The 68,091-nt window shown below is 44.0% G+C and overlaps 3 protein-coding genes across 5 annotated transcripts; 1 reads left to right on the top strand and 2 right to left on the bottom strand.

Annotated features, from left to right (window-relative positions):
- Window positions 1–15,016: 15,016 nt before the first annotated feature.
- On the bottom strand, window positions 15,017–44,465 carry NISCH (nischarin). 3 transcript variants are annotated; one of them, XM_066557891.1, is made up of 21 exons: window positions 44,316–44,452; window positions 38,758–38,841; window positions 37,863–38,045; window positions 34,527–34,575; window positions 32,750–32,913; window positions 31,302–31,397; window positions 29,627–29,722; window positions 29,158–29,313; window positions 27,845–27,913; window positions 27,213–27,398; window positions 26,882–27,010; window positions 26,344–26,457; window positions 25,399–25,507; window positions 22,718–22,839; window positions 21,810–21,865; window positions 20,021–21,328; window positions 19,430–19,604; window positions 18,094–18,247; window positions 17,419–17,547; window positions 16,895–17,056; window positions 15,017–16,412 (listed from the first exon to the last, which is right to left on the bottom strand). In XM_066557891.1, exons 1-21 carry the CDS (start codon window positions 44,400–44,402, stop codon window positions 15,784–15,786), a joined length of 4,257 nt encoding a protein of 1,418 aa, XP_066413988.1. In that variant the 5' UTR covers window positions 44,403–44,452; the 3' UTR covers window positions 15,017–15,783. The 3 variants fall into 3 exon arrangements, with proteins under 3 accessions (XP_066413988.1, XP_066413989.1, XP_066413991.1); XM_066557892.1 differs by lacking the exons at window positions 15,017–16,412; window positions 16,895–17,056; window positions 17,419–17,547; ... (2 more) ...; window positions 20,021–21,328; window positions 21,810–21,865 and having other exon boundaries at window positions 22,724–22,839; window positions 25,391–25,507; window positions 44,316–44,465; XM_066557894.1 differs by lacking the exons at window positions 15,017–16,412; window positions 16,895–17,056; window positions 17,419–17,547; ... (3 more) ...; window positions 21,810–21,865; window positions 25,399–25,507 and having other exon boundaries at window positions 22,728–22,839; window positions 44,316–44,465.
- A 4,777-nt stretch (window positions 44,466–49,242) lies between these two features.
- On the top strand, window positions 49,243–55,422 carry TNNC1 (troponin C1, slow skeletal and cardiac type). Its single transcript, XM_066558195.1, has 6 exons — window positions 49,243–49,344; window positions 52,772–52,802; window positions 53,097–53,243; window positions 54,424–54,538; window positions 54,644–54,780; window positions 55,341–55,422. Exons 1-6 carry the CDS (start codon window positions 49,321–49,323, stop codon window positions 55,370–55,372), a joined length of 486 nt encoding a protein of 161 aa, XP_066414292.1. The 5' UTR covers window positions 49,243–49,320; the 3' UTR covers window positions 55,373–55,422.
- A 5,712-nt stretch (window positions 55,423–61,134) lies between these two features.
- RPL29 (ribosomal protein L29) lies at window positions 61,135–63,894 on the bottom strand. Its single transcript, XM_066558105.1, has 4 exons — window positions 63,808–63,894; window positions 63,536–63,580; window positions 62,276–62,340; window positions 61,135–61,356 (listed from the first exon to the last, which is right to left on the bottom strand). Exons 2-4 carry the CDS (start codon window positions 63,570–63,572, stop codon window positions 61,231–61,233), a joined length of 228 nt encoding a protein of 75 aa, XP_066414202.1. The 5' UTR covers window positions 63,573–63,580; window positions 63,808–63,894; the 3' UTR covers window positions 61,135–61,230.
- Between the last annotated feature and the right edge of the window lie 4,197 nt (window positions 63,895–68,091).

Below are 68,091 nucleotides of genomic sequence, written 5' to 3'. Positions count from 1 at the left end.
ATTCAAGCCTCAGAGTTTGGTCAGAAGAAACCTGTCAGGGACTGGGCACGAGACAGGATCTTGCATCAGGATGGAATCCTTGGGTGCTGAAGGGTTAAACAGCACAGAAACAAAGGTAGGGTGACTCAGCATTCAACTTCACATCTAAAATAAGTTTGAAAGAACAAAATCTCCTTTCGGGACTCATCCTTTTGTGTCTTTTACTGAAGATTCCAGATCAAAATGCAGTACATTTGGATTTAATAGCCATATTATTCACAGATTCTCTATTAAATCTTGGACAAATGCCTTAAATCCCTCAAGGAAGCATCTTCTTTTCAACCCATCATCCCTCCCCTCCACACACAGGGTGAGTCCTTGGTGGCAGTGCCTCTCGTTCTGCACGTACACAGTACAAAACTATTCTTGGGTCTGTCCAACAACCACCACAAGAGTAGATAACACTCAGAAAAGCTGCATAGACTCACATTATTCTTACACTTCATTTTATTTTTGGCACCACATCCCTCCCAAAAGGAACTTGGAAATTATCTCAATAGCATTGCTGCTTTGGCTTCCATCTGACTCCTGTGTGTGTGCAAAAGCTGCTATAAGCTGCAAAACTGCCACCACTATTTTTAAAGTATTTTGAGGGAATCAGAGAAAGAGCAGACAATGGGTCTATATATTAACAGTTAACATTCACCACTGAATACATACACAAACAATAATCTATAGTGTTTCATTTTACAAAAGCCTCCTAGTAAATTCAGTTTTCCTTCATCCTTTTCCTCCCTGCCAAACTCAACAGAGTATGAGCAAGGAACACATGAACAAGCAATTGTCATAAAGTGAACTAGGAAGGTTAAAAGTTCAGAGGATTATTGCTGGAAGCTGGGAGGATATACAAGGGGAACTATCATTAATTTTTTTTCTTAATAAGCCACTAAGGAATTCTGGGTCTGAAACAGGTTTTTATGCTAGACAGACCTCTGTTAAATTGCTATACAGCAGGATTAACAAACCCGGGTTATTTGGGGCAAGTTAAAAGGTTATTGTCATTTAATTTGTTCTGTGTATATAGAACCTGCCCAGCCAAAAGTCTGTGGGATTTGCAGAGAGACAAAAGCAACAATAATAGGGGCCATAAACCCATCTGAAACAGAACTCCATGGACCTTTACAGCTCAAAACCACGTGTGTGTTCTCCTGAAGAGCACACTGCTCCCTGCATAGAAGGGCTGCACCAAAAGCATTACACAGTTAGGAATCAGGCCTTACCTGCAGTCCTTGACCCCTGGTCTTTGGGTGGTCCTTGACCAGCCTCTTGGACAGAACATTTTAGACACTGCAGCACAAGAAGTACACGCTGTATTCAAGGTGAACATCGTCTTGACATTGCATCGCATGGATTTTAACTTAAAAAGGAAAAACAGCACGGAAATAGCCCCAGATTAAATTGTTATCCCAGGCACTTATCTTGCCAATCTTGTAATATCTTTATCAAGTTGCACCATGAGTTAGATATCACTGGGGAGGGCAGTGGCCAGTGCAGCACACTCTCCCATGGACTAAACCCTCCTGCCAAGGTGCTGCATGCTTGGATCTACTGGATCTCAGCTAGAGCAACAGGGCAGATCACAGCTATCTTATCCTTCCCCTATGACCCACAGCAAAATTTCTAACCATTCTTAAAATAACCACAACTCTGCACTGCTTATTTCAGCTGATCTTTTACAAACTTGTGACAGTGGTGTGTGAGGACAAGCCCTAAATTAATAACCCTTGCCAGAAGACACTGAATTAAAAGGCCACAAAACATTTATCTTTTCTATGCCACTGATAAATCCAGCTCATTGCTATTCCATGGATCTGCAGAGCTGACTGTGTTAGTTCAGTCTATTTCCCAGAGCTAGAAGCTGCTCACAGAAATATTTCTCATGGCAACTGTCTGTGAGGAGGCACAGGGAGATGGATGAAAAGGAAAAGTGCTCTGCATCTCTCTGAACACCTCAATGCTTTGACCCCAGGTGAGAAGGACTCCATTAACACTGGCAATAAGATCAGGTAGGACACTTGGATACATCACATGGCTGGTGAATAAATCAGTAAGCCCTTCCACCCAGCCAGAATGACTGTAGGGATTTGGTTTTCCTCCTTTCCTGCACCCCTGCACAGCTTTGCTTTTCCAAGAGAAACACAGATGACAAAGTACAGCCTCAAGAGGGAATGATCATCATCGCATGCCAACCTGTCATTAAAACGTGTGATTTTGCTCCAAAAGCATTTCCTTGAATTTCTAGACTTCTGGAAACAAGCAACTGCATGGAAACCTCATTGGTAATTTTGAAAAAGACAGTATTTGCCACTGCTGATGACAGAGAAAAGCTGGGAGGCATGAGCTGTGTATGCTCCAGAAGGTCATTGACTGGAAAAAACCCAGAGCTCATCTCAACTGTGCCTCTACAGGCATTGTATTTTCTAAAAATAAAAACATTATATCAAATTTTGGGAGAGGCCTTGATCTGGAATTTTAAAGCCAATCCTGAACAATCCTGCTAATGCAGCAGCCCTCCTGTCCCCAGAACTCCTTGTTTTGGATTCCCATCAGCAATCTCAGTTTTGTTTCCTCTGAACTTAAGCCCAAATACATACATTTGCCTCAAGGCAAGGGAGGAAGCCCATGGCTTCCCATCAGCTATCAAGAGCTCAGGAAGGCCCTCCCAGATGATAGGCAGAAGACCCTGTCAGGAAAACCTCCCGAGAGATAACCCTCAAGTCTCAAGTCCACAGGGACCTGTCCCTGGAATATTTCCTGACTCCTTCCCCCTGACTGGAGCTGTTGAGCTTTTGCTCATGTTTATGGATCCACCTTCTGCAGCCATACAAGCAAGAATGCTGCCCAGTGAAGGAAATTATTTCTGTGGCTATGGTTGCCCTTCCCATGGATATTAACTTCTGGTTCTGCTTCTGAGGTTTTCCTACCATACAGCAACCTCCAGTTCCCCTGGCAGCAGAATCCCTAGGAATCTCTTATGTCGAGGACTCCCTTCCAGTATAAAGAGCTCAAAACCAATTTGAGATCCACCAACTCCATCTCTCCTGTGAGCACCAGCTTTACTGATATTATCCAGCAGAACAGAGATCAGCTTTGCTGTTCCTTATGCACAGAGCAGGCAGAGGAGATTTCCAGTTTTTCATGGAGAAAAGCAGAGAAAAAGAACAAACAATATGGATGAACAAAGGAGGTGCTATCTCCAGAGTACTCTGTCTCTAAAGACCAGCAGGGCCATTGATGGGGTCAGCCATCTGATTGGATCTTAAATGAGGGCTCCAGATTAAAGCTGGGCTTTTGAAAGGAGCCAGTTGAAGCCAGGCACATGGGTCTCACAGAACAGACAGCTCCTGCTTTTTTGGTTCCACCAAATCCCAGCGTTAGCCTTTCCTGAGACAATGCCTCAGAAAAAGGAATGGGAAGATGCCTGAGCAAGAAATACAAATGTGGACTCCTTCCTGTGAGTTAGAATTATGCCACAAACCTCTACCAGGCATCTGAGCCACCCTATCTGTATCAAAAAGACCAATAAACAGAGCACAAAACACTAAATTAAATTTCTCCAACCTTCAATTTCATCTGTACTTTCAGGCATTAGACACAGTTGGGCCATTAAATGAGTTCTCTATCACGATGGTGCAGGAAGACACCATTATTCACACGTTATTCTATTTCCCTTCTCTTTCCTTCATCGATGTGGTTCCATTTCTCAATGGAAATGAAGAGTGGGAGAGGTGGATGTCTGCCATTCCTCCCTGTTGGCATGTTTAATTACTTGCAGACCTCTAAGACAAGACAGTTATTGTGGAATCCCCTCTACCCTACTGGGACACTAGATAAGCTTAGGCAGCTTTCCAGTAAGACCTTCCCCTTTTTATAAGGAAATATGCTTGTGTCAGCAGCAACAGGCAGGAGGAAAGAGGAAGAAAACAGCTGAGTGGAAAAGTATTGAAAAAATATTTCCCTTTAATTTGAGTGACAGAACTGATGAAGCAGTCATTTTCTGGAGAGTTTTTCTTCTTAGGAAAGCAGAAGAGGGAATCAAGGGACATAAATGCAACAGTCTGGATACTCAAATTCTGGAAAGGATGAAAGACAGACAGAAGTTTGAGTCAGAAGTGGCTCCTGGGGCACAGCCTCATGGAAAACAATGATGCACTGCTCCCTTGGGCTCATCTTTGACTGCTGTTCCTAAGTGCAAAGCCACTGGAAAGGAAGTGCCAAGAGGGAATATCTGTCCCTGTGATGCAGCAGTGCTGCCTGGTGACAGTCACTGTTCTGATCAGGTGATGTTGTGAGCCTGGACTGGGTCACAGTTTGTGTACAAAGGAACAGGAAAGGAGGACTGATGCTCTCAAATATCTCCAAAATGAAATTTTTAAAGCAGAAGACATCCAGCTGTAGCCAAAAGAAGTTAAGAGCCAGGGTGCCTCTGTCTTCCAGGCTGTGCAATGCTCTCTCCCTGCACTCAAATGCTTGTGCAAGAGCAGCCACTGTTCTCTGCACTCAGCTGAGACACACAGAAGCTTCTGGATGCTGCAGTGTTTCCTTCCCTCCTCTCTGAACAGATGTCCCTCACTTCTCAAGTGCTCATTTCTCGTACTCCACCTCAGGAGAATAAGCTGGGAAGTATTTCGTAAGGGCTAGTTTCATTCCCCTCATTTTCACTCTTTATCTTTTCCTCCCAAACCACAACACAAATCCTTCTGCATGGTAAAAATCTCAGGGAAGAAAGAAAAACATATTTGGACGTCAGTGCTCGGCTCCAACAATCCTGGGAGCCAGTTCTGGAAATAGCCATTATCTAATGAATCACCAAGTTTCCAGGGCATTTGTCCTTTACAAAACAGAGCTGTAGACACATGCTCGAGTCATTATAGTCATGAACCTCCCCAAGAAGTTCTCAATAACATTTGAGCTGAACAGAGCAGCAGCTCCTGGACACACAAACTCTTCACACTTGTTCAAGGAAGACACTTTGTAGTGTGAAGATGAACAATGAAGCTCAGAGATCACAAAACATGAGATTTACTGTTGCCCTGGGCTTCCCAGCATCTCAGCTGCGGAGCACTGGACACATGGGGATGCTCAGACCACTCTCCTCATTTCCCACCTGCCTCCATTCCTCCTCCAGCACAGCCTGGGATTGGCCTCCTCCCAGCAGAAAAACTTCCATGGTTCTCACATCTGCTGCATCTTCCCCAGCCCATAGCAAGAGGTATGAAAAACCAAATCAGACTAACAGTCACTGTCATGTTTGAGCCATTAAAGCTGAGCCCTGGGGTAACATCACTGAAAAACAGGCAGCACAAAATCTCTCTTCTCTCTCAATGGTCCCTGTGAGCCAAGAAAAGCCTCCTGTGGAATTACAGCACTTTTATTCCAATCAGATCCAATGGGTTTTCTAAACTGCCAGAGAAAGCTTCATTAGATCCTTATTTTTCCTTATCTCCCATTATAACCTCACAAATGTTTCTTCTCTTTCTCCATAAAGAGGGAATTTTTGAGGAAAAGACTCCAAAAGGGAGTTATTCCTGGATTAAGTAAGCTGCTCCAGAGGTGATTCAAAACATTTAACTTCTCTGTAAGTGGGTACTCACTACCTAATAATGTAACTGCTTCATGCTAAGCCAGACTCCTCAGTGATTACAGAGATCAACAGAGTGTCTCCATGCAGAGAGACTTACATTTCACCTTAGAGCAGCTGAAGACACAAGCCCATGCCTCTGAACACAATCTGAAACCTATCTGCCTGGAACCCACGTCTCCAGACAGATCAAATCCTCCCCTAGAAACACTTCATGTTTGTATTCAAGTCACCATAATGATCCTACAAGCCTTCCCAGTATTCATTTATGGCCCTTTCATGAGACAGTCCATACAGAAGCTTCCACACAAAGGTCTGACACTGAAGCATCTTTCCAGTCCTCTGGCTTTTTCTAAATCAAGTCCTAAAGACTCACAGGTCTGTCCACTCCCCACAAGGCCCTGCTGTGTCATTCAAGACAAGACAACCCTACACAGGGTGTTTCCTACCCCCAGGGAATTTCCAAATGCTCCCCACAACTCCAGGCTTAGCAGGCCAGTTCACTCCTCCAACAGGACACAAGGAAGGGGACGGCAGGAGACAATATAAAATGAATTAGTGTGAATTCCAGCCCACAGGAACTGGGCTGCCTCACCACAGAGTCTAGAGAACAGATCTACAAAGGTATCACACATTCTCCTAGGTGCTGCTGCTAAACACAAGAACAGAGGGGAAGGAATCAGAAGAAAATCAACAAAATTGAAATAAAATGGAAAGTATTCAATAATCCTTGCTGAGGAGCTTTTGGGAAATGTACTTGAAACAAACTGTTGCAAAGGGACAAATTGATGAGACTTTAAAAATTATTTTAAAGTAAAATTCTCCTGGGAAACGTATGGATCTGTCCTGATGGATACAAAGTTCCTCTCCCACATACTGAAACTAGCAGAAGACAAAGATGCTGAGCATTTCCCTCTGATGCTGCTTCTTTCAAGTTCAATGCCTAACATAGACATAAATTTAATCTGATTTAAAACTCAAGCAGCTCCCTTCAACCTTATATTTAGTTCCTGAGTTTGGACTACAGAGAAGATACCTTACAGCCCTACAGTTTTTACTGATTTTATTCTGCACCGAACTAAATGTAAATAAAAAAAACGAGTTGTGGAGAGGACTATTTCCTAACATGCTACCATCCAAATGTGAAGAACTTTTCAATGAACATTTAAACAAAGATCCGCAGACTTACCTTCTGACTCTGGCAGTCAGCTGTGGGAGTGAAGCATGCTGCTAAGAAGAAAAACAGCAATCCAGGAGGATGCATTTTCATGCTTTTACAGGCAGGACCCTTTACACAAAAGGGGTGGCGAGAGAGGCTGCAATTTCTGTAAGATAACACCGCCTACTAAGAATCAGATCCAAGACAAACCAGAGGTTAAAAGTAAACAGGGAGAGAGCATTTTTGCACTGTGCTTTTTGGCTGCAAAGCCTTCAGAAATGGATCTGCTACTTCTAGTGTGATTTCTGAATCAACACAAGCTTTTTCTTTCCCTTCTTTTTTTAAATGCACAAGCAGAACTCCTTAGTAAAAGGTTTACTGAAAACAGGAACATCTACGGATTTCCTCTTACATATCAGTTCAAAACAGAAGGAAGGAAATCCTTAGTTTTCAACTAATTGGAATGAAAAGAGGTTAACTGTATGCTTAACAGAAGGCAAATGCAACGGGCAAACTTAAATACCATAAATTCATGAAGGGTAAGTTAATTTCCTTTTGCCACTGATGTGAATATGTCCATAAAACCTCCAAGTGAAGGTAGAGCTGAGCACTGCCTATGCCAAAGTATTGCAAGAACAAAGCAATGGAGTGACAGAACAGGAGTGGAGCATGTTGCATCAACCAATCAATCAAGCACTTTGGGCAGGCTTTGATATTTTTATTTTAAACAGTTGACTTTCTAAGCAAGAAAAGCTGATGCTATGGCAGCAATGGCAAAATTTATAATTTCCAAACACTCTGCTGACAGCTTGATGAATCCAAGGAGCATTTCCATAGCACTCAGAACAGAAAAGTCCCAAAACAGGGTTTAAAAAAATACACACTAACCTGAAGTACAGTCTGAAATTTATAGTCTCCTTTTGAATTTTACAAATAATTGATTATTGACAGATTTTCCATGTTCTTTGTCTCCCTACTCTGCTAAGAGAACCCACTATCCTGAGCAGTCTAAGGACTGCTTCTGTTAGCAGCAAATCTCACTAAGTGATGAGGCACCTTCATATTTTCAGGCCATTAATAGCACATGAAGGTGCCGAAATGAGACCAGGACATGGAACCATTCTTGTGTTTACATAAATAATGAGAGCTTTACCACCTTTTTGCCCCTGCATCCCCACAAAGACACACATGCTGTAACACACGAGGCGCATAGGAAGCGCTGTACTTACTGCTGCCGTTAGCTGTGCTTTACTTCTGCCTTCATCCTACAGGGAAAGGCAGAATGATGAACAGCCAGCCCTGCTATATATCCTGCACTAACAGGAAGCAGATAAGGCACACAACCATCCACTGCAACCCATGTGAGCAGCACCAGCCCACAGCTCAACCCAACAGCTCAGCCCACTTGTCCTGCCGCAGGACAACGGCAGCCCTGGGACTGTCGCTGCCCAACTGGTGCCACCCTGTCAAGGTCAGAGGGCTCACACTGCTCTGGAAACCATTTGGTACCCTGAAGGTCTTCAAAATGAGGCAGAGACACCATGGCTCAGCCAGCTTGGGTGGGATGGGAAAGTCACAAATGGGCAGTGGGGACACTCTTGTAGAGAATGGAAGCTGTACAGTGTTTTCTTGGCTGCAGTCACGGCCCTGAGCTGGCCATGGAAACACAAGAATGAGGCTGCTCCTCTGCTCCATGCTGCCCGAGGAGGATTGTGAAGATTGTTGGGTTTTCCAAGAGCTGGCTGGATGACACAGGGATTAAGTTGCCAGCATCCATGCATAGCTGATAAGTTTTTAAAGTGAAAATAGCTCACCCTGGGGCACTGGAAGGTGCATTGGATTCTTTAATGGCTCAGCACAGAAAATGGTACAGGGCAAGAAAAGACACACCGAGACTGATTCCAGGGCTTTCCACTGCTGCTTATCATCACTGTATCTGACCTACTGCAGGGAAACCAGGAAGGGAGAGAAATGCTTGGTGAAATTCCTCTCTGAATTAAATAAATCAGATTCACAGCAACATCAAAAGGTTCACAGCCAGCTTCCTTATCTGACCTCACCTCAATTAAAGACTAGCAATACAAAAGCAATATACAGGCTAAAAATGCAAACAGTGAGTAGTGCCATTGTACAAGAGCAGAGCATAAACTGAAAAATCAAAAGGTCATCTGTCATTAGACCCTGCTTTCCTGACCAAGCAGCACTAGCAGTGTGTGTTTCAGTCACTGCCTATGAGCTGCTCTGAGAGAATGGAAACTTTGCTGACACCACTGCTGGAGCTGGAACACCAAAATCTGCAACACTTTTGGATCTTCATGATTCTAGAAATTAGTAAGAAGGTGAATCACTGACCACCTCTAAATTAATAGATGGCCAAGAGCCATTAGTAATGTTCAGTGCACAGAAGCCAAGGTGCTCTCAGCAGCAGTTCCAGCTGGCAGTGCCATCAAAGATGGCAACACCAGCAGAGAACAGCACAGGAAGGAAAAATGAGCCAAATAAACTGAAATTACTGCTCCACTCACAGTTTCTGTCCTCTTCTCATAGATGGATTCCTCCTAGGCAGATAAATGTATTTTCTCATGGATGACATCTATAAAAACTTTATGCCTTAGAGGCAAAATGCATTGGATCAATTTTTTTATTCCACTGTTTAGTCCAATACTCTTCAAAACTGCCAACAAACAGAAACCCCAGTTCCCTCACTCATTTTGATATTAGACCCACTCATGCACAGAGGCATCTCTACAAAGTATTTCAAACCCCAGAATCTCATAAAGCAAGATCCTGAGATCTGCCAGAGATCTCATCAAAAGAGAATATTTAGGCAAGGCTTGTAAAGATCTGATGACAGAATACACAAACAGTCCTGTGCAGGCAGGGTAGGAGGCTTTGCAGCTGATCCTAGTCAATGTTTGATTGAAATAGGATTGTGCAAATCCACTTTTAAAGCATACAGTAGGAGTTGTCAACTGTCTGCCAGTGTGTTTATCTGTGAGGTTTCACACATGGATCTTATTTGTTTTGGAAAGCATGGAGATTGACTTATCTGTCAAGTGTCTCTTGCCCACATAACAGAAGGTGGCTGGTTTAACAGAAGTCACAGACGTGGGTCTCAGAAACATCTTCAAATTCTGGCCCTGACTTCTTCAAGATGACTGCTACAAAACACTTAAAATTTACCTTGTGGGCTCAGTCTCCCCCATCATCAGCAGATTGTTGGCAACAAGGAAAGCTCAGGATTTTTCTCTCTCAGGGAAAAATTCCCTCTCTTTTTATTCATGCATCAATGACAAGCTGAGTCCTCTAAAGCGACTTTTGTAAGACCTGGAATTTTTATTGTGTACACATTAACATTTAAAGTTGAGAATCTGCTGGTAAAAATTACTCAACCTGTTTCACAGAATAAGAAACCAAAGCCCCACCTGGATACAGGCAAAGGATAAGGCTACAAACCCTCCCAGACTCCCTGCCTGTCTGTGCCATATACTGTGTTTTAAAATGCTGGGTCACCAGCTCTGCTCTGTGAAGTGTGTGCAGCTCTGACCAGATTGGGCAATTTCCTGCTATTGAAATCTTTTGTTTAGAAACCACAGAGCCAAGGCAAGTGATTTGCCATCCAGTCCACCTTGCCACACAGCTTCTCTGGGAACTGACCATTTGGTTACATCCACAGAGAGAAAAGGACTCTTGTTCTGCACTTCTGGCAAAGCTGGGAAAGGACATTAAGTCCCTTTGCTCTGAATTGTAAGGCTGTGAGTCTGAAAAGGATTAAACAGGCCAAGCCAATAGTGCTTGTGTGTAGGAATGGGGCCAGCTGAACCATACTTTACCCAACATACCCTCAGGGTCCTGGTGAAGATGCAATGACACAACCCTAATTTTCCTTTCCTCTTGGCAAGTTGGAAGGAACTAGAATTTTAAGGTTTGCTCATAAAAGCAAAAATCCTGCAAGGACTGCACAGAGAGTAGGAGTGTGTTTATCCTTCTCTTTATCACACAGACACAGTAGTCCACTTCCAAGCAGACAGGTAGGGCTGCCTGAGCACAATGCTGTGGCACAATTTCGGAAGAAATTGTCATGGTTGCTCACATCCTGTTACTCCAAAACCTCTATGGGCAGCAGTCCCAACATCAGTAATAAGTGCTTTAAGTCTGGCCTATCACTTTCTCTTGACTCTGAGTTCCTTTACGTGTTCTGCTGTAGTGAAAAAGAGCAACATTTTCCTGTCTCTTGGTTTTAGTTTTGTACTTTTCCCATTTATTAATCTGGGATTGTACTGGAAAGTCAGACTCTAAATTCCCCACAAGTACCCAATATTAATTAGAATTCTGGGTAAACTGTTCCAATAGCTGAGCTATTGGAACTCAGTACCTGCTGACAGGAGCACAATGGCAGAGGCAGTGAGCTCTCCCATGAAGTGCTGCTGATTCTTCAGGCCCTGTCGTCTGTAAGGGGTACCAAGGGCTTACAATGTGCTTGACTCAAGCTGCACCCAACAGTTTGCCAAGGACAGCCTGAATGTCTGCCTGAGAACAGATGGAGATGGGAGTCAGAATCCTGCTAGCTCTGCATTTTCAGCAACTTCAGAGATGCCAGGGGTTCTTGTTATTCCCTCTCAGAGACCCTGAAGACTGAAGCACAAGGGCTTGGTGTCCACCTCATCTACTCTGGCTACTGCTCTTCATGCACCTATTCAGGCAGATTTTTCCAGTGCTGGCCAGTCTTTCTGGATCTAATGAATTTGCCATCCTCCCTTTTGCACATCAAATTTTAGCTTTCCAAGTTACTAAATGCCCTTAATTATCAGGTGGACACCCAGCTACAGAAGCTTGTTGTCTGCTCTGAGCTACAGCTTCCCTGTTTTTCCACATGTGGCTGCTTTCTGCCTAAGATTTGGTATGTTTGAAGATTACTACTGCAGAAGTAAACTTCCTGATCAGAATGCAATTAAGATGCAGCAGCACTTTGTGTTACACCATTTAAAAAAACCCAGCTCATTATCAGGGCTGATAAGAACAAGAAGCTGAAGGGCTGATGAAAATAAATACATGACTGTGCAGTACATCCACAGCCAGGCAGAGCAGAGCTCTGTAAAGCAGCACAGGAATGGACACAGGACACACAGGATGCAGGTCACACTGTCATTTCTTCTTGCAGAGAAAACAGTGTAGCCCAGGTCAGCACCTCATTTACTTTCCTTCCTAATGAGGTTCACTTACAATTTTTTATTTGTAATACAAGGGAAGTTTTAAAACCTTTGGGCAGATCCTTGGCAGATGACACTGAACAAAAATAATTGTCTGGGTCTTCCTAGGGTGGCAAAATTCTGTATCAGCTGCAAAGCCAGAACACAGAAGTTTGAGAGTTCAGGATACTTTCCTGACAAAGGTCCCCCCACCTGCCTCTGTGTGTTTCTGGCCATAACTTCAGCTACTCAGATATTGTCTTAATGTTGAACAAGGGTTGGAAGCTGGAAAGAATTTGAGGACAAAGGGTTACTAAAGAGGAATATGCCTGCAGGGCTTTGTAGTGCTCTTGCAGAAAGAGAAGCAGAAATCAAGACTATTCTATGTAACCACAGCTGTTGACAGTGACTTCATTCTGCAGAGCTTTCTGTAGAAACTGAATGTGTAAAGTCCTGGGAAATCTTTATGAACTGAAGCAATCAGTTTAGTTGCAAGATAAGTGATTGTACATTTTGAAGAAAACCTCACTTAAGTTCCTGTATTTAAGAACAAAAGACTACATTAAAATCAGACAATAAAGACAACAGGCTGGCACTGAAGAATGACAGTTTATGAAAATTTTCAGTTTAATATTGCACTTAAATGAACAGAAATACACACCCAAAAAGCACTGACTCCAGCAGGCTCTAACACAGAGCATCTCTCCTCCTTTGGAGATTGGCTGGGAGAGTTTGAGCTGTTCAGGCTGGAAAAAAAGCAGGTCTAGGGAGACCTGACTGCAGCCATATCAGTATTTAAAGTTGTTTTTTTAATGAGGGACTTTTTACCACGGCAGACAGTGATACAATCACGGGGAATGTTTTTTAACTGAAGAGATTTAGATTAGATGTAAGGAAGACATCCTTTACTCAGAGGCCCTGGCACAGGTGGCCCAGAGATGCTGTGGGTTCCCCATCAGTGGAGTGTCCAAGGCCAGGCTGGATGGGACCCTTGGAAAATCAATCACATGGGTGGCATCCCTGCCCATGGCAGGGGAGCTGGAATGAGGTGATCTTGAAAATCCATTGCAACAGAAACCACTCTGTGGTTCTATGAAAGCAGCAAGGGATCAGATATCTGGTAGCAGGAAAAAGGGGGGATTTCTTCTTTGGGGTTTGGTTGGGCTGTTGTTTCTAATTCTTTTTTCCGGGTGAAAATGGAAAAAGAGGTGAAGTATCAAGGAAAAAGCTTTATATAGCCCATGCTCTACTTAGCAGAGAATAAATGATGATTTATTGAAAAAAAATGCCCTGAAAAGAAACAATTCTGATAGCATCACAGGTAAGATAGTTAATGGAAGAATCAAAACATATTGCAGTATGTACTGAACATTTCATTAATCTTGAAATGTGATCAATGCTTACCAAGATATAAAGGAGGAATTGCAGCTATTTCCTGGATTAATAATGTGTTCCAAAGACACAGATGCTATGTTTTAAACAGCTGTGGACTCAAAAAGAATTTAAAGTTTAACCAGAGATGTGTTTTTTCTACAATAAAGTATGAAAAAGAGGCCTTACCTGCTCTAAGAATGTGACAAGCAGGGGATTATCCCTGCTTACTCTAATATAAGATTCTCTGATACCCACTACTGCATTAAAATACTTTAAACAGTTGGGTTTTACAGAAGATGCTTAGAACAGAACTCACGTCTCTCTCAAGCACAGGGCACTCCCCAGAACAGCCCTTATTTATAAGATGGAAGCAGGGCTGACTTATATGACAAGTATAATCCTCATATGAGAGACAGATCTGTCCGTGTTGGCTCAAATCCAGGCAGTTCCAGAGGAATCCTCACAGACTCCCTTCATATTCACTTATAAATTAATTTGTAAATTATCTGTTCACCTGGTAAGTCCTCAAACGCTTTTGAAAACCAGACTGTTTAAGTTGCCACAGGCTCCTCAAGTGTTACCTTGGACAATTATTAGTAAGTGATTAACAGAGCTACTTCAGAAAGAACCAGTGAAGACCTAAGATTTCTTTAAATTACTTTATTCCTAGGATGTTTAACTTAGAAATTAGCTTTTTCTACCCAATGATAATTGAACTTAAATGAACATAAGCAACCTTGAGATTTCAGAGAATAGAAGAGCTCTAAAGTACAGGAAAATTTAGTTTTCTAGTACCAGGAGCCTGCAGTACCTACCTTAACTGTTCAGTTCAGTCTAAACTTAAGGAGTTAGGCTTCCTCTGTCTGTGCAGAGCTGCACTCCAGTTATGCTCCTCATCTCTGCTTGGTTTGGGAACTCCACTGCATCCTGCAATACAGTTTGACTTTTGGCTGCCTCTTTGTCATCCTTGCACTGACTGCAACATTCCTGGCTTCTGAAATCCAAAAAGCACAGCCAAGCTCTGCAACAGCATGGAAAAATACTCTGTGAAACCACCAAATTCCTAACACCACTATGGACTTGCCATTATTTGAGAAAACTATTAGTTTGTTTGGACCAGGCTCTGAGCAAACTGTTTGAAAGACTGCCCTGTTTGAAGTTGGATGTCCTGAGGTCTCTTCCAACCCAGATTTCTCTATGTGTTTAAGGGGCACCAGTGTTAAGCAGCATCAGCTGCCATATAAGTATGAAAACTGTTCTTCCCTTCTTAATTCCACTGGATATAGAACATTCTTTTTCAGGGTCAATATCTGTCTTTATAATAGTGAGTAGGGATTTTACTGTCATGGGGGATGCTAAAACTTGTTGGCATAGTAACTGTCAAGTTAAACATGACAGCTTAGAAAGAAAATCCCTAATATCTAACAGATAAGCAAAAGTGCTTGAAATAAATCCTCAAATTGTGTTTAGAGGCTGCAGATCCTCAGTTTCCATGACTCAGCTGTACTTCTGGACTAACAGTCTTGTAGGAGAATGAACTATTTTCTTCTTTCATCTTGCTGCACATTTCATACTTTACAATGCACTCTAGGAACAGAATGTGTGCTGCTGAACTGCCATATGGTATCCTGGAAGCACAAGATATAAAGTTGAATAAAGACCAGGCCAAAAGAAAACTGTCAAATTACACTTTATTTGTATTGACAAGATAGGCAAAAGAAAGACTTTGTGTTCAGAGATACAAATCCATTATTTGCTGACAAAATGCCAATATACCCACATTGGGTATTTCCACTTCCAAGACAATACTGAGAGGATCTTTACCAAGCAACTCTTTTATCCTTGGAAAAGGAAAATGAATGCCTGTGAAAATAGTTTCATATGAAAATTTGTTACCTGCTTGTGGCTCAAACTTTACTGTTAAGTTAATGATTGGCAGCAAATAATTACACTTGGCCTCAAAGAAAAACATATGTAAAACTGTAAGATCATTAAATAATAAGCATTAGCAGCATACCCAAAATACTTCTTGTACAAAGAACATTGCACTTGAGCATACACAAGCATTTACCCTTATTTACACATTAGAATTTGTATAGAACAGCAAGACTGATATATACAGAAAAATAGTGGAAACCTTAACAGCCCCAGACGACAGAATATCTAGTGTTGACTCCTTAAATTTTCCATACAGTTTCCCAGGATGTCTCATGTGGTTTTTTCACTATATACTATTGCATAAAAATAGACTGTACAAGAAGGTCAGTCCCCAGTTAACACTTCAGAATATTTCTATGTACTATTACATGTTCACTGCACCAGGGAGCAAAGGAGTTCAGGTCAGCTTCTCATGAAAACAAAGAGAACTTGACAGGTGCTATCTACTTACTCAGTGTGCTTTACCTTGTAATACATACTGAAATCACTTGGCTGTGCAGTAACTACCCAGTGAGCTCCAAAGGCAATTCCCTACCACACAGGATCTCCCACTGTCTTGCAAGCAATGAAATTAATTTCTCCCTGCTTTCTGCACTTGGGATAAAAATGTACCACTGGATCTCTCTGTTCCTGCTGCCTTCTTGTTTGGAATTTCCTTTTGGGATACTATCAGTTTCTCCAAAGTGATCCAGTGTTAAATTCTGCATCAGGTCCTGATTCTGAACATCATCAAACACAAATGTAAGGGCCTGTGGATATGTCTGATACCCCATGAGCACTCTGTCTAAATCCCGGATTCGTCTTCCATCTGCAAGCTGGTACTTGTCTCTCTTTGGTGGCTCCTTAGCAAATTCAGGTAGTGGGTAACTGATATAATCTTCATCAAAGAGGAACAAATCAGAGCTGGTCAATATCAGTGTTTTAGGTTGAAGTGAACTAGTGTTCTGAGCAGATCCTTCAAAGTGATTTACTTGAAATGCCAACACATACAGAAGGATGTTGAGGGATGGAAGATTGGTCAAACCATCCATCTTCTCTGCCACTAGAAAAGCAAGGTCCCCAATTTCCTCTTCATTTGGATAAATAAATTTTACTCTGCTAGAGTGAATCAGTTCATAATTCTCCATTTTTCCTGCAAGAAACACACATGATTATATCTCTATTTAGTGCTATACAATAATTTCTTAATGTACTAGGATAAACAACCACCAGCTTGATAGCTGGCTGTAGCTGGAAGAATTTAAGTTTTGTATCTATTGATACATGGCTTTTGCTTAAAAACAACACTGGAATAATTGTATTTGGATTGCAAGTCTCTGCCAGAGCCTTTCTTGCATTATCAACAGACTTTTCTGCAAATTTCTAACCACGTATGTCCAGGGTGAATGCAAGAAGCCATCAGTAACCACACTTGTGCAAGACTCTTACATACTTTTAACAATCCTGCTCACATAAGGCACATCTAAGATAATTAAATCAGGGAGTTTAGTTGAAGTATCAAATAGGAAATGACTGATGCATAAATGTCCCTCAAAAGAGTTTTTAATCAGTACAGTTTAGGTGAAGCCTTAAGTATGATGCCTAAATAAGTCATGCCATGTAGAAAAGACTCACCTGTGTTTTTACTCCCAAATTCAGAGTAGAAGTCCTTATCTACTGGTTCAGGTGAAGGAGTGCGTGCAAGCAGTGACAGGACTGCCATAAGCTGCTGTATGAAGGTGTGAGTGTTGTAACTGTCTCTTGTCAGGCAGGTGACAATGTGATCTGCAGAATGCCCTGAGGAGAGCACAGAACATAATTCACTCACTGTGGTACTACCACTTCTTCAACCAACATGCAACTGTCATCAGAGAAGATTTTTTAAGGATTATTTCTCCTGAAAACATGCATTACTATTCAGAAATCTTTCAAATTCTTGTACACAACAACAGAATCCTTACAAATCCCTCAAAAAAATACATAATTTCTCTTCATTTAAAATACAACGTATACTTATGATTCAAATCTTGCTCTAGGTATCCAAGAAAAAGGAGAAACAGAAAATCTCTCTTCCATCTCACTAATAAAGACATGGATCCATCTAAAAAAGACTAGAACAAAATAGAACTGGAAAAGCTTAAAGCACAAGAGGTACTCACCAGTAATTCGGAAGTATTGGTCAAACAGGCCAACATTTACTGACTGCACGTCATTAAGTTTTAGCACAAAGCAGCAAGAGAGATGGAAAGAACTGTTTTCACAGTCTGAGTTTTCTTTGTTCCAAAAATCTGTTAAAGAAGTATACATGAATAAAAGGTCAAAACAAAAAGATTGTTCTGTCCATAAGCATAATTTTTATACTACAATCTAATACTTATCTCACACTTGAAGAACGAAATTAAGAAAAAACTGGGTACAGTGGCTAAAAATATCTCAAGCAAAATACAAGCAATTTTTATTAGGAGCATTTTAAAAAAGTATTTGTCCTGTGCCTGATTTAAATTAGCACATGCACTAACTAATAACACACTTTAACTGAATGATCACCATGAGGTTCATTACCCTTCACTTTCCATTTTCATTATGAGAGGGACCATGAAATAACATCAGAGAACAGCATGGATCCCATGGCAGCTAAAAGGGTCTGTCTGAGAAGCAGACATGACTCAAGACTCTGGTTTTTTTGAACATAAAAGCCTTATGCAAATATTGGTCCCTTCAACTAGGAGGTCTAATTAAGAATATTGACCAAAATTGGTTTTTAGACTGAGGACAAACACAGAGAGAGGGATTACATTGGTAACATGATTAAAGGATCAAAGTAACTATTTTACCTGACTGGTGCTCATCTGCATGAATGAAAGAATCATCCAACAGAAAGTAAATAGCTTTTGTTGAGAGAAGCACACAAGCCATCACTTCCACACTGGGAGTCTTGTAAAACAGAACTGAAGACCACATGAGGTGTCTCAACTCTTCATTTTCCACCTAAGAAGTAAATTTTATTTCATAAACACATGAACTTTGATATTTCAGACAGTTTCATCACCTTAGAGGCAACTTTAGACCCCCAGAGAAACAACTTCAAAATCTTAAGCATCTGAACATGCTCTGGTTAAAGAGAGGTAGTGGTAAATGATGCCACAATGGTAGCCACTGAAAATATCTTGTGTTTATATAAGAAAATTATTTTTCTGTTATAAGCAAACTATTCCTTGCTTTCTAACCAAAATTAGAAAAAATACAGAAAAACATCTCATTTGTAAGAAAGATTTTTTAGGGCAAACACTGTAGACAAAACTTTAATCACCAGCTGAGCAGTGGCCTCCCAAACCTCAAGTCTGCTGAGCCTTTAGGTGTTTCTGAGGGTTGGATTCAAAGACCCTGGAGAGAGGACAGGAGCACAGCTTGCCACTGCAGCTGCTGCTCCAACTCAGCATCTTCCCAGCTTCTAACTTGATGGGCTTACTGTGAACCCTTAAATGAGTCACCTGCTTTTTTTATCAGCTTCTGATATAAAAAGAGAAGTACAGCTTGTAACTGTGCTTACTTAGAACATTTGGAAGAGAACTAAGGGAATAAGAAAAATGTATCTATTTCTCAAGCTTTTCAATTTGTACTCAGATTTATCACTCAAAAAGCCACATCATTAATTTTGGGTAATGTTTTTACTTTTCAATCTGATGTTCCCTAGATACACTTAAATGTTTTTCAGGAATCAGGTTTATCTGTTCATGTTTCTGGAGTACCTGCAGCCATGCACATCTGCTGCAGTCATGCACAGTACTACAAAAACATGTCAGAACATTTATTTATTGATTTAGCTAAGAACCATCCCAAAATAATTTCATTCCTGTTATTTTCTTTCTTTTTCCCACTTTAAAGAAAATAGAGGAACATTCTTGGAGCAATCACATCTTCACAACATAATCAGTGTACTCTCCTGTTCAGCACCACAGATCCTGAAGGCAAAATATGCTTTGCAGGATCCCAATTGCTGTAGCAGGGAACCCAAAATGGAATAAAACACAGATTCTTGATCAAAATGCTTTCAGGTTTCTCAGAGCCTAATTCTTGTGGCTAAATTTGATCAGGAAAGTTTTTATAGATACTGTGTAGTACAGAAAGGTCACAATGCATGTTTTTGTACATTTGATATAGACATGATACCTCTGCAATGTTGCTATGGAAAAATTCAACCAGGGCTCTTCCCTTCAGCCCAGCCACATACTGCAGAGACACAGAAACATGAATGTGAACAGGAATCTGGTTGTCTTCTGTTATCTTCTGCATAAGAAGCTCAGATGGGTATAAGGATGACAATGTCAGATGAGGCTTGCAGAAACTAGAAAAGATCCAGAACACAAATGATCAAAATGTAAAGATCTACAGAGCTTTTTCCCTTCAAAAATATTTGTATTTCGTTCAAAAATTAAAACCAGGTAAGTTCAATTTTTAATAGTTTAAATTATCTATAACTTGACCATAGATGTCAACCTGCTATGACCTCAGCCTGCAGACACATGAAATAGGAAGTTTCCTTCCATCAGAAATTACATTTTATGTTGCAGCGACAAAACAGGAAAATAAAAGGTAGACTGCCAGAGTCCAGGATAAACCATTCACACTTACACCAGACTAGCACAATGCAGAAGTATTTCATCAATACTACAGTCCAAACCCAACCACAATGACAGCAGCCAACACAGGGGTCAGGCCACATCAAGCACTGTGCCAGAGACCTTTCACAGGAACCATTACCTGGCTGCCTGACTGTGTCTGTTTGCCTCCACAGCATGATTTCTTACGGCATCCGATTTGCTTGAAGCTTTGAAAATAATAATAGTCTTAACATCCTGGAGCAGTGTCCTTAGAAGGCTGTAGATTCTTAGAAAGTGGAATTTCTCATGAGGTAGAACAAACACTGCTGTAACAAATCTGTATCCAACAAGCAACTCCAGCACGTGTCCATCCAAAAATGAACCCTTCTGCTGCGTGGCACCATGAGTTGGATGCAGCACAAGTGATGCCAATGGAATTCTATTCAGCTTAAATACACTTCCCAACTCCTCTGTGCCTGCCCATTTACCTGGCAGTAAGCTGAAATCCACCTTTACAATGTACAAATGCTGGGGTGTTAGAAATATCCAACAGGGATGGACCACACAGGGACTCTGGTCAGAAGATTTATAGACTGAAGAATAAAGTGCAGAACACAAAGCATTCTTTGAGCATTCCTTGTTATTGCAAGCTGACTCTGGTTGATGCAAGACTTTCTGAACATTGGTTTTATTCCCATAAACAAGATATGTTGGGAAACAACCTTTTATTTCAACATCTTCAGCTGAAATGCAATTCAATTCCATGAGCTGACAGAGAAATTCTTGGAGATTTGCTTTTCTACAGTACCATGTGGAGCTTGGTAACACTGATGTGTAGTGTTGAGAGCAACATGTTTGTAAACAGGAATAAAAGTCTTGAAGATTCTGGGAGTCTGAAACAATAAACAAGCAGTGGTCACTGTTTTTCAGCTTCAGAGTTAAACAGATCTCTGGCAGGAGAAAGCCAAATTCTATTAGATCAGCGTAGGGAAAACACAGTGTTAATTTCAAGGCAGAAGGGATGTGCTGGCAATTTCCTCTCAGTTCCTGATGAGGAATCTCAAACACAGCTAGCATCTCATCGGTCAAAACCAAGCAGGAAGCAAACTGTCTGAGTCCTTTATGAATGTGAATTGAAAAGCTCCAGAGAATTTTGACTATGTCAACACTCTCCACTGCTATGTTGTCAGATGACTGAGTATCCAAAGTAGTGCTGAACTCAAAAGTCTGATCTCCTTCATGAAGTCCCATTTCAAAATATCCATCTGCTTTGTCTGTGGTTGTGGAATTACCCACAGGGCTTCCTTTATTCTCTGTGGGAGAGGGGGCAGATTTCTGCACAGCCTGCACTATCGAGGCAGAAAGGTGCTGGATAAAGTCTTGGTTGGTGGCAGTGTAGGACATACAATTAAAAGGCAAGATGATGGTGTTACAGGGGTCAGGCACTGCACAGTATTCTCTCTCCAAACTTCAAAAGAGAGAAGAAGTCACAGTAAGTACAAACTTGAGTTTAAAAACAGTTATGGCTCCCTACAATTCATGGTGCTGCTTCTCAGAACTTTGATATTTGCTCTTGCTAATACAGTTAAATCAGTGTAATTTTGTAGAACACCTTTGTACTGCACAGCCATTGATTTCAGAGGTCGGTAGTGTGCAATTCTATAGAAAGTAAAAACTCAAATGTTTAACTCCTCTTTCCTTTCCCATTCCCAGTAAGCCCAACGTCATGAGCTAAAGGACTAGACAATACAGCTATTGCTGGTTTAGAAACCACCAGCTGCATTCCAGGGTTCAAAGGTTAAAAACATATTTTTGGTTCAAAAACCCAGAGGCAGAATACAATGAAAGAGACTGTTTTGCCTTAAAGGCTGTGTTTAAGAAAACAGTATCTATTGTTATTACCCAAAAGCTAACAAGGATTTAAACCAGAGTTTATTTATGTAGCTTACCACACATGATGACCACCACCATACTCTTTGCATGAAGTCAATGAAGAGGCAGGTGCCTAAGGAGAAAGAAAGTACCATCAGGAAGCTGTAAACTACTTAAGAGTTCAGCACACATGAGAAGCAAAGTTAATATTGGCTCATGCTTTTTTAAGCTGGCCAAGCCCTGGTGTTTCCACAGGGAGCTTAACAGCCACCCTTTGAAGACCCAAAAATACTGTTTGCTTTAGGTTGGGCATTCAGCTAAGGCAGAAGAGGAATGAACTCTGATGCTGACCTGAGAACAGATCCAACCTGTGACCCAGGCATTTCAGCACTACACAAAGTTCTACTGAATTAGTGTAACATGAAGCCAAACACTAAGGGAACCTGACAAAGACCAACTACACTGGCAGCAAAGGAAGAGACACCAAGTCTTCTTGTCTTATTCCTTGAAGCCATGCATATGAAGAGTGTTTCCAATACCACAAAAGAAATCACAAACCAGAAGTTATCAGACAGGAGGAGATTGAAGAAGACAAATTAAGGCCATTGCCTATTGACAGGGAGAAGGTTCTTGCAAGAGAACTGCCTTTCAAAAACTGATACTGTAATATGATAAGACACAATTCTTACACTCAGCATCTAAATGGCTACTAAATGATGTTATACTAGTACTGGGTAAACATCTCAAAGCCAGAGTGGCAGCAGTTCTCTGCAACTCTGGTAAACTTGGATTCTACATTTAATTAATAAGCTGGACCAAGCACCCTTGAATCAAGTTTGGGGCTGCCTCCTTTTCCACTAAAATAGCTCTGAGAAGCAAAAAACTCTTTGCTATGGATTACTACGATAATCTAAATTTATCATCAGAAATAAGTTTGCAAAAGCTTTTAAAAATACTATAATATAAACAGAAGTGTGGCAATTACCTGAATTTTACATCTGGAGTCTGGTATTTCAAAGCATCTCTGGGGAACTGTATGGTCTGTAGGAGTCGAATCACTGGATTGCAAAAAACTGCTGGCTAGGACTGTTTCTTCACAAATTATTTCTAGAACAAACACAAACAGCTCTTTAAATCACTGAAGTAAAACAAAAATAAATATCTAATAGTATCTGCCAATCAAGTGGAATTAAAACTGTATAATTAAGATCTAATCATAAATCATTAAAGCTAAAGGATATCTTCACACAATAGCCAGGACAAAAAAGCAAGCAGAATTTTAGTTTAATTAAAAAAGACTGCTTCAGCTTCTTTCTCAAACTAACAATCAATTTCAATCTCAAATTCTGGTGTAAGAAATCTTGACACAGCTCAGTTTTAACAGAACTAGTCAGCTGCTAGGCTGGCAGGGCACTCTTCATGAACTTTCTAGCACACTCCCAAATATCTGCAAGCTTCAATTGAACAATATCTGTAATATAACCTTCAACCAGACAGAGAAGCGCTGATCTCTCAAATGCCACTTTAGATATTATCTCACCTTATTTGGAACCTTTTTCAAGGGTTCAAAGCTGAATCATCAGTAAAAACTTATAATGAGTGAATACAAGGCAACATTCTCAGGGATGTTTGACTTTTTGCCAGTTAGATATTCACAGCATCGAACTGGCACAACAGAGCAAAACGATTTTCAGTACTGCCACTGAGCCAGCCTGCTCAAGTATTTAAATATGAAAATAATCAACAAAATTACAGTGTAGACATGTTTTTGGCTTGAGCATAAAAAACCTGTATGTATCTTTCTGGATTGATGGTAAAGTTCAGCAGATGACACCAAGAAATCTCATGGTCAGAGGAAACACAAAAGGTATTTATTACTTGGACAAAATACTGTGTTAGCAAGAAGGAAACTCAAATTGACAGGAAAACCAGAACATGACAGCATTATTTTTGATTTTCTGTTTCCTATATAAATATTTAATCTTTTTCCATAAGCCATTTCCCAATGACATTAAGCATGAATAATATGTTACGGAAACAGATGGTGTCTAGAAAATGCAGAGAAAACAATTCATAGAAACAGCATATCAGGAAATTAATTCCATTATTCATGACTTAAGGTCTAACAGTGAAACTAATTGCTTAGCATATTTCCATTTTCTTTAAAATAGATTTCTCAAAACTGGTATTTTGAAAACAACCCTTCAAAGTTAGATATGTAGCAAATAATAAATTTTTATTGTTGAAGCTGAGAAACAGCCTGCACAACCCTCATTTTCCCATTATTTATAAAAGCCTTCCCCAAAATTCTACTGAAGGAATCTTATGGAAAAGGACTACAGTAAATAAACCTTGACTCTTATACCACTCTATAGAACTCCTAAGGCCTTTAGAAAGATCTATATTTTATTTTCTCCCAAGATTTGTCTGCTCTAAACATTTACTGTAGTAGAAAAAAAATCTGTTGATAAATAATTTAAACAGTCCCAGGGGTTGCTGACATACATTTTTACAGCAAGTCCTGTATAAAACTGCAGGTTGTTACATATTTACAGAACTGAGACAGTTTGTCAAGTGCTTAATATTTTAAAGCAAGCATTTACTTGATTTTGGAAAAACTGGCATTTTTTCTGCAGATGAAAAATTATCTAGAAGGGCTACAAAGGCAAAGTACATAAATAGCAACTAAATGTGTATCTGGGTGTCTGCCCCTCCATCAAATGCTGTCAGAACAATTTCATTTTTCTAGAGTGAACAAAGAAACCTCTGCTGATTCTGCAGAAGTCACAGCAATGGACTTTTTCCAAAGATCAAGCTCCTCAGGGATGCTTCTCTCCCTTATCCACCAATCCACTGATTAATGGTAAGAGGAAGCTGTGCCCCCCATGAAATGGAGAAGATAATCCCCGCTCTTTTCGATGGGTACGAAGTCTTCTCTCACTATGCATATTCTACTGCACTTCTCAATCAGACAAAAGCCAAAACCAGCAAGTATTTCTATCTCTTTTTCTCAGTCACAAGTGAATATTCACATAAGTCAGTCCTGTGGGCTAAAGGGGAAAGTTAAGTCATTCTTCTAAGTTCCTAATGCAGCAGGCACATTCATTTGAAACACAGAGTAAAAAACATTTGAGGTGAGGTCAGCAGGTACTATAGAGCACAACAGATGTGCTGAAATCACCAGCTCAGCCAGAACACTAATCCCACAGGTGTCTTTTTCTCATCTCCTTTCTCTATCTTCCCCCTGGTGTGAGAGAAATGCACCTCTTGCAAAAGCACTAATGGAACCTATGCTGCTTGAGCTCACATTTTGCAGACCAAGAATGGGTACTGAAGCAATATCAAAATATTTCTCTCTATGCCACAGTTTTCCATTAAGGCATGACTCTAAACCTGGAAGTGGCATCCAGTCCTCTGCAGGATGAAGCAGTAAAAAGTCCTGTACCCACACTCTCACTCCATATATTTAACCACTACTGGGAACTACAGGTAGATTTTGCTGAGTCACATTCCATACAACTTTCACTTTCAAAGCCAATTCTACCATGTCTTTGTGCTTGTCTTGAAAGCCCTAAATCCATGCACATAATACTCATGTATATCAATGCAGCTTAGAAAAGCAGAACCAAGAGGCTCAGCCCAGCAGCACGATACATACATGATTACCTTGGCTGGAGCTGACAGGACGAGGCAGAGAGGGAGAGGAAGGACGAACAGTAAGAGAAGAACAGTTTGATTTGGAGCTGGCAGCAGTGAGCCTGGAGTCCTCACTGATCTAATAAAGAAAGTACGCAGCAATTAAAGAAAAAAAACTAAATACACAGGACACATGAGATCCTGAACTAAAATAAGTCCACACAAGCCTTCTCAATTTTAGTAAAAGGAAAGTTAGTGCCAGCTTTTTATTTTTCTTTTTTTGGTGGGGGGTGGTGGGGGTGGTCACCTCCTCTAAGTCTCAATTTTCACACTAGGTGGAATTCCACCAAGAATTCTTCTAGAGAAGTCATTCTGATCACTGACTAATCACTGTATTGACAGAATTGGCAGTGTCCCAAGTCAAAAGAATGAAAACAGGATTTCTGCTTTGTAGGGACAGAACCTCTTCTTTCCCTACACTGATTTCCAAACCAAGACTAACCAACTACACAGCACACAGCCAGGTACGAGGGAAGGCAAGGAGAATTCAGATTTCTGATTCTCTCCCACTGCTGAATACCCACAGGAAGAAAGTTTGGGGAAGTAATTTCAGTACTCTGCAATGCAAGCAGTAAAATCACAGCTCTGAAATACTTGTGTAAGATACAAAATATGGCTGTTAAGGTCAACTGTGAATTCACTGTGTACACCATTAAGTAATTTTATCTTTTCCTCCCACTTCCTCTCTCCCGAGCCAGCCCACAAATAGAAGGTCAGATAACTACCAAAAATGCATTGAAAACTAAAGAGGTAAAAAAGGCAACATTAAAAGTTCATATAACATTAAAACACAAAGCATAAAAATTTTAATGCTAAGGACAATTCACTGCATTCTGCTTACATCTAACCTGTAGAAGTAATTTTGTAAGCTTTTGTAAGCTGCACATTCTACTTCTCTCACAGCACCAGACTCACCTTTTTATCAGAGTTGCTGAGTTTGTATTTCACCTCCTTTGCTTTTTGAATAGCTTTTAGCACTTCCACTGTGTCCAGTTCCTTTTCTGTGGTAACAATGTTATCCAAGCAAACCTAAAAAAAGTTAAAATATCTAAAAGTATTGCAAATGAGGCATTCTCCAATTTTTTTATTAATGGAATAATCAAAAATTGCCATGGCTCAATGCAAACCATGTGCATCTTTGTAACCATTACACAGAAACAATTACCACATTAGACCTTGAGCTAACATCACTTTAATGCAAACTCAGCAACATTTGGTAAGTGTAACACCATTCCAGCACAACAGTGTTTCAATATTAACAGACTTTGTTACCCAATGAGGCAGGGTAAAATCTCATTTAGACCCGGGAGCACAGCTGAGTAACATTAATAAGGTTTCACTCTCTAAACACCTTCTCCAATGCACGCCAAAAACTCATCAGGTTCTCAGAGCATTTGCAGCACTTCCCTGCCCAGGCTGAAGGGAGGGTGAGAAGAGCAGTCCTGGGACTCACCTCTGAGGCTCTGTCTCCAAACTGAGCGAGGACTTTGGTGCGGTAATCAGGGATGATGCTCAGAGGGTTGCTGGATAACATCACCTTCTCCAGGCATGGCAGGCCGCCGATGTTTTTTACTTCATCAATCTGAAAGTATTTGAGAATAAAAGCATGAATACAGACTGGCAAAATGGAAATGAGCACACAGACTGAGCATTTCTTGCACAGATTACATACATACAACAACCAGGAAAAATCACTACAGCCACTTTTATTTATCTGCAGTTTCATCCACTAAAAGAAATGGCTTCTGATCTAACACACATTTTGACACCAAAAGTCAAGTTACCTGTTCTATTTTGTTGTTGCTCAGATCCAAGTTGACTAATGAGTACAGTTTGTTAAGACCACACAGCCTTTCCAGCTGATTTCCTGCTAAATTCAGAGTTTTGATGTTTCCCAGCTTTGTGTGAACGCCTTCTAGTGATGTAAGTTTGTTGTAGGATAAGTCCAGGTGAACAAGGTTGTACAGATGCTACAACAGCAGAGAAAATTCATGTCATGCACCAGTTAAAACTGAACAAAGATGCTATCTTATGGCTGGTTCATTTTATTGTGCAACAGTGTTTTCTGGACACTATACAGCATGAAAGACATGACCTGAAACTGTTCATTACAAAGGTTAAAGCTTGTAGAAATGGAATTTCCTCCAGTGCATTTTTACTAATCCACACATACAGCTGGCAGTGAATGAATTTAGTTAAGAACTAAATGTATGTCAATATTGGCAAAGAAATTAAAATATCCAGGAACAGTTAAGAAATGCATCACTAAAAGAGTACTTGATGTTACAAAGAAGCAGCTATTTGGGCTGAAACTACTCTCAATGAAGATGAGCAACAAAATTCTGAAGCATGAAAATCTGTGTTCTTAGGTCTCAGGCAGCTGGGTAAAAAATTCACCTTCAAATGCATCACTTACCTGTAAATTTTCCACCAGAGACACCCCATTGTGACTCAAATCCAGGAACTCAATCTTTGGAATTAATTTCTAGAAAGGAAAAAACCCCTCTGTGTTAAATGCACTTTAGTTTTAAGTCAGGCCACACTTCCTTTAGTATCTGCTGACCCACAAAAGCAATGGAAAGGTGTTATCCAACACAGTCTCTCTTCCCTGCTTCTGGCATTAAGAAAGCATTCTGTGTGGCTTGGGGCAAAAAAGAGCTGACTCTTAAGAAAACCAGTTTACTCTGAGGGGCACCATTCAGTTTTAATCTAAAACCTGGTTTCTTACTGAAGACAAATAATTTCTCCTATCTTATCCCCACTAATTATAGATAAAACTCACTAATGTTGCTTTGGTCTTATCAAACAGATAAACCAGGGGATTTATGCTACACACAAACCTGGATAAAGACAGTAGTACCAAAACCCAGAGTAAGTCCATTACTGATTACACCAGCCAACAACTACAAGGTCACAGAAACTTGTAGAAAATGCATTTTAACTCAGAAATCCTTTTACTTTTGGAGGTCTCAAACCTTGAACCTGATGCTGAATTCTGACATCAGTGTTTTGCATCTGCTTGATTTTGGTTTTAATCTCAGAATTGATTTGCCTTGACAAGCCAGTTAAGACCTGCACACAGACCTGAAGCATCTTAAATCCACATCACAAAAAATTATGAACAAGATAATTATGCTCCAACTCTATGATGTCTGGTTGAGCTACACATGTAAATATTTCCTGCTTCACAAGAGTAGCTCAAGTAAAAAGCTATGTTCATATTTTACCATGCTCTTGTGATGAATGTTAATTTTTTTCTTAATAGCTGGCAAAACACTCGAAATTTTGTTTTCATGCTTCTCATATTGTTTTGATGTCAAGAAAGCTGCCAGCACGTCATAGGTTTTTAAATATGCAGGAAACTCCAGCCTTGATAACTACTCCAAAGTTGAGCCATGAGGTGTTTTTTCTTATAAAAAAATTTTAAAAAAACTCTAATTGGCTCCTACAGCCAAGGCAAACAGTAAAAGCATGTTTCAAAAAGTGAGAATTCATGGAAATGCCTACAGAACACAAAATGACAAAAGTACTCTCCTTTAGCAAAGGAAATGAAGTTCTTATAGAACAAATCTCCTAAGCATTAACTTGGGTAGATAAGTGCATAAAGTGCACATAAAGTGCAACTGAAAATTCTCCAGAAAAAGCAGTAGAGCAAATCCAAAATCCTTGCTGTGTAAAATGTGCCACAGATAAGTAATTCTTTTTCCACAAATTAAAAATACTTCTTACCACTGAGTCATCAATTTCAGAGATGCTATTGTGACTCATATCCAAGGTTGTTAAAGTTCTCCAGGTCGGGATAATTGCTGTCACTGGACAACTTGAATCCAGTGCATCCTCTGGCTCCCAGTGATCAAACTCAGAGGCCTCAGGCACCAGGATTTCCTATTTAAGAGAGGAACACCAACATTTGGCTTACACCTTCAGGGAGAGCTAATGGTTTTGGAAACTATGCCAACAATCCCCTGTAAGCAAGCACCAAAAGTGTCCCTGTGAAGGGACACATCCAAACACTTCCCTCACTGAAACTTGAGATTCTGTAAGGTTAGAAAACCCTTAGAGTTCCATGGTTTTAAAAAGAGAACCTGCAATAGGCAGTACAGAAAACTCCATGAACTCCAAATGGATATTTCCCCATTGTGCATGCTGGTTTTGCACATGCTTTGAACACCCACCAGAAGGAGGAACTTGCTCTTACCTTCATTGATGTTGCTGAAAATCGAACACTCAGTGTGGCCAGGGCATGTTTTGATGAAGTCAGCCCTTTGATAAGCTTTCCCCCACAATGACTGATCTATTTAAAAAAAATCACATTACATAGTCAGAAGTACTAGGACAGACAAATGAGACACAAAAGAGGTAGCTACAGCAGATCCTACAGCAATCTGCAAAGTAGTTACAGCACTTCCTTAAAATCTCCTGAGATTATCAGGTCAGAAACACTGACACTTGGCAAAGCTAAAGCAAGAAATCAGAGACATAACTAGAGAAAAGTGAAATTCAAACACATATTTAAACAAAGCTTCTCCACTGACTTTCCACCTGTCCCACGTATTCAAGGTGAAACTACCCAGGTGATTTAACAGCTCACAGCATTTTTACTGTTACCTAAAAGAGATCTATTTCCAGCTATGACTCTACCTGCAGACACATTCATTTGGGTATCAGATGTTCTTTTTATTATAAGAAAAAAGAAATGTCTAGAAAGTGAGGACCTGTAGTCAGCTAATTACACAGACTGAGTTTAAGATTACAAAGTCTCTTTTTCTGTAGCTCAATTTGAAACAACATTACTGAAAATCTGCTACGGTGTCTGTCCAGGTCCTTCTCTGTAGACAGTCACACACATTGTGTAACCATGAGAGCTGGCACATTTGCTGGTGTATCAGGAAAACCACAATGAACTGACAGAGATTGAAAAATCTCTGTCATTCTTGAAAAAATTCTTCCCAGATTACCACTGTTACTTTTTGGACAGTGCTTACTTTGGGATGAAAGTGTACATCTAGTGTCAGTCAATCCAAAACCTTTCATGAACATACAATTTCAAAAGTCTTCAAGATCTAAAATCTTTTTTCCTCACATTCATTCTCACAGAAAAGGGGAAAATTTATACAATTCTGCATTATCCTCTCTGCTGTGTTAGACTCTCTCACTCTATTGTAGCTTCTTTCCTGTATGAGAATGACAATAAATCACTGACTTCAGAAATACACTTCAGTTCATGTATTTCTCATGACACCTCATATCAATGACACAATAGCATTCATGTACTAGAAAAAGTACAGCATCCACCAAAAGTGCACAGACTGCATGACAGAATTGGATAGTCTTTCTCTCTGGAAAGACCTGAAGTGGTCAAGCAGGTATTTGAAAAAAATATCCATTGAAAACTGCTAGAAACCCTGGTATTTATATTGCAAGCAGAGCAGTGAAAAACATCTGTAAATTATCAAGCAAGCAGCACAACACCCAATAGGGCACTTTCACAAACAAATTTAATGTCAGGGTATTTTCACAAATACTTGACATACTTTTTTTTCCAAACTAAAAGCACTTTGTAATACGGGATCCTACTACAACCACTTCTTAGTTCTTTAAGGTAGTGGAAAGGCGCTCAGGTACAGGTTTTGTGTGGATACTGGAAACTGTGTTTTTTTGGAAATACACACAGTGCAAGGTCTTCTAATTTAAATGTTGTGCCCTTATTTCCAAAACTTGTCAAAAAACACTGTTTCACAAATGAAACAGTCCTCCTAAACTCTGCATACCCCAACTCCAGCAGCAAATCAAAGCAGAGAATCACCAATTCTGAGATATAGGCAGCAGCCCTGGCATTTACAGAGCACATATGAGCAGTATCTCAGCCCTACCTCTATTTGATGAAGTGACTTGAAAATAGACAGATCAAAAGGCAAGAGATGCTCCTGAATGTTACTGGTTCCAAAAGGTCCCCCTGTTCCAGTGACCTGGCATTTAAGACATTAAAGAACTGAGTTAGTGTACACAATCCAACTTTTTTACATTCCAGTCTTACACAGGCAATGGCCCAAGGGCAGTGGCTTAGAAAGACAGCCCAAGTTCCAAGCAATTTTTCAAATATGAAATTCATGGCACTTGCAGGTTGACTCCAGGAAAACAAATACTAGTTGCTCCAGCTAAGTGCACTGAACTTGAAGTGCCACCTTGTGCTTGCATTCTGTAGCACATGGGGCATGCAAAAAGCAATATCATAAGCAAGGCTGACCAAGGCTCCATTGTTAGCTGAAAATCAGAGAAAATTCACTGAAAACAACTTCCATGAAACCTGTGAACCTTTCAAGTCTGCACTGTCTTTAATTCCACTACAAGGGATGAAGTTCAAGGCATTGACAAGATGGGTTTGAAGAAAACAAGCATTACACCGATACATCAATAAAAATGCATCTGGTATTTCCATGTGGGCACAGGATTCTGGCCTCAGAGCATGTCAGCAGCATAAAAAGCAGGTGGCTTCATTATGTTTGCTGTGAATAGAATTTTGAGAGAAAACTCAAAGGGTTTTCTCTGGTTTTATGTATCTTACAAGTTCTGAATATGCCCACTCACAAGCATTCAGAAGGGCTAGAAATTCTGCAGATGCCGATTTTTCTAAACAATAAGCTCCTCTCCAGCCAGAAAATCCTCCCTTTAGAGGATTCTATACAGACAGAGGATGACAAAGGCAACTGAGGAGCCCCAGGAACACCAGCACAGCTGTGGTTTTGCTTCCCTGATCCACCATTTGATTTCAGCTTTGAACACACGACACAGTTAAAAGGCAGCTCCTCATGCAATAAAGGGGCTAAAATGAGTTTTTGAGTCATAGCAAGCAGTGTTAAAAAATTACTTTAGGGAAAGTCTAATTAATTTCTTTGGTAGAAAAAAAGTCAAATTGTGTCCTGACAAAAACTATCTGTTCTGAGGCCATTTTACATTTATTCTGAAATGGCATTTTAGCAAGAAATTCAGGCTATCTATGAAACTGAGGCACTTTTTAGGGTTTTATTTTTAACTTTCAGATGCAGTCAGACAGTGAGAAAGGGGCAAGATTTATATAGATGCACATATGCACATGCATTCATAAACAGTGGCCTACCCATAGTGCCTGCAAAGAAAGCAAGGTTGAAGAGGTCAATATTTATTTCTTTACCCATCTCTACTGGCACCCAGGAAGATTCTGTGACTGCATCTATACAGAGGACACTGCTGAAAAAACCACATCACACAGCAAACACCTTGGCTAGAGGACAGCATGGATTGAGGGTTGGCAGCATAAACACCTATTTAACATTGACCTCACCTTTAGATACTTGAGTCTACAAGTGAAATCCAGAATATGCCCTAGATCTGTTTTGGCATCTCCATTAGCACAGGTAGGTTTGCCCTGCAGCAGCTGCTGAGTGACAGCGTACAGCTGCAGGGGCCTGATGGTGAACACTTCTCCAGCCATTAAGAGCTGCTCTCCTGAAAAACAGAGTAGCTCAGGATCAAACACAATGTTGCAAGGCTCACACAGGAATAAATGGTACATGGGAAATGGAGTGATACAGGTTTGTCATTCGTACTGTAAGATGAAAATTGAGGGAGCAAAATAATTTTTTTAACACCAAAATAATTCAGATATTCAACTGGGCACTCATGATACAGGCCTGAAGTTCCTAATGCAATTAATGGCAAATTTCCCTCAGTCTTTACAGGACTGGAATCAAAGTTCCTTTACATAACATAAGAATTATGAAACTTTTTCTGAGATATCTCTAAGTTTATAGCAGTCAGGTTGTTTCTATTAAGAAAACACAGCACCTGCTATCTAAAATACAGACCTCAGATCTTTTGCTATGCTAAATGCAGAACTGTAGTGAATAATATGTTTTTTTGAAAGTATGGGGATTTTCTGCATGCTAGTACCAAAGCAAATGCCCAGAACAGAAAATGCCTTATCTAATTATAATTTCACAATCCAATTTAACAGTAGGAACAGCAGGAAGCAGCACATAAAAGCCTCTCTGAAGGCACATAAGCTCGATGTAGGCTACAGCAGCTGGAACACACACATGGAATGAATATCTTTCTTCCTTTTAGGGACACCAGTTTGACTTCATGGACAAGAAAGCATCAGCTTTTGTGATAAGCAGAGTTCTCAGAAATGCTCTGAGGAGTAAAATTCCCTCAGCTTCAGTGGGATCAAGTCCAAGAGTCCAGCTGCATATACATTACTGGAAGATTACACTAATACAGAGCAGTCAGTGACACATCAATTCTTGTATCACTGAGACTGCAGGCACTAGAAAGCCAGCAAAGATTTCTTCACAAGCTTTAGATATTCCAAAATTCACTGAATGGACTCTGAGGTGGCTTCACCTAAAGGTAACTTTCTGCCAGAAAATCTGAAATGGCATTGCTGAAAAAAGTTTCACCTATCATGCCTACCACACCTCAGCCAACTGGAATTAGAAAGTAGCATCTTGTATGTCCTTCAAAACAAAAATAGCAGGGATTAATCCATTCACATGCCTCCTGCTGTTAATGGAGCAGCTGGAGCTGTTGTAGTTACAGTAAGAGCATTTCATTTTCATCTGCCAGCCTCAGAAAAGCACACCCTTAAATTAACTGACCAGAAGGTCTCCTGTTTCCTGAATTCTGGAAGAATAACATTTAGATATCCAAAGTGATCTCTTGCATTTAGCACACAGACTGTCAGGATGCACTAACACAGACCAAGCTTCCTCACAGGTTACACTAAAACACACAGACACAGAGAGCTTAGCAAAAGCTCCTGATCACCACTGCCACATCCTGTCCCTTAAGGACACAGACTAAGAGGCCCTTTTCGAAACATGCATTCACCAATTTCTTGTTTCCAACAGTGGCTGCAAGACTGCTGCAGCTCTTCACAAAATGTAGCTTGAATTAAAGTGCAAGCAGCAAGAAAAAGAAAAAAAGAAAGAAGGGGAAGAAAAAGTATCAGTCAGATATGGAAGAGCAGATCTCATTGTGTGGAGGTAAAATATGAAAGATATGTGAATGTACGAACAGAGAGGAAAACATTCCTGGAATGAATGCTGCAAGTTCCTTACCTTTGTGAAAGAGCTCTTCAGCCAATGCAGCCGTGATCCCATTGATCTCCTGCAAACAATAAACCATTGCAAGAAGTGTTATTTGCATACTTATGGTTCCAATTTTCTAATTTGGACCTTTAGTGAAGTATCCTTTCTTTTTTGCTGTGGTAGAGGACTATTTGGTTTTTTTTTTACTGCAATCAGGGGTGACTGTTTTATAGATTTGTTTCTAACTTGAAAACACTTCATAAAAATTACTTGACATGGTTTTATTTCATATGATTTTAACTTCCAAGATGAAAGACAGTGAACTACATTTAAATAATCCCATTCTGCACACATCAATAAAAGGGCAGCAGCAACTAGAGCTAGTTATTACTAGCCACCATTAGCCCAACTTGGAAGACAGTTCTGTTTTGAAGAAAATATTACAAGTGTAGTGTTCTTCAAATTTGAACATTTAGACTATTCTAATGCCTCCAGTACTCAACATTTTGTCAGAATATCACTAACACAGAGAATGCTTTAGATTAACATGTCTACAGAAAAAAAGAGATTTACAAAGTAAGTAGTCTTTAACTCTGGACTTCGACTCTGCTATGCTTGCTGCAAAGTAATGCAAACCCCTCCTCATCATCCCTCTTCCCCTCCTGAAGCCACCCAGGTGCTCAGCCTCCATTCCTGGCACTGATGGCTCCAACATGAAAGGCTGAAAACTCAGTGCAGGGATTTGTACTTCCTGAATCTGCAGGTGCACAAAGATCAGTATTTCCCACCTGAGCACACCTCTCTCCACAAAAAGCAAATGCTCTGTGCAAGTCCAGAAATAGTTCTGAGCACTCCCAACCGCTCCCTTTCAAAGGCCCACAAAAAGAACAAAATAAAACTGTGAGGGTGAAGCTTCTCCTAGAGAAACATCTCATTTTAAGGTAGCTGCAAAGTATGAACAGATATTATGGATCATTGCCACATGAATATTTCATGAGTTTACTTTGCTGACAAATACCTCATGATTCATAACAAGGGAATACATCCACAGGACATCTGCAGCAGACAGCTCAGTTCATTTGATGAGGCAAGGATTTTAGAACATCACATTCTTAGTGCAACTGAAACCCCATTCACTGAGGATGAACAAAGCCTCCACACTATAGTTTTGAGAACAACAAGCTCAAAGCTGTATTCCAAATAAAATTAAACAATTCTGATTCACATTTGAATAAGCCAGTTACACTCATCTGGCAAGCACAGACTTAATTGAAAACTCTACTCTGTATCTCTTTTGTCATCTGGGACACGGAGCCAAAATTTTTTTCCTACATTTATAATTGGAACAAGATTATGACTTAGACTGTTCAGTGACTAGCAGGCAAAAAAAGGAACTCTATTCCTCTGTCAGATCTACAAGAGATTTCTGTCTTAGCTGTAACTACTTAAATGCATCACACCCTCAGAAGTCCATTGTTTGCAGGTGTCTCTGAACAGCAGTTTGTGAGTACTCAATGCTTTTCCTGCAAAACCTTCTACATGTAAGTTAACAAACCCAATCTTCTAAGGTGACAAAGACCATGCAACAAAATAAGCATCCCCATATCACTGCAGAAATCCTTTTCAATGTCAAAGTAACAATAAAGTTCTACATTGCTGTCACATGCAACTGTTTTTCTTTGCTAGGCTGTACCCAAGAACAACAAAGGCTTCAAAGTGACTTTAATGTATCAATGGCTGCTTTTTCAACTCTATTTAGTTCTATTAACCTGGGAAATGAAATTAAATTATCCTTACTGGAAATACTGCAAAAAAGAACAGACAAAAATATTGTAGCCTTCCTACATAAATTAATGAGGCAGTATCGGGGCTTATAATGGCTCCAGTATGTACATGGGTTGTCTGGTAATGAAGATATTTTAAAAGATCAAAGTTCTGCAGAAAGGTAATTTTTTCCAGTAGAATTCCAGTGGTAAATATTTAGCTTTTCTCCTGAATAATTAACACATTTTTGGTAAATATTTTAAAGTATTCTAAAGTTCCAAGCAAAAAACAATAGAGTTTACAACTAAATCAGATCCCCCTAAAGCAAAGAAATGCAGATTAAACAACATCTTTGCTCTTAATACCCAAGAGCAGCTTAGAAACAGGGAAGCATTCATATCCAAATACTGATAGCTCTTTGGAAAAGCAAAAAAAGATTACATTACAAGAGATAAAAAATAGTCCTGAGAAACAAGTCAGGGGCAAGGAAGAACTTCTGCTTGCATAAAAACCATGTGAAGTTACAATACTGAAACTTTAATGAAACAGACGTCATCTACAAGATAGAGCATAGAACAGAAAAATTATGCAATTTGCTGGTGATCACTGGAATTTTGGTTTATTTGACCAGAATTCTCCCTACGTTGTCAGACATTTTGAATAAATTCAAAACCTCAAATCCCTCTCAGAGGGCTAGATAGTTACAAATCTGTGCTTCCCTCTTAAGTCTGCAAGGCAATAGCAAGGCTGTGGAATAAACCTTCTTCTATTTTTATCCAAGAAACTCTGAAGTCTCACCAGGATAATTATGTTCATGTAACATAACTAAACCAGGCTTTCTTTTGTTGCTAAAACTTAATTAACACCTAATGGATCACTGGTGACTAATTTCTGAAGCTATGAAACCCTGATGGGCCTTCTCAAGACATCCCACCCCAAAGCACTTACTGCTCCTCCTTTCCAGCCAGTTCTCCAGTGCTTCTTCCTCTTGATGAAATTCCTTCTTCCCCTTACAACATGATGCCATATTGCAAAAAAAGCCTAACTATACACAAGAGATGAGCAAATTGCAATCTGAACATGAAATCAAGTAATTGCTTCTTGCTTCAAGTATCCTTTACTGTAACATTCTGTCTGCTGGAGCTATTTCTCCAAAGGCCACTCCAGCATTGTGCTTCCACAGAGAAGCATCATTGTTCTTCATCTGGGCTACTGGAAACTGTTTCAGTGTGAACCACAGCTCCAACCATTAGCCACTAAGTAGGGGGGTGTGGATGCATTATGCAATGTTCATTTGAGAGCCAGCACTCCTGACTTCAGCCTAACTAATTCAGCCTCACATTTATTCACAGCTTCCAGCTCTCCTGCCAGCATTTATTTTTTTCTTTTTAGAGTCCCTGCCCACACTACTTCCCAGCACAGTGTCTACTACAATAAAAAGCTGTGTCAAAAATCTTAAAAATATGCTTTGTTATATTGTGCAAAATGTTGAAAAAGAACCATTTCAGCAAACTCATGAAGATTCCACAGAATTCTCCCCAAGTCAGAGAATTAGGAAAAGAGACTCAGGCCTCTATTCAGACACTAAAAATATAAACTTACATATAAATGAAAGTGTAGGAAGTGTGACAAAACTTTTGGTGCAGTAACAGGGAACTTGAGCAGCAGAGTTTGCAGGTAGATCTCCAGTTCCTTTTGTCTTTTCTCCACAAGGCTTTTGGAATTTTTTCCAATGATCTTCTTTGGAGGTAACAGATTTTTATCTATTTTCTTCTCTGAAACAAGCTGAAAGACAAAGGCCAGAGCTAATACCTGACACACTGTCTGAACTTGCACAAAAGATGCAATGGAACACATTAAGTTGCTTGTTGCCTGATGCTGGGAAGATCCAAAAATTAAATTACTTCAGTAAATTTAGCTACTGCCTTCAAAGTATTAGGTATTTTCAGAAAGAACATTTTGTCATGGAATGATCAGAGTGTAATAACAGTGTCTGCTCAAAGAATCACTCAGTACCAGGGCAGAATGCAACAAATGTGATAAAACAACAAAATAACCAGTGCATTTCTGAGAAAGCAAAACACTCTTGAATAAAGTAGACTTTTCCTCATTTTTGTTTTTTATCAGCACTGGTTGGTAAATATCCCATGCTACATTAAGGATGTTTTTATCATCCACTGTGATGAGACTTTGGCCACCAAATCAGCTGATCATAAACATCCTTAGCAAAAAGTTCACTGACTCCAGCCTGAACTCTCCTCTCTGACACAGCTTCCACCCAAGGCTGAAGCTGTCCAGGTCAACCTCCCCCAGTTCAAGAGGGGAGTGTAATGGGGCAAGTAATAATGTTCTCACAAAAAGGACTGAATCTGCAGTTCAGATGGCATCTGGCAGATATTCTCTCTTTATTGAAGAAAGAAATCACTCTGTAAAACAGAACTACAAGAACTGTACAAAATTTTGTAAGATACCAAGGTCACAGTTTTAACATTCTTACCTTTTCATGCAGGTCATGGAAATCACTGTAACGATGTTTGACTGTCCACTGATGATTGCCAACACTGACCTGAATAATGTACACCTGAAAGGATGAAATTCAAGTAAGGACACTGCAAAACATTTAAAGAGAAGCTGCCTGTGAGACCTGCTGATTGATGGAGCACTGTAAGGTGGGTATATATTCTGCAAGGACCAGAGCTAAGGAAATGCTAACCCCAGGTCTGAGGGGGTTTTGCTGATGGGGGATGCCTGATCTCACTGATGAGGGTGCTCCATAACAAGAACATGCAGATGCCTCAGTGTAAAGCAATGGCTTTTTTTTGCAACCCAAAGGTTAATGACCAAGGGCTCTAAGCTACCTCTTTTTCCAAAAGTTTCTGCTAACTGAAGTTAGTCCTAATAGCTACCCACAAGCCTGAGACAGCAGCATCCCTTCTTCCATCTACCAAGTTCCACAATGGGCAGAGGAACTTGGCAAGCATCCTGCTGTCACTTCAGTTAAGCAGAAATCTGGAGCTTAACTCTTGAGAAAACAGAACAAATCCTTTGGTTGGGTGGATGCTGTCTTATTGCTTTTGGGGTAAAGCACATACGACATCTTCCTGAAGAGTTACTGAGCTCAAAGAATCACCGCAATTATCTGAAGCAACCCAACATCTCCTAATACAAAAATAAGTATTTTTAGCCATGCATGTACCAAACAAAGATTTTCATTCTAGGTGACTTTCTGGATTGAACAGTGCTGGTTTTGCAGGAGGCTCAGCCTACCTTTCGATATGCCAGAAAAAAGCCATCCCAAAGACATTTCAAAGGTACAAGCTAAAACACAAGCTGAAAACAAACAAGGCTCTGCAAAACCAGTTCCACAGCTACTTGAATACAACAAATTAAATAAACTATATTATCCAGTCCAACTATACTCTTTGGAGAAAACACCAACCTGTAATCAAATCTTGAAAGCATTTAATACAGTTAAGAACTTGCTTACTACCACAGATCACCCAGAGCTGACTCATAGCTGCTATGAGGATGATACACATCTAGTTGCTAAACCCACATGAGAAAACAAAAATCAGTAACAGTTTCAATCTGTTACATAAAAGACCAGTTTTCACTTACTGCAAGTACAGAGCAGCACAATGTCAAGCATTAAATAGAGTACCACCTGCATTTTAGAAGATGAACTATAGTTCATGCCAGTTTTATTTTTGTAAGCATCTGACACTGGCTCAGTGAACAAAACCCAAGCCCTACAGAGAACCAAACCAAGATGTCTGACTCGAGCACGCGGTGAGTGACACATCAGTGCTGGGATGAGCACTGAAAACACAGAAGAATGCCCACACAGAATTATGGACTCAATTAAGGCCTGTGCCTGCTTTCCTGTCATGTTGTGTTGGGAAACAGCAGGTCAGGATTAATCACTGTGCTGGTGACAAACCAGAACAGAAATAACACCAGCATTCAAAAGCACCTCACAATCCCGAGGAAAGCAAGGAGAAACTCCAAGGAACAAAACTTAGAAGTAAAGAAGTACTACATTTATAAGCCATAATAAAAATACCAATTGTTTTGAAAAGCTGACTGTGCTAAACTATGGCAGAGCAAGCAGTGCATCTAAATGCAATGCACATTGAGTACACAAGGCATGAAACCTAAGATTAGACACTGGAAACTCAGTAACTTCACATGTCCCAACTGACAACTCACCAGGTGAGCAAGCAAACCCCTCCTCCCTGTATAAAACACAGAGTAAATTTGTAATAAAAGTTTAATATCCTTTTGCTGAAATGGCAAGCACTGACCATTTCTAGAAACTTAGAGAAATGGACAGTCTGGTTGGGAAATTAACTGTTAAAGTGAGCATTTGTATACACTGGTACAATTCCTTAAGTCAAGTCTTTAAAAAGCTGTAGCATTCCCATCTAGAAGGCAGCCAGAGCAGGCAGTACATATTCACCCCCCCAAACAGCATCAGTATGCAGAGACAGCAACTGATTTCACATCAATCCACAAGCTGCCATTATCTTGAAGAATAAATATATAAATGCAATATGCTGATGTGCGTATTAAGGCTTGTCTTAATATAGAAATAAATCATTTTAAAGGAAAAAATCCCCTTAGATATTTCACTGTTTTAGGAGCTTAAGTTCATCACCAACAGTTTTTGAGTGCACTAATACAACAAGGCTGACAGCTGAAGTTAAGGTCCTCCAAGGCTGCCTGTCACACCAAGTGCTAAAGGAATACACAGATAGATGATGACATCCCCACTCTGCGCTTTCTTGCAGACATAAATAAATATACCATGTGAAATCCCCACCCATCCTTACGCCACAAACCGCACTTCTATTGAGCGAAAACACAAAACCCTTCATGTTCACAGGATTTCCTCCTCCACCTGTCTCTACCAAACCCTTCTGCATAAAAAGTTTTGTCCATCTTTCTATAAATCAGCTCTTTTGGTTATGTTCTACTTTGCAAAGTGTTTGACATATTTGCAATGCTATATGTATATTTTTTTGTTTTCTAGCAAGCCACTACATGTTCTTTGCAGTTAAGAGCCCACAGCACCAAACAGCATCCCTTTATCTTCTTAAATACTGAGGGCTGGAAGACCTACTAAACATTTTTAAAGCAGATATTAAATGAACAACAGCGATTCCAGACTGCTTTTTTGTTCACTTCCTATACAAAACCTGCCTACCTTGCTTTACATGGAGAACTGGCATTTCTACATTATGTCTCATGCCACTGCACATGCTTCAGTACTGTAAAAAAACCAAATAAGAACCCAACACTTAAATGACAGAGCTCTCCACAGGAAGCCTGGGACACAGGTGTGACTACAGCCAGCAGGTCCCAAATTCCAGAGCAGTGATGCACATCTCCTCCTTCTGCCTCATCATGTAGCCAGTTTACACCCATTCAAGGAAGCAACAGTATTTCCTTAAATATCAAAGTTAGTATTTACGTTTAAAACAGCTGCAAAAACCAGGAAAAGCAGGAAGGCAATTTTAGGCCAAACAAATGCACAGCAGGAAACAAATGAAGCACTGACAGCTTTGAGGCCTTCTACTCAAACCCAGTCTTCAGTCAGCATCAGCTGGACCAGCACACCCAGGAGAAACCCTGGAGAAATGCTCACAGCTTACTAACCCAACAGAAAACACATCCACCAGTGCAGCATTTTTTCCTGCTGGATCTACCCATACCTTGCCTTTCATCCTAAACACTCCAAGGAGAATCACATTTTTGAAAGTACCTTCAACATTACACAGAACTGTGGGGCTCCCTGATATATTCTACAGGATCTGATACCACAACAGTCAAACAGATGTCATGACAGTCCCCTTCTATGGAGAGTGAGCTCTGAAATACAGAGTGCAACAGGAAGCTCATATGCCACAAGAAAAACAATCTTTTAAAAAACAAGGATGTAAATAGGATCACAGCCACCTGACCACACGGTAATGGATGAAGATGCAGGTTGCTACAACTGTATTTCCTTTCTTACCTTTACCAAATTTGACTGACTTTTACAACATTTAACAGTCTCTGTCCTGGTGTAGGTCTTTGTCATGTCCTTAAACTCCACTCACCTAATTATGAACACTAAACACATGCTATTTTTTTTCAAAAACTTTTCAGCCTGTGACAAATTTTGTAAAACTTCTGCTTTCATTTAAAGATCTAGTCCCACATTTCTAATGGCTTGGGCCTGTCTCATAAAAGCTGACAAGCAGCCTTGGAGTCCTGCTAACAGCTTCAGGAGGTTTACACACAGGCAAGCTTAGTGCCGACATGCCTTCAAAAATGCAGCAAGAGAATCAAAGCAGGACCAAATACTGGTAAATCCTGTCTTTCATACACTGTACTTTTAAAGCTCCCAAGAAAAATTGCATTAAAGCAGCATGGTATTTCCATAACCACTAAAGAAAGAAATCTGGTCTTGAAAAAATAAACTTCCTTGGGCTTAGCTGCAGCAGCTTAAAATGTTATCCTCAACTATCAGCTGATAGATGAACACCACCTGCAGAGCTACACACCTGAACTCCAGCTCAATCTAGAACACTAATGGTGTCACCCAAGGGTGGCCCTACCACAGCAGGCTAAAGCAGCAAAGGAGCCCCTTTCACCTCCTGCACCATAACTTCCAGAGGGATAAGGGGGCAGATGACACCGGCATTTTGTCAACTGAATGCACTTGATTTTCTCATTCACTGGTATTGCATAATACTGATTGAAATTCTCAACACCACTGCTGAGTCTTGGTTCACACCTGACATGGAAGTTTCCAGTCCCCAAGCCACGGGTCTCACTGTGCCTCTGGGCTGACTGAGGGTTGAACCACATCCTAACACACCCCCAGTAACACCTCAGCAGCAGTGCTACCATTTCTGAAAATACACATCATGCAACTAAGAGAATGAGCTCAGGCACTTCTCAAAAATTCATTTCAAGCTTGCAGTCAACTCCTTCACCAAATGCTCCACACGTTTTTGCCTGTAAATATGGCAACTCACCAACTGAAAGTCATTCCCACAATTGTGTTCCAATAGTCATCACTTGGGAAGGAATTAGGCTCTTCATGTGCCACAGCTGTGTAAAGCTCTGTCCTATTAACAACTCAGAGACCACTCTCCTGTTGCTCTGTTTTCCCTGGATACCTTTACAGAGGCAGGAGCATGAAGCATTACTTGTATCCATCACACAACTTTCCAAATACTGTCTTTCTAAACCATTGCTCCCCTTTCCCTTTTCTTTCCCACAGCAGGAAGCCTGTCATCCGTGAGCATTCTACTGAAAAAAGGTCTTTCAAATCACACTAAAATAAAACAGAAGGAGAAAACATTTTTAGTTATATAACTAAAGGGTGGTGTGCTCGAGGCATTTTCTATCTGCAATTACACTGAGGTCTGCTTTAGGATGAGCTTCTTCCTGAAAAACAGACCAATTAACTCTTGGTAGAATGCGACCAGATTAAAAACAAGTTATACATAAAAAGCTTCAAAAAAGCTTCATTCCTTCCCCAAATTAAAACACTACTGGCATTTTATTTTTTTTTTGGTGGGATGAAAGAAAAACTGTCTATCCTAAATTATCTGATTTCCTCTGGAAATAAGATCAAAGGGGGTTTTTTAATAATACTTCCAGGCAAAAGAAAGATTTTCTGCTTTGTTTAGTCCAGCTTTGAAAGCTATGTTTACTCGATAGCAATCTCTCATAAACATACGCACATACACATTGATATATACGGGCAAGAACACGACACTTGTCCACGGAGCCTCCGCCTCTCCCGAAGGACCGAGGCTACGCGGAGCTCGGGGCCGCTTCTCCCGGCGGAGCCCCGCTCCGACACGGCTCCTCTCCCCGAAGCCCCTCTGAAACTTGTGCCAAATGCCCCGCTCCGTCCCCAGCGTGGGCACGGCTCCGGCCGGGCACAGCCGCCGGCGGCAGCCCGGCCTCACCCGCTCCCTCGGCAGCGCTGAGGCGGCGGGCCCGCTGCCCCATCCCCGCCGCCCGCACGTCCCGCACGGCCTCCCCGCTCCGCACCGTGTACGTCTCCACCAGCTCAGAGCCCAGGACTCGGGCCTCCCGCGGGGGCTCCTCGCCGTCCTCGCTTCCCGCCGCCGCCTCCATGTCGCCGGGAGAAGCGCCGGGGCGCAGCCGCTCAGGCCGTCACGGCTCCCCCGCGGCCGCCGCCGCCGCCCGCACCCGCCGCCCGCCCGGCCCGCACTGCCGCCGCCGCCATCTTGGCTCGACCCCCTTAGGGCGCGGCGCGCTCCGCCCGCGCCCCTTTATGGGCACAGGGGGCGGGGCCCGGCGCGAGGGGGCGGGGGCTGAGCGAGGGAGGGAGGTGCGAGGGGCGGGGGCGGGGCTTGGTGCTGTGGGGGCGGGGCTATGTTCCGCGTGGGGCGGGGTCTAGCCTATCCGAACGCACATGCGCGCTAGCTGTGCCTGGGGGGCGTCGCGCAGTGCGGTGCAGTGCGATCCAATGGAGTCCCGCGGAATCCAATGGAATCCAATCCGGTCCAATGGAGTCCAGCGGAATCCAATGGAATCCAATCCGGTCCAATGGAGTCCAACAGAATCCAGTCCAGTCCAACGCAATCCAATGGAATCTAATCCAATCCAATGCAATCCAGTGGAATCCAATACAATCCAATCCAGTCCAAAGGAGTCCAACGGAATCCAATCCAGTGCAGTGCAATCCTATGGAATCCAATCCAATGCAATGGAGTCCAATGGAATAGAATCCAACCCAATGCAATCCAATGGAAACCAATGGAATAGAATCCAATTCAATGCAATCCAATGGAATAGAATCCACTCCAATCCAATGCAATCCAATGCTGTCCAATTCAATACAGTGCAATGCAATGCAATCCGGTACAATCCAATGAATCCAACCCAGCCCAATCCAGTGCACTCCAGAGGGATGCAATCCCTGCAGTGCGGAGCTGCTGAGGCCTGAGACCCCTCCGAGTGCTGTGGCTGTGACACTGTCCCAGCTGCTGGCAGCTCGTGGTGCACATCTGTGGCCACCAAGGGCTGGAGGCTTGGACACTGTCACACCAGGCTGAGGTGCCACCTCAGTGGTTCTGTGACTGAGCTGCCTGGTGCCACCCCAAAAACAGAGCTGAGGAGCTGGGCTGACTCACTCAGGAATGAGCCCACAGTGAACTCGGGGTGTTGTTTGGGGTGATTTACTGGCAGCATGGACTTTCCTTTCACTGTCCCACTGAGCATGGGGAAGTGTTTCAAGCCTGTACACACTAAAGGATCTTGCCAGGAATTTGTAACAGCAGTGCAGAGTCTAAAAGATGGCAAACAAACTCTCCTCAGCCTTTTCCCCTGAGCTGAACCTGAGTTGCCCTGAGGGAAAGTCATGCTATGGCAACCTTTCTGACAGGCTGTGTGCACCCCAGGAACAGAAAATTGCAGGAGAGAGGATATAATGAGTTTCTTTAGGAGTATCTGGTGTATTAAAATTGAGAGGTTATCTAGAAAGATTATGTTTTGGCAGAAGGATGCATTAAGCATCCATCAAGGCTTTGAAATAAACTCTGTGCTACATTACACACAGAAGGATTATGTTTTGGACTGTCAAATCAGGGAGATTTTGTTAAAAAGTACCTTCCAGCAGAATGAAAGCAACATCTGTCTGCCCTACCTTATGCTACCTAAGAGAGGATGCAATTAGCTCAGTATGAATTCCAACAGAAGTGCAAATGCCCTGGCTGGATGTGTGGAGCTGCAGGGGCAATGCTGGTGTCTCAGATGCCACCAGGACTGCAGTGGCAGATAAACAAACACACCTCTGCAAACAGAACTGGAAAAACACATTTTGGGGTTTTTTTTCACTGAAAAATGTTTTCCCTTGGTCAGGATGTATCCGAAGGATGATGTGTACAAGGACAAAACACAGAGAGTACAAGCAGCCCAACAGGGATTTTCTAATGCTGTCCCAGCATCAGGAACTGCTGCTGAGCTCAGCCTCTTCATGAGATAATAAGTGGGTTTGGAGAGCAACCTTAATTAAGCTTCCTCTGAATGTCCTGTCTCCTTAATTAAATAAAAATTTGCAGCCCTGTCGCGGCTGTCAGGTTTGATCAGTGCCCGTCTCCGCCTCCTGAAGCAGTTCCTGCCCGCAGGCACAGCGGTGGCTCAGGGTGTGACAGCCCCGTCCTGGCCCACAGAGGAGAGGAGCAATGTGCCTGGGGAAGGGGGAAAATGGGGGCTCCTTCAGCTAAAAGATTCTGAGTAGGCTTTAGGAAGCAGTAAATTAAAGAATTTTGCTGTTGCTGGGTCTGGACTGTCTCTCAGGGCCAGGTGCCCAAGGCAGGGAAGGGGGATGCTGGAGCATTTTGCTGCAGTTTGGAGCCATGGCACAGCCAAAGGAGCCCTGCAAACATCCCTAATCTCAAATAAAATTACATCTTACTTGGGCTTCTGGCTTTTATTTCCTTACATTTGACCTCAAGAATGCCTCTGCTAGTTCTGCAGTGGGTTACAGCTGCTTGGAAGTGAGAACCTGAAATGAAGTTTTGGAGGAAAACAGCTCAGTAAAGCTTCCCAGTTGTCTTGGTAGCTTGGAGGGACTGACAAGTGGGACAGCATGTCAGGATGCAGCTGGAGCTGACAGGCTGTACCTGACCCCAGTGACAGCCGTGGCAGATTAAAGGCACTGTGCTGGCAGCCCTCCTCAGGCTATAGATAGCCACCCTCCCTCTGCCATGGGGCTCTCGTGGGGGGCACAGGAAGCAGCAGGAGAGGGTGGCTCTCCCTCAGAACACCCCATACCTGCAGCAGCCCCTCCCTGTGCTGTGCATGGCAGAGGCTCTGGGTTTCCCTACAAAACCCCAATTCCCAGTTCTTTTGTAAGCAAACAGCCCTGGAGAGCCAGGGGATGCTGGAAGCTGTGTCTCCAGGCAGCCTGCAGGGAGGCAGGGGTTGGCATTGTGCCACTCGCCTGTGCCTCCTTCCCCGGCAGGAACATCACCTCCTCCTGCTGCCAGATGGGATTTCGTCCTCTCCTCTGGCTCAGCTCTGCTTTGTAAGTCTCAGATGTGCAGCTTTCCCATGCCAGTGTGTAGGGTGGCAGTGGTCCAGATCTCCCTTCTCTAAGCACACAGAGACCCTTCCTCCACATCCCAGCCTGAATTTCACCCCAGCTCTCTCCAGCAGACCTTTTAAAGGCAATGTTGAGCCACCCCTCCAGGGTAGGGTGCTGCATTGACCCTAAATATATTCTGACGCATCCCAGGGGCTGTTTTCAGGGTGACTCAGAGCCATCACTTCCCAGGATGGAGGGACAGGGCCAGGCAGGATTCCTCAGCCCCTGTCTCTGGTAGTGCCCAGAGCTGGCACCTGCCACCCCACTGTCTCTGCAGTGAATCCCAAGGCCAGAGAAGCAGCCAGGGGCTGGGGTTTGCCTCGGGGCAGCATTTCCTTGGGAAGGTCTCTCTGGGGTTGCCCAGGAGGTTCTGGGTGGTGGTTTGGTTCTGGGGAACAGCAGGTCTCCCATCCCAACCTGTGCCCTCACCTAAGAACAGGCTCCAATGCCCTTTAACAAAAAAACTACTTCACTCTGCTGCTTTTTCTACTTTTGTGTGTTAAAGGCAACCAAAATATTAAATACATTCAAATTAGGAAGACTAACTGCTTCAAAAATCAATTCCTTAAATGAAACAATTTTCCTTTTTATTCCATCTGCTACCCCTAGGCTGAGCAGAGGCAGGGCTGGGCTGAAGCCTGGGTGACTACAGGACCACAGTTCCTATCAGCCTCTGCAGTGAGTTAATCCTTCAGGACTCAAAACCTGGAGGGATGTGATGTGGGATGGCTTTGTGCTCACCTGCATCTCCACTTTGTGCTGACACCACCTGATTAATGCTGCTTTGGCTTGGGCATTCCATGGGGACTGCAGGTTTTCCATGCAGCATGATTCCTCTTAAAGGCAGATTTGTAGAAAAGATGAAAAATAACACTTGCATTAATTGCATTTTTAGTTTTGCAAACTAATTCTGACATGAGCCAGCTGGAGGTGAGACTTTGCCACCCTGTGGTGCCAGAGCCATCTGTAGCCCCTCTGGACACAAGAGGGAGTCCTGAATCATTAAAAAGAGAGGTTTGTCCTCGGTTGCTGTGGATTAAAACACTTCTCACTGCACTGAGAAAACTGCTCATCCCTAGGAGGCCTTTGGTGTGTTTTGCTCTCCACCGTGGCAGGGTAAATCCATGGTAAACCACAGTCAGTCCAGGAGCATGGATTTGAGCTATTTGCAGTGGGGACAGGTCAGCGAGCTGGCTGGGTGAAGTGAGTCATGACTTCCCAAAGGACTGGCAGTTATCCCTGGAATCAAACAGAGCTGAGACCCCATTTTGGTAGCTGGTCCCCACATTTTGCAGCCCTAGCTGAAAACAGAAGATTGGGGCAAAGCTCCGTGTGTGTCTCCGTGGTGCTGGGGCCGCACATTCCCCCCATGTTCCCAGTCTGCCCACACAGATCCATTCAGGCTCCCCGAGAGCCCCAGCTCACGTCCCCATGGATTTGGGGACACACAGAGGGGACGAGGGGCCCTGACACCCCCTGTTCCCACTGCCCCGGGGGACATTTGCTACTGGACAGGGATATTTTGGGACATGTACCTTTCCTGCAATACCCAATCCTATTTGGCACGGTATAATCTTTCTAAGGCAGCTCCCAGGGGGAACACTCTGGAGGTGGAGGTGACCCCATGGCACCGGTCCAGCCAGCACAGCCAAGAGCCTCAGTTTCTCAGCAATTTCGGCGGGTCTTGCTGAAAAGTGGTGCCTTGATGCCACAACAACAAAGTCACGAGGAGAGCTCCAGCTGCCGCCGAGGGGGCCGGGGCTGGCCCCGGACGTGCCAGCGCCGGGCTCGGCCGTGTCCCCGTCCCAAGGCACGCAGGCCGGGCATTCCTGGGGGGCCGGGCGTGCGGGGCTGCCCGGGGCCGGCCCCAGCCCCCTATATCAGCCCTGCCCCCGGCAGCGCCGGCACAGCGACAGCGACAGCCCCCGGCCCTGCCCAGCCATGGATGACATCTACAAGGCAGCGGTGAGTGCTGCCCCTGGGGCGCTGGGCTGGGGAGGGGGTCTGAAATGGATCTAAGGATTTTTGTTGGGTCTGAAATGGATCTAAGGATTTTTGTTGTAGGCTCCCCAAAGCTGCGATGGCAATAATTCAGTGGAGAAATGGAAATGAGAAATAATTATAGGGCAGCAACTTTTAGTCAACATCCTCATCCAGGGCACTGACCCTTCCCTCTCATGGCTCGGGAAGTTTCACACTCCTCTTACAAGGGTGAAACTCTCAACCTGCTGTTAAATTATTTACAATGACCCCCTGGTTCTCCACTGTAAAGCAAGGACATGGCTCCTAGGTGAAGTTATAAATCTCAATAAAACCTTCATGGCATAAGAGATGTCTCTTGGTTTTAGCCCAGACAAAGCAGAGGAGGACTTCCCAGGAAAGAAACGTTATTTGTATGGGTTAAAACTCACCCTCTTCTTTCTGGTGTTTTACAACTCTGCCATTGCTATGTTCCCCTGCTCCTTAGCTGAGTATTTTTCATGGGGATTTAAAAAAACCCTTGGTTTGTTCTCAGTTATTTCCAAACCTCCTGCTCTGCTTTGCTGCTCCTGCTCTGTGCTGTGCAGAATCCAGAATGTGAGCTATGCCCTGGGGAACGTGGAGCATCCTTTGGCTATTTTAACTTCCACAGCTGCAGGCTGTGCTCACTGTGTAAACCCAAACTATTTGGTCTGTAATAAGAACTCTGCATTGTTCTGTAATGCAGACAGACAGAGCTGTGCAAGCGGAATAAGGATGAAAATAGATTCTGGATTGTGTGGATTGCTGTTGCATCCATAACTGGCTTTACAGTAAGAGCTTTTTGGTGCTTTTCCCTCCTTAAATATACAGCTGATCAAGTTTGATTTTAAGCAAGAGCAAAAATATACATCATACCTGTCTTATTATTATGCCAAGGTTTTTAGAGGGAAGGAATATATTCCTTGGTAGATAACTGAAGAAAAAAACCCTCAATGCTCACACATCCCCTGTCCTTTGGTTAGCCTTAAACCTCGGAAATGGAACCCCTGTAGTGATCCTGATAGTGTGAAAAGGTTCAGGAAAAGCTGAGTCCCCCAGCCAACACCTTCAAAATGGAGAAAAATCGAACCTGTAAAATCAAAGGAAATCCAGGCCTTTCTAATTAAGGTTTTAAATTAAATAAGCTCTCTGTGACTCAAGGCACAGGCTCTTTCCTCATTGTATAGAGACCACATGGCCATTAATTAGGTAAATGTAGGGTTTGAGTCCTGGGCATTAACTCCCAACACCTTTACAGAGGCAAAACAAGTCCAAGACAGGCACAGCTGAGACAGACAGCTCTTTTGTGTATCTAATTCCCACAATTTAGACTGAAAACATTTACCCGTGGAAAAAATTAAGAACTTCAGTTTCTTCTGTCTGACTTCAAATGAAAGCCATGGGATGGAGAGAGGAGCTGATAAAAGCAAAATACAGCAGATTTGGCATTATCATAGCTGCTGCAGTGCTGTGAGCTTAGAGCTTGCCTTCCCACACTGCAGGCAGAAAAACCTGTTCCTTGAATGATGTGGAGGGAAAAGAGGAATAAGGCAGCAAACAGCACCCATGTCCAGAGCAAACTATGAACAGCTCGAGAGATATTCCTGTGACAAAAATGTCACTCTATAGCAACAATGCATCTAATTTATATACACCACATCTATCACTTCAGTACTCAAGGAGGCTTCAAAAGTGAATAGTGTATATTTTCTGCATGCTGATAGCATATATTAATATTACATTTATGCCAAATCCCCTACGTGCAGCCAGAGAACCCAATGGATTTTCATCTTACACACTCATGCCTAGATAAGGGTGTGCAAACACAAAGCTATTTTGGGAATATTTTTAGGCTCTGTTAAGCAGTGCCTAGAACAGTGCCAGGGACAAGTGTCCAGATAAAGGGCTGCAAGGATAAATACCAAAGCCTGGGAACAATCAGGGAGCTCATCTTTATCTCCAGCACCTCTCTCCCCCAGGTTTATAAATAGCGACTGCGCCAGGGGTGTCGTGTTACAGAGCAGGACTGGCTGTGGCCATCCTGGTGGTGGCTGCCCTTGCTCTGCCCAAAAAATGTCTACAGAGGGCCAGCAGCTGCCTGCCTGCCTTCAGCAGCACCAGGAACACACTGGGCTTGGCTTTCCTCCAGCTGTGGAGAAAAATCCTGCCACCATCCTTAGTGCTTTCTGCCAAGATCTCACCTCCTGGAGCAGGGGGAGTGGGATAAAATGCTCTGCCTGCTCCCACAGGCTCTGTCCTGCTAAGGAAAAGTGCTTTCTCTGCCAGGAAGAACCAGCTGCCTTTTGCAAAACCATTGCCCTTTGGGGCAAAAGAATCAGCTTTCACTCAAAGACACAACCCTGGGGTGTGGGGTCCTGCCCCAAACAAAACTGGCATGTTTGGGGTGGCAGCAAGGAGACTTTAGTGGGGTCAGACAGGGCAGCCATGGGGTCCTACCTGGCTGGATCTAGAGAGGCTGTTGACCAGCATAGGAAGGAAAAGTTGATGTTCTCATGGATGCTTCCAGAGGGGCAGTGAGACATGGTAGTGAGGGCAGCAAGTTCAGCTGGCAGTACCTGAAATGAAGCCAAAGAGAGAAAACTTAAACAGGTATGGCACAGAGCTGATCAATTCCCCCTTGCTCTCCTTATTGGTTATTTTCATTAATTCATGCTATCTAATAAGCTCCCTCTGATGGTCTGTGGGGATTGAATTAGGGCAGAGTTTGGGAACAGTCTGCCAGCCCATATCAGCTAATGCCTGTTGGCTCCACAGGCCATTCCTTCAGAGATTCCCAAAACAGACTGAAGGGAACAGCAGCTCCCTTCAGAGCCAGACACCTTTGTAAGAAAACTGGCTGAGATGGAAGCAGAGCAGTTAAGCTCTGGATAGGGCAGCAGTTCCCTGATCTAGGCCTGAAAAACAAATACCAGGGATAGTCTTGTCTACCTCTCCCTCCCCAGGGAACTCTCAGGCACATCTCAGCTCTGATCTGACATTGGCCCACATGTGAGCAGCCCTCAGCACTGCAGCCATCCTGCAGTGAAATAAGAAATTATCCCCAAACGGTTGACAGAGGCATATTCTTTTCCCAGTGGGCTTTCCCTGCTTGTACATAAGCTATTTCTGCCATGTATTAGCATCTACTACTCTAGAAAAATTATGTTTGCTTCAGAGGAGATGTGAATAATTTTTTAAAGGGAAGAATCTCTTAGCCTGCAAAAACCTGCTATGTCAAAACCCCCTAGCTGTACATTCCCTGATCCATGAGGTTGCCTCTTGTGAGGTTTGGTTGACCCTGGCAAAAGCTGTTGAACAAACAACATGTTCTTTTAGCAATTAGTGATGCTGACAAAATTAAAATGACTTGGAGTCTGTGTTTTCCTTACAGGTTGAGCAGCTGACAGAAGAGCAAAAAAATGGTAGGTGCACCTTCAACCTGACACCAGAGCCTGAAGTGGAGCCCCCAGGCAGCAGCCCAGCCTACCTCAGCAAGAACATTCTGGAAAGTGCTTTGGTCACTCTGGCCAAGGCAGGGCATGGCCCAGGGATTTTGATCCACCAGCATTCCTAGCAAGGCAGTTTCTGGTGTCCCACAAGGCCACGGCTGGGCACTGCTGGGTGCACAGGCAGGGGAGGCTGTGCCTGGGATGAGCCCCTGCCTGCAGGCTCCAGCTGCAGGGCAGGACCCCCTCACCTCTCCTCTCTCTCTCCAGAGTTCAAGGCTGCCTTTGACATCTTCGTGCTGGGGGCAGAGGATGGCTGCATCAGCACCAAGGAGCTGGGGAAGGTGATGAGGATGCTGGGGCAGAACCCCACCCCTGAGGAGCTGCAGGAGATGATAGATGAGGTGGATGAAGATGGTGAGAAGTTTGGGTTTCTTCTGCTCTCCCAAGCACCATCCCCACATCTGGGGGTGTGGGGGCCATCTGTGCAGTGCTGGAAGGATCCATGCTGGGGACAGTCACAGCTGTGGGGTGCAGCCTGCTGTGAATTCAAAGGACATTAAACACCCACCAGACCTCAGCATGGCTCCTTTATGGAATTTCCAGCAAAGAGAAACTATAGAAATTTTTATTCCTACAGAGATCGGACTGCTTGAACTGATTTTGGGGGGTATTGTGAAATTGTACAGATCCTTTTAAAAAACCAAATACAGGCTGAATGTAGGAACTGCCATTTCAGAAATGCCACTTAGAGGATTTGATCAGGAAAGTCTCTCACTGCTCAAGTGTACACACCCCCACATAACTAACTGTCAATACTGATTCAATCAGTGTACTGATGATCACACATAACAAAACCCACTGTGGTCATTTGGGCAGAAATACCACACTAAGTAACTGGAAAATAAAAAACCCTTTAAAAATCAGGCAAAAAAGGAAAGCACCTGAGTCATTGAAAACAACACTACTATAGTGCAGGTGCAAAACCACACTGCATGAATACCTGCCTTCTGGAGCCTTCAATATTAATACCCAAATTAGATGGACAGGTATCTCCATAGCAGGAATTTCCATCCTTTGGTACTTCCAGAAGGACTTCTGCCAAGGCAAAATGACTGTGAAAGGTAAAAATTCACTTTCAAGGTCAGGGAAGGGCCTCAGTCACTTTTTCCAGCATCCTGAGAGCTGACTCTTGCTGCAGGGCTGCTCTCCTGAGTTTTGGCCCTTGCTTGCTGAAGGGAAGGGTGATCCCTCTTTGGCATTGCCCATCCACCCCCTGTAGCTCCAGCTGATGGCTCTGGCTGGGCTCCCCTTTCCTGCATTCCTCAAGTCCAGTATGAGAAGAGACTGAGGCGTCAGACCTTGTATATTCTTCCAGTCTGACTTATAGAGACACAGTCTGATGGCAGTCTTGGTTTTTAACTTTAACAATAACGGGTTTAACACCACCACTTAAGGTTTTGGGGTTCTGAATTCACGTGGCTGTGCAGGGAAGCTGGGTGGGCCAGTCTGGTGGAGCTGCTCATGGAGAAGTGTGGAGTTCAGTCAGGGTCCCAGTGCTGGCCAGCTGGCCCCAGACAGTCCTTTCTTCCCTCAGGCAGCGGCACCGTGGACTTCGATGAGTTCCTGGTTATGATGGTGCGGTGTATGAAAGATGACAGCAAAGGAAAAACCGAGGAGGAACTCTCAGACCTCTTCAGGATGTTTGATAAGTAAGAGCCATGAGCACAGCGAGGTGGGGTGGTGGGAGGGTGCAGCCAGCCTGGCCCCCTCCCCAGCAGCTCTGTCTGGTCCTGAGCTCTTCTGTCCTGGCACAGAAACGCTGATGGCTACATCGACCTCGAGGAGCTGAAGATCATGCTGCAGGCAACGGGAGAGACCATCACCGAGGATGACATAGAGGAACTGATGAAAGATGGGGATAAAAACAACGATGGCAGGATTGACTATGATGGTAGGACTCTTTCTTGCATGTGGTTTGATCACAGGCCCTTGGTCATGCCCCTGGGCAGCTCCCTTGGTCTTGGCTGATTTCTTGGATGAGCATGAGCTCATGCAGGCAGTGCTGGGCAATACCTCTGACAGGAGCACGTGCACAGGGATGGCAGGGTTCTTACACTTGTGAAATGGGAGCAAGGACCTGGGGCTGCCTTACCTGTGCCCTTGCTGTACTGAAGCACTGCCACTTTTCACCAGTCCCCTCCTGCCCCCATTAACACCAGCACCATTTCTGAGGGGCTGTGTCTTTGAATGTGGTGCTGACAAAATGATGCCCAGGCCATGTGGTGGCAGCTGAGGGTGATGCTGGGCTCCAGTGACATTTCCAGCAGGAGTCACAAGGAGTCCTTGCCACAGTCAGAGGAGCAGTAGCCATCCCCCCCTTGGCCTTTCGCATATCGTGAGGGTGGAACAGGAGACAGGGCTGGGAAAAGCTGCCAAGAGCACACTTGGTGGCTGTGAGGGCACTTCAGTCTCACCTCACACCTCTTGTCTCCAATGTCTTCCCCTTGGCAGAGTTCCTGGAGTTTATGAAGGGGGTTGAATAAATCTGAGGCCAGATGGACAGCTTGAATCTGCTAAACCCTCCAGCTCTGCATCTCATCTCCTTGACTCAGTCCCCTGGCTACCAGCATGAAGACTGAGTGCTGAGAAGGGTGGCCAGGGGGAAATAAAACCTGTTAATACCCAGTGCCTCAGCTGGTCATTCCTTGGAGGTTCAGTGACAGCTTCACCCCTGTTGTGTTCTCATGATTAATGAAACCACTCCTGGGGGCTACTTCTGGTGACATCACAACTGGAGCTTCAAGCCTCCAAGGAGGTATTCTGCTGCCAGCCCAACAGCAAAGTCCATCCAACAGGGCCATGGGTGCTTGTGGGGAGCTGCCATGTTCCATCTCCTAACTCCCCCATGGTGAGCAGGCTTGGGAGCTGGCACTGGTGCCTGCTGGTTCAACTGGAGCATTGGCAGCATTTTAGCAATGAAATATGAATTAAAACTCCCTTCAGCCATCACTGACATTCATGTGCCAGGGACAGTCCCTCTCCTCCCTACTCTCACCCTGGCTATCCAAGGGTACACCCCCTCCTCCTCCCTGCCAGCCTGATTGGCACCCTGTAATGCCCAAAGACCTCACTTTGCTTTGGAAACATAAATAAAAGCCATTCCTGAGCTGGACTGGTTGCTCCTTCCTGTCTCTCCCAGCCTGGTGGGAGGCAGGTACTGGCCCCTCATAGTCCTCCTGCAGCCCCGGGTGGGAGCCTCACTACAAAAAAATGAGACCCCCAATTTTCCCTGTCGAATCACATCGATTTGGGCCACTGAGAAATGCACAAGCCCACTCTGGGTCTCAGCTCCCAGGCACAGGGTGACAGCAGGGCCAAGGAGCCACAGCACCGTCTCCTCTCACCCCAAGGAAGCGCAGCATTCCTGTGGCATTAGCAGCTCTCCCTGCACATAGCTGCCTCCTCCCATCGAATTACAGCCCCAGCACAACTCCCACATTGCAGTCGTGTTGCTAAAGTCAATCGTTTACCCAAGCAAAACAAACATTGGCAGGGCAGGCACGGGACAGTGCAGGTGCAAGCCTGGGCCGTGCTGCTCTCAGCCCTGCGTGGCCACGCTGCTGGGCCAGTGCCCCAGCTCTGCTGCTTGTCCTTCTGCCTTTCCTCCCCAAAACAGATTTATTTTTCCCCCACTTCTGTGGAAATAACACCCTAAAGCAGCTGTGACACAATCTCATTTATAGCAATGATGAAATATTGCAGTTCAGGGAAAACAGGGATGAGAGAGGTGGTTGATTGTTTGCAAGGACATGGCTGTGTCTTTCCTCTGGACAAGCAGCACTAAATACTTTGCTAAATCAAGGCTTATAACAACAGAAAAACTAAGAAAATGAACCTGTCAGCTAGAAACCTAGCGTATTTTGGAAACAACTCAAACACAAACATATCTTTGACTCACTCACAAGGGTCTCCCCAAGGGCTCCAAGCTCTTGATGCCATAGCTACTGCAGGTTCAGCAGGACTACAGGTGCACCAGAAGGCAATGGAAATATGGGTCTGAGAACCCTGTGACAGGAAATGCTCCCAGGGGTTAACAGATTCTGTTTCCAACTAATTTGTAGCCTAGAGATTAAAAAGAAACATTTTCCACCTCTGCAGTGTAGCAGCAGCAGCAGCAGCAGCAGTTTCCCACTGAAACCTGTGAGGACACAGCATGTCCTCATGTTTTACCCCAGACCTGGGAACCTCCAGAGCTGCCAATAGCTGGGGTTCAGCCAGGAGCTGAGGTGATGCCAGCTGTCCCCACACCCATGGCCACCCAGCCCACGGGCAACCCACAGCTGCACTCACGTCACATCAGGCATCACTGACAGCCCCCTTATCCTCCTCTGTCCTGGCCAAATCCCAGCATCCAAAAAAGACTTCTCCAAGATATTCCTCACTGATTACTGATAGGCTTTGGCTCCCTGGAGGGTGAACAAGAGAGAAAATAAGGTTAACCCCTTTCCTTCAGTCAGCTTGGTGGCTTGGACTGTGCTGTGACCCAGGGAAAAGAATGGCTGGGAAGAGCCACCTGGCCCTGTGTCTGGGCTCTTCCCCCTTGGCTCAATGGCACTGGCAGCAGAAAGCCACAGCCTCACCTGCTGCCCACCCTTTTCCAAGAGTGCAGCCCAGAAAGTGGTGGCTGCAGAGAGAAGAGGTCTTGTAGCAGCCAAAACTTGTCACTAGAAAAGCAGATACACTGGGACTATTTAGGCTTTTCCCATCCTTAGAACAGGAGGTTGGGAAGCCAGGAAAACTGCTGCCAGGCTGGCCTGCCTTAAAACACTGCCTGTCCTCCCAGTCAGACAGCAAATGCTGCAGGGTGAGGAGCTGTGGGTGGATTCACTGCTGGCTAAAACACAGGAACAACTGCACAAGGAATGTAACACGACATGACAGGCCAGAGAGTGGGTGAGCAGGCTGAAAAAACAGCCCCCCTGGAGGATCAGCTTGGCTGAGCCCCCACACAGGGGATGTGCTAACAGTGAATGAAAACCACCCTGAGGAATCCATGGATCTGTGCAACTCCAAATCAGTTTGCAGTTTTCAGTGCATGTGTAACAAACCTCTGGTGCCCAAAAGCATTTGAGGAATGTGAGGCAAGTCCACATTGTCTTGGGAAGAAAAAGCAATTAGCTTTTTTTTTTTTTTCTAAATCAGGCAAAAAGTCATTTACCAGCGTCTAAAACAGACCCTAGATCTGTGTGCTCTTACCTCCCTAGCAGAGACAGGAGCTGTCCAGGCAGGTGACAGCAGCCCATGCCACTGGACACTGCCACAGCTCTCAGGCCATTTCTCTGCTTGCCTTTGCTGTGGATTTAAACTCCTGCCCTGGTTTGCAGCTTTATCAGCATATTTGAGGCCTCTCCTCAGCCCTCAATAAAACTTTGCTGTGTGAACCAAGTGACTGCAGGAAGCTCAGATGAAATTTTGTACCCACTGCCCTAATAAAACCTCTGCCTAAATCTGCCAGCAGGGCAGTGGCAGTGTAACGTGAGCCAAGGTACATCAGATAAACACTTCACCAAGCCAAAGCCCCTGTGGTGTAGAAACACCTGCAACAGGCTTGAAACCTGGGCAAAGCAGAACTCATGCTCTGTTACTGCTTCTTTTTGACCACATTATTCAAAGGCAGTAAAGGGGGACACAGCAACATGTGTCCAGCCCTACTTTTTGTCATCACTGTGAACATCAATGTCCCCAGTAAACACCTTGCCCCATCAGAGCATTTTGCAGGGCTTTGATTCCCTCCCCCCAGTTCTGTGCTCTTGGCTTTCAGAGCAATGGCTCACCTTTGCCAAACGAGATGATTTGGTATTTGGTTACACGCCCTTTGCCTTTTTTCTTTTTTAAGTCAAGCAGAGAAAGGAGCCAAACTGGAACTTGATACAGAGTCCTCTTAATTGCAAAAGGGAGAAATAATCTGCAGCAAGTATGATGTGCAGCAGCAGCAAGCACGAGATGTATAAGCTGATGTACAGCAGTTGTTGAGCATTGAGATGCTTTTGAGCTCTTTGTCTTCCTGCAGGATACCAAACACTTCATCAGGAGAGTTGTGCAGTTTTCAAATATCAAAGATGAGAGAGCTCTGTGTAATAGGGATAGTTTCAAGTGGGCCACAGCTGCTGGTCCCCCCTCCCGGCTCTGTATATGTAATGCCCCCAAAAAGGATCTCCAACCTCACTTCACCAACAGAACTCACATGATTTCACAAGGCCAGAAAAAGAGGATGGAGACCCACCCGGAGGCAGAGTCAGCACAAACTCCCCTCCACAGCTTCCCCCTTTGGGGCTGGGGTGACTGTACAAAGAGGAGAGCTGTGAACACAGGTGTCACAGGGTTAGCAAATGCAGGAGGTGGTCACTGATGTCCAGGCAGCGTCCTGCAGAGCCACCACATGAGCAGGGAGCACACAACAACAAACCTGACACCTGTGGAAGCTCACAGAATTCCTGTCTCTTGCTACACAATGATGCCTGGATTAAGGTTACGTTCCTCTGGGCTGCATTTTGTCACGCAGCCGCTATTTTGGTCAGAAAGTCAGCAAGCCCTTATTTGGGAAGCTGTCCCACTGAAGGGCAGCATGAAGGGCAGTGAGATGAAAAGGCTGCTCTGAAGGCAGGCCTGGGGGAGCTGCCTGGAGCCACAGGAAACCCAAATCTTGCCCTCTGCTTCTCCTTAACATTCCAACATCCTCTTCTCAGCCTGACCCTTGCCTCTCTCTTCCCTCAGACTGCATCTTGTGGGTGAGCTACACTCACAACACAAGCACTCTGGGGAACACATCAAGGGGATTGAGATGAAATCTCCCCTCTTACCTTTTTCTTATGGAAAAGTTTTAGTGCTAGAGATTTAAAATGCAGAACATACACTGGGTAGAAAATCTGCAGACACACAGGTAAAGGTGTAGACTGACAAACACCAAGTGCTCTGTTCAGAGATTTTTTCCTTAAACTCTTTTAACACACATCTACACCAGACTGACCACACTGACCCTCACGGGACCAGCCACTCCCATCTCCTTCAGTACCAGCAACAACTCCACTCTGTGTGCCTTAATCATCTAGCAAGCAGTGGAGTGAAGCTTGCCAATGAACTGTCATGCTGTTGCTTAATATTAAATCTGTTTTTTACTAATACCTTTGCTGGTGATCATTTAAGCTCCTCAAACACTTGTTTGTAACAGGCTGACAAACACCAACCTCCACAAAAGCCCAAGAGATGCACACAGCAGGAATCAGACAGCTAAGGGCTACAGACATCCCTGACTTTACAACCCCCTTGACTTATGAGTTTCAAATTAGTAAATCTCTTTATATTGCTTTGTTTAGGGGTGGGTGGGTTTTCCTAATCAGTCAAAAACAATTAAAAAGTGGGAACTGGGAGAAGATTTTTGAATTTAAGCCAGAGAGAATTCAAATTAACACACATAATTTTGGTAACTGGCTAAACTATTAAAAAAAATAAGTTACATGAGTTGGATGTTCTAGTTAAAATTGTTTTTTATCCTGCAAGTATTTTGCTGCTCTACTGCAGTCAGGTCCGTGTGAACGTCCAGCCCTGGTGTGCTCTGCTGTTTACCCCACCGGGTGGACACGCACAGGAACTGCAATCTCAGAGCAGCCGGCTGCATTCCAACAGGTGCCTCGTGCCAGAAGCGCAAAGCACGGCACGAGTCAGCTTTTGGGGGGTCCTGAGCAGTGAAGCCCTCTCCTGATGTACAAAACAGCAGGAGCAAAACCCGGGCTCAGCTCCTCCCGGGATTTCACACGTTATCCCCCTCCCCATCTCCCCAAGCCAGCACATTTCATCAGACAGTACTTTTGTTACTGGAGTGATTCCCTAAAATCAGTCACTATTAAAAAATGTGCATTTTGTATTTTCCTAAACCTTTACATGTTCCCAGGTGTAGGTTCATTAATGCTTCAATATCTACAAATATTTCAGGATACAACACACACCAACTCCAGCACCACAGCCAGCACCCTTTCTCCTGCAATTTCCCTGGATTCCCACAGCTGTAGGAAACCACACGCCAAAGCAGCAGACATGGAACAGCCCTTAGAAAGTTCACCTTGCTTTAACAGCACCAGGAATTATCACTGAACTCATGGTACCTGAGAAAGAAAATGTCACCCCAGTTTTCAAAAGCACAAGGAGGATCCAGGTACCTGCAAGCCAGCCAGGCTCCCCGGATCACTACTCACAGGCTAGATGCACAGCTGGCAGCTAAAATACAACTCAAACAAGGCCTCTCCTCAAATTCAGGAGGTGAAGGCTTTGTTACATACAATTTTATTTTAAAAAATGCTGTAACACACATGCCAGTAAGAAAACTGGGTCTTCTTGTTAAAGCACATCAGTCCTTTTTCTGCTGAGCAGCCTGCTGAGCTGCCTGCTTCGCATTGTTGGCCTGCATCTTCTTCAGCCCCTTCTTGTTGTGTTTCTTTGCAAATCTCATGTTCCTCAGAAACTTGGGATCAACCTATAAAAACAAAGGAAAAATAAGCCACGTTGCAGAAAAGTCATCTATAAAAACATTTATAGCTCCATACTGTTGCAATTATTCCCAAATTCAGGCTGTGACTAGTTCCAACTTCTCTTCTGATTTTTCAACAAGATTATTTTAGTCATCTGCAACCAGGCATTAACAGCTGTTTTCCTTAACCACCATAAACAAACAAAAAATCCCAAACCCCAGCAATAACTGTAAAGAAAGAATAGGACAGGCAAAGGTGCAGGAGAGGCAAGACTGAACCCTCACTGAGCTTTCCAGAAGACAAATTTTTACATCACTTCCAAAAAGCGTTGTAGACTGTGACATCTACAAGGCAAATAAAATCACAACCCTCCCTAACAAAAAATTTACTGTTTTCATTTCATAATGAAATGGAAACAGATCCTGTCGTACCATTTGGATTATCTCAGAAAAAGCAATATACTGTCAGTTTCGTGTGTTTTGCCCAGAAATGCCAATTCCTCTTATTTTGTAAGTGAAATTATCTGGATTAGTATAAACAGTAAAACAATATTGAAGGAGAGAGAAGAGGGGGAAAGGAGGAGACCCAGCAGGACTCAAAAGGGAAAGGAACCATTTAACTGGCAAGTGTTTGTTTTACTGGAAAACAGCACTCAGTGACAGCCACCAGAACAGGACAGGGACAAAACTGGCCACTGACTAAAATGCAGTTTTATCGACATACAAGGGCAGATTTCATGTGGGTTAGAAATATCCCAGCTGCATGTCAGGCAAGTAAAAGAACTGAACCCCATAGTGGTTGTGACCCCCTGCAACACAGGCATGTCTCCAAAAAAAGTGTCAGTCAAAAAATACAAATTCTGGGGTTTTTCACATTTAAGCCTCAGTGACTCAACAGCCTGGGAATACCAACAGAAATACTCACCCCTTTGAGAGATTCATATCTATGGGTTTTGGGCTTCTTGATGCCATTTCTGTGCCACTTACGGGCTGTGTGGAAAACAAGACAATTACTTAAATTCCAGTTTCTGCTATTATTTAGCAGCTGCATTAGTTTCTAAGTGTACCTGACCATCAAAATGGTGTGGAATAGACAATTTCCGGACCCTTCCTATCCAAACTACATTTCAATTAAAAACACATCTCTATGCTCATCCCTTTGCATGGGATTTCAATCCAAAGATTTCAGGCAGCTCATTAACTAATGACACCCTGACAGCATCACCTCACTCATTAATAAACTGAAGCCCTTGTGGTCAGTGTCAGAGGGCACTGTCACTCACTGTGCAGGACCAAGCAGAACCCACCTGTGACCTCTGCTAATCACAGCACTGATGAAAGACCCCAACCATGAATGATTTCATCACTGTGGCCATCTCTGGATTGCACAGGATCCCAGGGATGAAGCTTTTCAGGAACATCACACAATGACAGGATGGCTTGGGTTGGAAATAACTTTAAGGACCATCCTGTTCCACCCCCTGCCAAGGGCTAGGATATCTCTCACCAGACCAGGCTGCTCCAAGCCCTGTCCTTGGACACTTCCATGGATGGAGCAGCCACAGCTTGTCTGAGCATCTCACAGGGAAGCATTTCTTCCTAATATCCAAGCCTACTCTGTCAGTGTGAAGCCATTCCTCTGTGTCCTGCAGCTGCCTGCTCTTGTAAAAGGTCCCTCTGCCTGCTTAGCTGGTGGTGACCACCATGGCATCACTCAGGTTGGAAAAGGCCTATGAGACCACAGAGTCCACCACCACCACCCAGCCAACCCGACCAGGGCACGTTCAGCCTTTCCCTGAACACCTCCAGGTATGGTGACACCACCACCTCTCTAGGTAGCCCATACCAATGTCCAAGCACCCTCCCTGTGAAGAAATTCTTCCTAATATCCAACCCAAACCTCCCCTGGCACAGCTTGAGTCTGCATCCTGTCATTCTACTGCCGGTTACCTGGGATAAGAAACCGACCCCCAGTTTTCCAATGTAAAAGCTCCTATTTTTCTACCTACGTATTAATTCTACACTGAGCCCAAACAAGCCTCGACTGTTATCGCACTTCTTCAACCCCCCCATTCCATCCCTGTGCAGCACCACCTTATCTGCCACAAACCCCAGGGCAGGCCGTGCTGCCCTCACCGCGCCAGTCCCAGCCCGGTTAACCCGCCGGGATCCCCTGCCCGCTCACACTGGTTGTGCGTGGTGTGGTTCTTGGACTTGGCCATGGTCGCACCTGCGGGAGAAACACACACGGCTCAGCCGGGCCGGGCTGCCGAGGGGCGCCCGGCTGCCGCACAGAGCCCGCCCGGCCCCGAGCCCCGGTTATTGCCCCGCTCCGACAGCCCCGACCCGGCCCCTCCGCCCGGCCCGGCCCGCGGATGGTGCCGGATGGGCGCGGATGGTGCCGGATGGGCGCGGATGGTGCCGGATGGGCGCGGATGGTGCCGGGGCCGCCCTCACCGGAGCCGCGCTCGCCGCCGCCACCGGACCGGAAGAGAGAGAGCACCGCGGGGGCTGCCGGGAATCAGGGTCGGACCGGAACCCCGTGTCCTGCAGTTCCGCCCGGCAGTTTCCCCGTTGCCTTCCCGAATCGCTGGTGTGTGCCCGCACCGCCCCGGCTCCCGCGGCTGCCGCTCCCGCTCCGGGTCCGTGAAGGGCCTGAGGCCGCTCCCACCCCGTGAGGGCCCTGCCGCGGAAGGACCGCAACCCCCAGCGACGTGGCGGACCCGGTCCGGCAGCGACGCGGTTCCCCCAGCAACGCGGTTCCCAGCAACACGGTCCCCCCACTATGGTGCCCCCAGCCATGGCCTCTGCCGGCCGGGAGCCGAGAGCCAAGAGAGCCGGGAGCCGAGGCCGCCTTGCTTGGTCCTGCCCGACCCCCTTGGGAGCCTGAGGCCCTCGGCCCCGTCGGAGCCCGGGCTGGGTTCATCTGTGCGTTCACCGCGCTCGGGCAATGTAGTCATGCACAGACAACGCTCCTCGGGGCGGGTTCACTCAATGCGTTCATCTTTTATTGGTATGAAGCACCAGGGGCTCGAACAGCTCTGTTGTTTTCAGACAGAACGCTGTGCCAGCTCGGTGACCCCCACAACCCCCAAGCCCAGCAAAGACCTGGCACATCGCAGGTGTGCTGTGTTCTGACCATGTTGTGAGGTTAAAGTGTCACTCCTGCAAATGACAAGGACTGAAGTTGGTATTTCAGTCTGTGACAGACATTGAAATTATGGCTGCGATGGGAAAATTTCCTCATGGAAAGGGTAGACATTGCAATGGTTTGCCCAGTGTGGTGGTGGAGCTGCTGTCCCTGGAGGTGTCCAAGGAAAGACTGGATTTGTGGTCATGGATTGGGGCATCTCCCATGGTGAAGTGACACAGGAATAAGGGGAACAAGGAAGGCCAAGCTTGCCCTAGCCCCTAGGGTTTTATCTCTTGACCAATTGTAGCATTTCTGGCCAAGGGTGCTGTGATTTCAAATGGGAACCACTGAAAAATTCGCAGAAAAGGCCCAGGCTCTTCTGCATTGTGGGAACAGACTGCCACCTTTTGATGGCATTGCCTTTATTTTACAGTGAGAGGCACAAGTGAATTGCTTAAAGTAACCCAGACTGAAAAAATAGCCCAGAGACCAAAAGCCCCATGGCCAGTACAGGAAGTGAACTGGACATTGTTTCAGTGGCTGATTGCTTGCAGAGCAATTGCTACTCTGCCCCAAGTTCAGATAGCTATAAACAAGCTCTTCCTATTATTAAAACAGGGGAAAATAGGTTGTCCTTAGTGGTTGGATAATACTGATGAGAGTGAAATAAAAAGAGGCAGGAAAAAGAAAGATAATGCAATTCAATTTCAGTATTTCTCTTATTTTGAGCAAGACCTAAGATGCAAAATGTATTTGGCTTAATTTCCCAGCCCCACCCCCATTCTGAGCACTTGTTTTGTAAAAATAGATGAAAATAGCAATATTCTTTTACTGGCATTTTGCAGCTGGAATATGAAGGTCTGCTCAAAATCCTCCTTGATATGCAAACATCTGACTTTTTAAACTGTTGTTTTTTTAAATTCCTTCCACTATAGAGAGCTCCAGTCTTAAAATATTTGTACATCACTGTGGCCAGCTAATTGCAGCCAACAGTAGAGAGAAACCCTGACTCCTGATAACACAGAGAGCCAAGCTCAGTGGAAGACAGAACTGAATCCCAGAGATGTGTTTGCGTCCACTGCATTTCAAAATGCACTAATTTCTGAGCCTTCCTCCACAAAGAAACAGAAGGGTTTACTTTAGGGCTCTATCCACCCTTTCCAAGTTTTTTGCAATTATTGCTGTTGGATCTCCCTGGGAGTCTTTCCCAGCTGCTGCTGGGGCCACTCAGATGAGCAGTCAGCCAGGTGGGGATTAGAGAAGCTGTTCTTAATGCCCAGGTGATGACAAGATCCATAAGCCAAATTAATAAAATAAAACTGTGGAAGAACATTCAGTTCATGGGGCTGAGTGTAACATATCCAGGGCAGTAGGGATTTATAAATCACTACAAACCAATGCAGAGAACGAGGTGAAAAGGAGGATCCAAGGCAGGACCAGGATCACACTGCTGGGTGATTGAGGCCCCTTGAATTTCTTCCGTGCCCTGATGAACTTCTGTGCCTCTAATTATGGTGTTACTGACATCGATTGGCCAGTTCAAAACATTTAGTCATGCTTCTGGTGATTACAGACTTAATTAGTGCACCTTAGCACAAGTGTCCTCTATTAAAGGAGCTGTGCTTGTTAAATAGGATGGTAGTTACTCCAGCTGCAAAACAATTATGAAAAAATCATAACACAAAAATCCCACAGTGCCTTTGACAGCTGTATCTCGGTCACTGTCCTTGCATCATGCACACTCATGCTGTTTGATCTCTGGTCTGTCACAGTCTTCATGCTGACACCCCATTGCAGCAGCCTCCCCCAGCTTGTCTCCTCCCTCCCTGTGAGGTGACTTTGCCCTGGGGTAAGGAATTTCTGGGGCTGCCCCATTCAGTAATGCCAGGGACTGCCCACTGTCCCGCATGGTGCCAGTGCCAGAGCTGAGCCAGGCTGAGTTTTACAGGGCCTGGAACAGAGGTTGGCTCTGGTCATTTCCCAAAACATGAAGGAATTTCCTCCCCATTTCCACAGGAAGAAGACAAGGAAAGGCCATGTTCATGTAGGATGCTGGACACAGTGTGACAGCACAGCTCCCCAGTGAACACAAAACCAGTGCAGATCAGGAGTCCAGCTGTCTTTGCTTGGCACAGACCCTACAAACTGCTCCCTCCTGGGGAGGCATTGAGCAGTGGGGAGAGTGCTGGGATGCTTTTTTGCTATCCCTGATGGCTTACAGGGAGGATTCCCACCCACCCTGGGCTGCTCGGGCACTTCATCCATCCCCACCCATCTCCACTCGCTCTGCAGACACCACCGAAGTGCAGCTGCAGCGTGCAGGGCTGTGCCCTGTCAGGGAGTGCAGCCCGTGGGATATGGCCACCTTCACACCCACCTTCACACCCTGCTTCGCTCCAGCAAGCAGACCAGGACTGGGCTCTCCGGCAGCTCCCCGGGAGCTCCCTGCCCTGGCAGTGCCGGTGGCTTTGGGGCGATTTTAGGGCTGTTCCCAGCCTGTGAACAAACAGGGCTCGGCTGTGCTGTGGAGCCGAGCGATGCCGGAGGGCAGCGGGGCCATGGGAGAAATTCTCCGCGGGGACAAATGGCCGATACACGTCCAGAGGAGGCAGAGCAGCGGGGACACGGAGGCACTAGAGGGAGCCTGAGCATAACAGATCCAGCCCGGCTCCGAGTGGGAGAATTAGTCCCGCTCACGGAGAAGGGGCATCACCAGCCAGTAACAATAGCAAGTCTCACACAGCAGCTTCCCCCTTGACCTGGCATGCTACCTGGCTGTGCCTTTTTCCCCCCCGACAGCTGTTCTAATTTCCTTGAAGGCATAAAGACATGGTTTCATTGATGAGAAGTGCCAGTCTACCAGCAGAGAGACAGCTGGCTCTGAGCATTTTGGATAGGAGGTGAGAAAAATCACTGGCAACTGGTGGCAATTGTCAGATGGGAGGGTGCAGGAGAAAAGGAATTCTTGCAAGGCAATGGAGAGCAGAAGTGCTGATCCACAGCTGCAGATGTCTCTGTGGGAAGGGGAGGTGTCACGGCAAAGCCTTGCCAAGTGTTCCTGGACTGATGGCAGGGACAAGGGAACAGTAGCTGAGGTTTGTGTCCCCCACTGGTGCATTCCAGTTAGCACCAGTTACGAGAGCTGAGGCACCAGAAGAGGCTGGACACCTGCATTCTTTTATTTTATTTTTGGATGTATCTGTTCCCAGTACATCTGAAAAGTGCATCTTCTTTTACAATGTTTGCAAGGGACCAAAATTTGGTTTTTACAGGGTACTCAGGTTCAGCTCAGTAGAAATCAGAGGAGATGAGTGAGCAGGGACCAGAAAAAAATCCTCCATCACCCCTGGCTGCTGTTGGAGGCTTTCATTCTCCCCTCACATCAGCCCAGACCCTCCATACATATTGCACAAGTGTGTTCCTGTAAGCAGTTTCCTAGCATGAGGGTAGGATTTAAAATCAGGCAGCAGCCTGCAATGCAGCCCTGACCTTTCTCTCCAGGACTGCCACCTCCTCCCACTCTCCCTGGAGCTGGCACTACTAACAACTGGTTTCCTCTTGTTATTTTTCCACCTCCACTCCTTCCTCCAGAGGGGAGGCCGTGCTGG

This window comes from Molothrus aeneus, chromosome 12, assembly GCF_037042795.1.
Source record: "Molothrus aeneus isolate 106 chromosome 12, BPBGC_Maene_1.0, whole genome shotgun sequence".
Taxonomy (NCBI): Eukaryota; Metazoa; Chordata; class Aves; order Passeriformes; family Icteridae; genus Molothrus; species Molothrus aeneus.
This window is presented reverse-complemented; position numbering and strand designations above follow the sequence as displayed.

Excerpts from the sequence above, each read along its gene's own strand:
- RPL29 (XM_066558105.1), bottom strand. The coding sequence starts at position 63,572 with ATGGCCAAGTCCAAGAACCACACCACGCACAACCAGT. Across the intron at positions 62,341-63,535 it reads CCACACCACGCACAACCAGT|CCCGTAAGTGGCACAGAAAT; the intron begins GTGAGCGGGCAG and ends TTTTCCACACAG. Across the intron at positions 61,357-62,275 it reads GATATGAATCTCTCAAAGGG|GTTGATCCCAAGTTTCTGAG; the intron begins GTGAGTATTTCT and ends TTGTTTTTATAG.
- NISCH (XM_066557891.1), bottom strand. The coding sequence starts at position 44,402 with ATGGAGGCGGCGGCGGGAAGCGAGGACGGCGAGGAGCCCCCGCGGGAG. Across the intron at positions 25,508-26,343 it reads TCAGCAACTCTGATAAAAAG|ATCAGTGAGGACTCCAGGCT; the intron begins GTGAGTCTGGTG and ends TTTCTTTATTAG. Across the intron at positions 22,840-25,398 it reads TCCTGTCAGCTCCAGCCAAG|AAATAATTTGTGAAGAAACA; the intron begins GTAATCATGTAT and ends TGTTTGTTCTAG.
- TNNC1 (XM_066558195.1), top strand. The coding sequence starts at position 49,321 with ATGGATGACATCTACAAGGCAGCG. Across the intron at positions 53,244-54,423 it reads AGATGAGGTGGATGAAGATG|GCAGCGGCACCGTGGACTTC; the intron begins GTGAGAAGTTTG and ends TTCTTCCCTCAG. Across the intron at positions 54,539-54,643 it reads CTCTTCAGGATGTTTGATAA|AAACGCTGATGGCTACATCG; the intron begins GTAAGAGCCATG and ends GTCCTGGCACAG.